Below are 70,966 nucleotides of genomic sequence, written 5' to 3' on the forward strand. Positions count from 1 at the left end.
GATCACAGGCTTTCCCATTAGGGGGCTTGCTTGGCCTAGTGACCAGCCCCTCAGAAGCTGGTCTGCAGTGATGGGTCTACCTGCCTCCCCCACAGAGGCCTTTCTACACCCTCTTCAGAAGTGAGTGCTTTGGACAAAAAAAACGACCATTTTTCTTTTGTGTTTCTTATTTGAAAAAGAATATACTGAAAGCTGATAAAATACTGAAACCCAAAAATTTAAAAAAACAAAAACTACCCACAATCTCAGAACCCTGAGATTCCTTTAGCATTTTAGTGTGGGATTAGTTGAACTGTCTTTTTTTAATTAAATAAGAGCATTGGCATCAGAATTCCTCTTTGGGGGAGGGGCTTTTTTCATATTCATTTTATTTTCTCTCTCTCTCTCTCTCTTTTTTTTTTTTTTGGAGAAATAGAGACACAGAAATACAGATGTTTTGGGAGAACATCTTGTCCCTGGGTAGAGGAAGGAGAGAGATGGGGTGTGGGGACTGGGTGTCCTCTGACAAAAGAGATTCAAGAGGTGAGGGGAAGCTGGATGACAACGGGGCATTTGATGTATTGTGGGAAGGGATGTTTTTGTGAAGAGATGTTAATTTCATATCTAAGTCAAAACAAGTGTAACCCAACTAACGTGAGCTCGCTGCCTGGTGAGTCGGATAGAAACTACAGCAGCCAGTTTGTCGCACAAAGGAAACTTTATTTAGCAAATTAAGGAAATCTCGGGGAATAACCTCCAAAGCTGGGCCCCCGGGCAAGGGCGGTGCGTTCCTTGTATTTAAGGTTGGGATGAGTACTCGGACGAAGGAGCCTGGTCCTCGGATGTAGGGGCAGGGATGAGGCTGAGCAGGTGCCCTAAGGCATGTGCACACTTGCATGTTCTGTAAATAGGCTCGGGCTCCTCCCTGGGGGGAGATTTTGTGTTGTAATGAGGGAGAGGTGCCTGTGGGTCACCCCACGGTCCATCGGCGCAGGCGTGAGTCCGGGTTTGAGCTCACATGGGGCGGGGTGCTCTGGGCCATGGGAAGCTTCCTCTGGGCAGTCGTTATTGCCTGGGGTGTAGTTTCGGTTTCCATCACGGGACGTTATGACCCTCAGCAAAGTGTCAACATGGAGGCAGCTGAGTCCCTAGAGGAAGGTCACTCTGCCTGTTTCAAGGACTTGTCAGTGGGCTGTAGGCAGTAAGGAAATTTAATTTTTTTTCTTTTGACTTTTCTTCCCACATATATATATGATATTATATTATATATTACATGATGTATATGTTTGGCTGGCAGTTAGTACCCTGGCTGGAATGGTAATAACATCCAGAAACTTGATGCCCTCTCTTTATTCCTGTCCTTCTATGAAGTTGTCTGTTGGGCACGGGACGGCCACCTAAGTCACAGGACAGCTGCCAATCTTAAGACTCCCCTGTGAGGTTTCCTCCTGATTGATCTAATGTGATCCCCTTCACATCTCCGGTCTAGCTGCTTCTGACCATACGACCTCCATTGGGAGCCAGCCGAAACCAGTACCCGAAGGAATTAAAACCCAACCGGGGACAGTTTCCTAGGGAAGTTGGCTGTAAGGACTACATGTGGTAGAATGTCACTTAGACCATGATGGATTTCAATCTTCACTGTTTTCTGTCAATATCCTCTACTAACCACTTAAGCTACAAAATTGGGTAATTTCCCCTTATAAAAACTTTTCTAGTGTTTTCCTTGGGTTAAAAACAGCGGGTTCTTTGCAGCACAACCTTCACAGCAGGGCAATAACGCAGCCTTCTGGGCATGGGACAGCACGGCTCGGTATTTCGGGCCATACGCCAGGCACCCATATCTGTAGCCTTAGGATGCAGTGGGGAAGCAGGGGGACACTAGCATCCATCCCTGGGGCTTTTATGCTGAGGCACAATGGTGGTCAGTAGCGATTTCTCATTTGAGGGATGCCTCTGGTGGCTTTTGACACCTGGAACCTGTGACATATTCTGCGTGGGACCCACCTGGGAGTGGGGGGGATTTGGGTAAGGGACTTTCTCTTCAGTTCCCAAGGACATGCTCTTGGAATGCCTTTTGGCCTCTTGGAACCCACTGGAGACAATTCAGATCGCAAAACTTGGGAAAGGACTGAGCCCCTGTAACACTGCATGGCCGCATTAGGGTCTACCCGTTAGATCGCTCCCGCATGAAACAGGGCAAATGGTGAAGGTACCCGAGGTCCAGGCCTTCGGGGCTCTAGACCAGGACCCGGAGCCAAGGACCTCTTGCCAAACGTGTTTGGTCAGTAACCAGGCTAGTAAACTACCTTCTGACATATAGGGTGATACTTATCTAAATAGGCCTCCTCCTCCTAGAATCCAGATTGCTGGAGGAAACACAGGCCATCCCTAAGGGGACTGTGACTCTCTCTCTCCGTTCCTCCTCCTAATAGATGTGGGGGCTTCTCCCTCTTTTCCTGGGTTAATGGCTGTAACTGGAGCCAACTATGTTTCATCTCCCTCGGGACGGGGACTTTAAGGAATGTTCCCAAGCAGCTGCTGAAACTCCCTTTGTTTCAGGGAAGTTCCCTGTCTTCTCTGGCTGGGTACAGACCGCACTTTCCGCATTGGCAGGAAAAAACATGGCCCCTGTTCATCAGTCTGAGCCTATGAGGTTTAGAACGAGGAACCCTCTTTCTCCACCTTCTGGCAGCAGCACTCTGCCTCTTTTGCCTCCCCTCCTCCTTCTCCCGTTTCTGCACCAACCTGGGTGCAGCCTGCATACACCCCCCACTTTAGATTTCCCCGCCAGTGTCCCAGGTAAGAATTGACAATGCGGAACAAATTGTTTGACTTATAAGTGGACCCAGGTGGAACATAATTCGGTATCGAAATTAATTTAAGTTTGTTGGTTTAATTAAAATGGACATGTCTTTAGAGTTACCAGCACTGAACATGAAACTTTTATTCTACCAAGGTTTGCTAAAGGTCGAATAAGCGCGTGTGATCTCTGCTGCAATTTGTCAGCAAAAAAGATGACTTAAGATGATGGTTAATTTTGTCCGTCCCAAAGTTTTCATGGGTAATTGTTAAGATAGCTCTCAAAGTCTTTGGTAACCTGAACCTTTAAAGTTTTGCTTGGATGATAGATTGGATTGAATTCATTGGTTATCTAGTCTTTTCCAAATATGATAAAGTGCTAAAGCAATGATTATTAGATGTAGATTTATGCTTTTGACTTATTGCAAAGAAACTAAGGATATTTGGGTCTGTGGGAAAACATGCTTTGTGCTTAGCTGATTCATAAATCTGCCATCTAAAGAATTCTGGTGTGACAATTCACAACTGGTTACTACTTAGTTTTCACTGGAGACTAGGGTTTCTAAGAGTTAAAATTCTGCTAAATGTAATTAAGACTGATGGGAATTAGGGAAGCAACTCTGTAGGTGTAAGAAAGGCATAAGGAATGGGAATACATTTTTGTTGAAGGTAAAAGAAAGTAATTTTATCCTAAATGAGACTGGTTGTTTGGAAAGAAATAGCTTGGGACAAAATCTTTTATGCAAAAGAAAGTTGTAGAAGGCTTGTGAAGGGAAATCTTTGAAATTTTATGCGTGGTCAGGACAGACTAAGCTTGAAATGAATGGATTTTTTTTCTTTAGGTTTTATTTTTATTTATTTGAGAGAGAGTATGAGTGGTGGGGAGTGGCAGGCAGAGGGAGAGGGAGAAGCAGGCTCCCCACTGAGCAGGGAGCCTGAAGCAGCTGGTTCCCAGGACCCTGAGATCATGACCTGAGCCGGGGGCAGATGCTTAACACACTGAGCCACCCAGGAGTCCCAAAATGAATGGATTTTTTAAAGTACACTGGTATTCTGCTTTCTGTGTGTTAGAAAGACAAATGGAACTAGAGGGTATCATGCTAAGCAAAATAAGTCAGTCAGAGAAAGACAGATACCTTATGATTTCACTCATGCGTTTCCCCAGGTGAACATAAGGGAAGGGAAGGAAATGTAAAATAAGATGAAAACAAGGAGGGAGACAAACCATAAGAGACTCTAAACTCTAGGGAACAAACTGAGGGTCGCTGAAAGGGAGGTGGGGGGGCATAGGGTACCTGGATGATGGGCATTAAGGAGGGCACGTGATGTGAGGAGCACTGGGTGTTATATGCAACTAATGAATCACTAACTAATAATACAGTATATGTTCATTAAATTGAATTTAAATAAAAAATTAAAAATAAACTCTAACTGCAAGGTCCGAAGGTTCTGTTATGATTTCGTTTGTTTCTATATCATCTTCAACGCCGGACTAGAGGGTTTGTGGGACGGACGGCACTGCCAGCTCAGGTCAGAGTGTGACCTTTCTACCCCAGAGCGTAAGTGTGGAGAGAATGTTAATCTGTAAAGGGCAGTTTTTGACAACGGAGGTGCTGGATGGGCTCAGACAAGGCAGGAGGAGGGGAGTGGGGCTCCTAGGGCACATCATTTAAGGAAACACACTCAAGGTCATGCAAGTGCAGGGGCAGCCTTTATACCCCCTGAGAGCAAGTGCCTCCTTAAATTTTATTCCATAGGTCCTCACTCACCTCCTCTCCCCCTCCTTCTGGTTCCAGAGCCAGACCACCAGGGCTGAAGCAAAGCTCCACCACTTGCTAGTATGCGGTCTTGTGCGAAGTATCTAATCCCTTTCAGTCCCTTTCCTGATCTCTACAAAGGGGATAATCACAGTATACATGACAAAGCTGTTTCAGAGAGAAAACACAATGGTATATGCAGAACAACTAAAATAATTCCTAGCACATGGCTAAGGATCAATAATTGTTAGCTGTCTTTGCTTTGATTTGTATTATATTCAAATATTAGAAGGATAGAACAGTCTTCCACACATGGTTGCAATTCCATAAATATCGACTGAGTTAGTGAATGAATAGAAATGGATGGATGGATGGATGGATGGACGGACGGACAGACAGAATATGTATTCCGAGTTCAGTTTTCCTGAATTTACCCTCAGCTGTTGAGAAAAGTACAGACACAACAGAGGGAACCATTGTTGATCAATTACTGGTGATTATTTGTAAATGGCGGAAATCATTCAGAACACGCTCTGCTGCCCGTGATCGGATTTAGGGCTGGGACTGGGGTGGGAGCAGCGGTGCCTTCTTTCATCCAGAGGAAGGTTGAACCTCTTTTACCCTATGGTTGTTTTTACACAAACAACAGCCCCTTCCCACTCTCCGCATGGGAGCATGCTCCCCCCCCCCAACTTGTTGCTTTGTTTTGTTTTTAAGGGTTCCAGTCTCAGCTGAGTTACAAAGCTCACTTCAACAGAGTGCTGCACACACGTGGGGGCAGGACATAGCACACTGACGTTTCAAGGACCTGTCATCCAATCCTGCCTCTTTCCTTCAGTCCCCCTCTCCTCACTCGGAATAAGTCTTTGCGTGAATCTCTTGACTCAGGACCAAGAGTCGCAGGGAGACCAGCAAGAGGGTGACAACAGGAGAAAGAGTGATTCTTACCAAGGTAATTTCCGGAGTTTCTTTCCCGGGCAGTATAACGAGGCTGGTTTTATTTTCTCAGTTTCCACGCTGTCCTATCTAGGCTGGAAGAGAAAGAAGAGGGGACGAGACTTGTGCTCTCCTTATATAAAACTTCTGACAGGCAAGAGAGGCCACGCTGGACTGACCCAGGATTTGTCACTGTGTCCAAGACGTAAGGGATCAATTTCTCTCCGCTGCCCTGTATCAGACAGGTGGGGGGGAGGCCCACAGAATGGACATCAGTAATAAAATGTAATTCACACTTAACAGCGTGCCATCCTTGGTTTATTTCATTTAATCCTGATAAAAATGAATATGACAAAAATCCGAGGCAGAGACAAATTGAGTAACTCTCCCAAGGACACACAGCTAGAGTGTTGCCCTATTTTACTTCAGAGCTAGAGGACTAGACAATTATGTTAGTTTGGAATATTAAGCCCAAAAAATACAATTATGAAGACAGGCTCCAAATAGGCTTTTGTGCTTTGAAAAAGCAAGAAGTCTCACAAAATATAATCGAATTGTGAAAAATATAAAGTCAAGTTTAGGTTAAAAAAAAGTAATAATAGAAGCACATAGAATATATATTACTGCTACACATACACAAATTATATAGATATATAATAGAACATGATATATTATGCGATAGAATATATTATTTTTACACATTATATAGCAAATATACTATGATAATAATATAAATACTGTGCAATATATTGATATAGTTTTATTGCCTTATGTTTATGCTATATTTAAATATTGCTATAATAATAGTGTATTTACACATACATATTTATGTTCTATAATATAAAATAATCCTAACTTTAAATTTCATATATAATATCATTTAAGAGAATATACAAATATGCTCTAAATAAATTAAAAGTATATTATAAAAAATAAAATATATTCTAAAAGAATACATAATGGAAACCGAATGAGAGAGATTTTTGTCAACAAATGCTTTACAGAAGCTCATATAAAATACACTTAAGAACGTGGCTTGTGTGAAAGATCACTTGGTACCAAGATGATATGCCCCAGAAAAATAGCTGCCACTTTCGGCTGCATTACTAGAAGCAGAACAGTTTAAGAAAAAAGGGAGGTGAGACTTGTTCAAAGCTCACCGGTCACAAGATTCTGTTTGGTGTGATCTGATCATCTGAGACCCCAGGTTTTAGGGATGAACAGAAACCCACCTTCTCCTTTCTGTGACATACCCCACTTTCCTCCCTTCTGCTTAGCTCAGCGAGAGTTTAATCTCCAGTGAATAATCAAAAGGGACTATTCCTTAGAAGAGGATGGATGTGGGGTACAGGGAGGCTCCGGGCAGCCATGAGGTTGAAGGACAGTTCTGGAAAAGCAACCGGGATTAACTTTCTCTCTGAGTGGCAGGTGCTGGAATCCAGGGCAGAATGAGCATGAAGGAGGCTCCCATCTTCAGGAAGGATTTCAGATTTCCAAATGCACTGGGAAAAAACCAAGGTCCTGCCATGACCCCAAGTTGGAGACCAGAAATTCTAGCCAAACCACAAGGAATGGTAGAGGCAACCAACAGAGAAATCCCTCCATTTCCTGAGAAAGGTCTTTGAGCTGAATCTTAACCAACAATGCCTTAAATTATTTGGCCTTGAAACTTCAGAAGAAGCATGAAGAAGAAGTAGAAAGGTCATTAATAGAGGCCTTGATGCAAACTCCATACGTTATAGTGTGGGCAAAGCTTGACACAGAACAGGAAATCTGGAAAAAGCTCTGAATTACTTATAAAAGATTTATGGATTCTGACCAAAAACAGCCTACCTGGTTCTCCAGATCTGAAACTACGCTGGGGAAAAAGCCAAACACATTCAAAATGCAAAAGCATATGGGAATGAATAAGTTGTACAGGCTCTAAGATGTGCTATCAATTTTTTTTCAATAAGGTACCTTTATTGTTATTTCTTTCTTCCATTTTTATTGAGATATAATTGACAACACTGTCTAAGGGATATAGCGTAATGACTTGACACTCCTATATCTTGTGAAATGGTTATCACAACGTTTAGTTAACATCCATCACCCCACAAAAGTTTTTGTTACAAAAAAAAACTTTTTCCCTTGTGATGAGAACTTTAAGGATCTACTCTCTTAGCAACTTTCAAAGGTACCAGACTGCGTTGGTGACTGTGGTCATGTGGTACATTACATCCCCAGTGTGCATTTATCTTATAACCAGAAGCTCGTACATATGACCGCCTTCACCCAACTCCCCAAGACCCCTGCCTCTCTGCCAACCACAAATTTGATCTCTTATTCTATGAGTTTGGGGTATTTTTAGAGTTCACGTCTAAGTGAGGTCATACAGTATGTCTTTCTCTTAGTTCGCTTAGCATAATGCCCTCAAGGCCCATCCATGTTGCCACAAATGGTAACATTTCCTTTTTCGTGGCTGAATAATATTCCATCACATACATACACATCTATATACACCACATTTTTTTTCTTATTCATCCATTGATGGACTCTTAGGTTGCTTCCATATCTTGGCTACCGTCGATAATGCTTCAGTGAACGATGGGTGTAGATCTCTCTTCAACGTAGTAGCTTCCTTTCCTTCAGATATATACCTGGAAGTGGAATTGTTGGATCACATGGTAGTTTTATTTTTATCTTTTTAAGGAAACTCCCTGTTGTTTTCCACAGTGGTTTAAATTCTCTAAAGGCAGCTACTGAGTCCAGTGGGACTATCTGCTGCCTGCCGCCATCTGGCTCACACGTACATGGAGACAGAGGAGTGTGGAAAAGCAAGAGGCTACTTCCAGAGAGAATTAAGAAAGGAGTGAACTCCTACAAGGAAACAGTTGGTACATCTCCAAAATAGCAGCTTTAAGCCACATGAAGTGAACTCTGAAGACAAGGCCGTGCCTGACGTACCAGGAGCGCCAGCTGCCTTGGGGCTCCCTGATGAGGATGGAGAAGACAGAAGAAGGCATCCCATTGAGAAAGGCATGTTCTAATGGTGGCAACTCTCCCCTGCGCAAATCTGGACATGGCAGGCAGTAAATATAAAACATTCCCCCAGGTCTTTACTAATCCATGAGGCAGCATAATGTGGTAAATTATGGGGCCTTTCATGACTATAGGGACTAGAAGAAGAGGAGTTTTGTAGAGAAAGATAAATTCCATTTTAGACTTACTAAATTCACTTATGATAGGGGTCAGCAACTTTTTCTCTGCAGGGGGCCAGAGAGTAGATATTCTAGCCTTTGCAGGCCACATACGGTGGTCTCTGTCACGTTTTTCTGAGTGTGTGTGTGTATGTGTGTGTGTGTGTGTGTGTGTGTTTACAACTCTAAAACATTTTTTAAAAGATTGTATTTATTTATTTGACAGAGAGAGACACAGCGAGAGAGGGAACACAAGCAGGGGGAGTGGGAGAGGGAGAACCAGGCTTCCTGCTGAGCAGGGAGCCCAAGGTAGGGTTCGATCCCAGGACCCTGGGATCATGACCTGAGCTGAAGACAGATGCTTAACAACTGAGCCACCCAGGCGCACCTAAAAGAATTTTTTAAAAGCATTCTTAACTTGAGGGCTATACAAAAATAGGCAGAGGAATGGATTTGGCCCACAGGCTGTAGTTCACTAGCTCCTAACTTATGATTATCCCAGATGAAGATGGCCAGTAACCGACTGGAAGAATTATCTTGAGTCTGAGCAAAAGATTCTCAGACAGACTGACAGAGAAAGAGAGATGAGTAGATAGATGATAGATAGATAATCAGATAGATAGATAGATGATAGATAGATAGATAGATAAGCCACCCAGGCGCCCCCGATTTTTAATTTTTTGAGGAAGATTCATACTGTTTTCCATAATGGCTGCACCAACTCACATTCCTGCCAGCAGTGTATCAATGAACTATGTAGTTCAGACCTTTAGATCAAGAGACACCGTGCCCATATGCTCCACAATTAAACAAGTGGGGTCCTTGGGTCAGCAGACCCAGACTTGCCTCCCTGGGCATGTTCCATAAGCAGGCTGAGTCTTCTCTTACTCCTCTGATAAATGGCCATCTCTCCCAAGGGGGTCAAATGGAGTAAATCACCTGAGTCCTTTGAAGCCCTGAGCAAAGTTTCGCCATCAGTATCAGCTAGTGGTCTGACCGCGGCCACGGTTTCCTCAAGGCACACGGGTGCAGTGGTCACTTGGATTTCTAGTTCTCTGACTGCTACATGTCGGGTCCTCCCTCCAGTAAATTTTCCTCCACCTTGAACATCTTCACGTATGCTTCCTCCAAAACATTTTGTCCCAGCTGAGTTCCCAATCAGAAAGAGCAAAGCTCTCCTTGGTCAGGTCTCCTTTTCCCCCAGCAGGAGACCAGCATAGCTGAAAGTCAGTTGCACTTGCCAGGAGACATTTCCACTCACACGTGCAAGTACAGACGAAGGCACCCCTCGTCAGCAGTGCTGTGGTTCTCGTCCTTGGAGATTCGTCCACAGCACCTGCTGTGGATGTTACCTTGGTGCTCAGAAGTTGTGTCCCGATCTGGTTCCTTAGTGCCCAGCAGGTGGCGCAGGAGAGTCTGGTGAGGTGCTGAAGTGCTCTGCTCTATGAAGTGCTATCATTTTGTTGAAGTATATTTCTTGACGTGTATGTGTATGTGGACTACACATACTACATTTTCACCTGTTCTATTTTGGGGATTCGTTTTTCTTCTTTGTAAAGAAATTCAAAGTTATCACACTTTCTTAAATGTGTTAGTTTAGATTCTTCCTGTGCCTTTCATGAAAGATATGTTTTCATTAATTTTACTGATGGAAGACCTGTAACATCCATATTGTGAAGCTATGTATGAGATTCACCTATACTCTGAATAAATTTGAATCATGAGAAATACTGTTTAAAAAGCCACAAAGAAGCACATCTTGGTGACCATCATTGGTGAATTCCTGAACTTTATTCTGTGTAATTGTGTTACTAATAAATTGTGTTACTAATAAATCCTACTAAATTTAAATTTTTAAAATTAAAAAAAAAGATGCATGATGTATGAATATGGGAAGGTTTACTTAATTGATCACGTGGGCTTGAAGACTACTAGGTTGGCCAGGGGCCCGAGGCGGTTTCCAGCTCAGGAAGATTTCTGAGCAGCAAGTCAGCGTTTGCCAGAACACTGCAGGACCGCTGGGCAGCACTCAGCCTACGACCATGAGGTAAACGGTTTTTTCTTGCATTGATCTCTTGAAATTGTGTCTAGTGTCTTTGAAAAATCTCAATACAAATTTTTCTTAAGTGCCAGATTTCAGCATCGGCTTAAGTATTTAATATACCTTAAGTCTAGATCATAATTGTTGCAGGCATTTTAAATTTTGCAGCACTTTTCAGATGCACACAGGCTGTCCCCAGTGGAAACTTTTAGAAATCCTAGCCAGGAAGTGGCCAGAGGCTGGAGCAGGGAAGAAAAGGAACAGGAGACGTGGGGGGAAGGGCAAATTTATTTCATTCTGTTGCAGGCAAATTTTCATCAGTTAAGGATGCCAACCCGGCAGAAATATTCTTACAAGCTTTTGTTTTTCTGTTTTTCATTTGAAAGGAAAAGTCAGGAGCTTGGGGTTATTTAATTATAATTTTTAAGGGCATCGTACTCTTTATAAGCTCAGCACTGGATGCCCTAATAAAGGATGGACTGGATTTAACTAATTCTTTTCCAAAGAAACGCAGTCGAGCACTAAACCAGAATTCACATCTCTGAGGTTCCCCAGAGCCTGCAGAGAAATTGGGCTCCATCAGTCCCGGTACCCACACTTTCCTTTTCTGTTTTGTTTTTAATCCTCAGTGATCTTTGAAAAACAAACAAACAAAAAATAGAATCATGAAGGACTTTTTTCAGGATAAAGATACTATGAGCACACTAAAGAACTTGGGGAAAATGCCAGCTAGTCTAAGTGGGAAAATTCAATCGTCTCTTATATAACCAACCAGAAATAAACTATTTCAACATTTGACATAGATGTAGATATAGATATTTTATTAAATAGATTTTGGGGGAAATCTTTTCAAAGTTAAGGGTATAGATTCCATACAGTTTCATCTTATCTTTTTACTTAACATTATATTTTGTTATCAGTAAAATTTTTCGATATCATGAGTATCAAGGGCTTCGATAATGCTGCAAAATATGGATGTATTATGACTTCTTCCTTCCTTCTTTCCCTTTGTTCTTTCCTCCTTCCCTCCTTCCCCCTTTCCATTCCTCCTTCCTTCCCTCCTTCCTTCCCGATTCCTTACTTTATAATCAAATTTATGCATTCATACCATTTAAATAGTCAACACGATCTACAAGGTCCGAGAAACAGCAGCCCCCACCCCCCACCATATTTCCCATTACCCAGAGGAACCAGTCATTCTTTTAGTGACTATTGTGCTATTTATAGCCATATACTTAAATAATATGCTTATATTGGAAGTTCTTTATTTTTAAATTTTAGCCATTATCGATTTGTTTTCCACCATTGAACCCCCTCCCCAACACACACACACACACACACACACACACCCCTCCTCTCCTACACCCTCTCCTCCCAACATCTCTTTGTGACTTTGGTTGGATCAATATTCAGTATTTGGATTATTACAACCACACAAACCCTATTCACAGCTGAGCCCTGTCTTGTTCAACCATGACCTTTCTTTTCCCCTATTTTGTTTCATTTTTTCCGAAGTTAAAGGAAACAAACAAACAAAAGTGGTTTTGTTCTTTGTTTCTTTTTCTCAGGTTTCTAAGTACTTACCACCATCTCAGCCCTGACCTCTATTCTAATGGAACAAACTTCCTTTCCCTATTTTAAAACCTGAGGCGAGCTGCCATTGTCACATCTCCGTGGCGATCACTCACAGGACCTTTGACCTACTCCTGTCCACACTGGCTGCTCTCCAGGTGGGTGGGGAAGAATGGAGGATTTCCTTCTCTCCCGTATCTTATGTAAGACCTTCTCTTGCACCTCGTCCTGTGATTCCTAAATCCCATTTCTTTATTTACTACCTGGGTTTACTTCTAATTTTGAGGGGGGCCTTTCCTCTCAGCTTCCTGAGCAAGTGTCTGACACGTAAATTTGTTACTTACGTGTGTGAAAGGGTCTTCATGCTTCCTCACATTTAAATGATTATGTGGCTATGCTTAGAATTCTAAATTTAAAATTATTTTCCTACAGTTTTTGGAAGGCATTTCTCCATTGTCTTCCAGCTTTTCACGGCGTTCTCGACATGTTCAACAGCATTTGGACTCTTGTTGTGTCTATACAGCCTTTGCCCCCCGGAACTGTAGAATTCTGTCCATCACCAGTGTTCTAAAAGCTTACCATCAAGTACTTGGTAAAGGGTTGTTGTTGTTGTTGCTGTTGTTTTATTTAATAAAGTTTTATTCTCCAAAACGTGCATTCGGTAGGATGTGTTCAAGCATCTTCACCAGCACCTGGGACCCCTCCACCCTCGGTGTTTCTGGCGTCAGTGACTTGAGCTCTGTGCTTTGAGACCAGTTTAGTAAGTCGGACTAAGCAGCTCCCGAAGGGCCATCCTAGCCAGAGAGCCCTGAGTCTCAGAGATGACCGCGGGTCTACGCTTACAGTTAGGAACTTGAGCACAGACCTGGCATATGTCGCTTTGCCAAGCAACACTGGGTTATTGAGCTTGTTCCCTTTGCCTTTGGGCCACTTGTTTCTGGCCTTGCCCCCACATCTGTGCCCTGGATCTTTGTCTTTCCTGGCCAACTTCCCGGCATCTTTCTTCTTCTCGTCCTTGGGCGGCTCATCGCAAAGCTCAGGGAGCCACTGCTCCCCCTGCAGCCTCACTAAGATGTCCGACCAAAGGGGCTAAAGTTTATTTTTACCATGTGGAAACTTACAACTTTCGGTTCAGGGAAATTTTATTGCATTCTTCTAGAATGTTCTTTCTTCCTTTCATTTCCCTTGTCCCCTCTAGAACTCAAATTATTCAGATGTCGGCCCTCCAAGACTGTCTTTCTAATTTTCCTGTGTTATATATCATACCTGTCCTCTTTTTATCTGGTTGTTCTACTATTTAAAAGATTTTTTTTTTTACCACTTTTCCTTTCAATCTTAATCTTCTGAGTTTTTCACTTAATTTAATTGTTTTAATTTCTAAGACTTCTTCCACGTTCTTTAAATGTTTGGGTTTTTTTTTTTCAAAGCATTTGCTTTTATTCCATGAATGCAGCGTTTTCTCCCGAATCTCAATTTATCAATGGCCCTTTATTTGTTCTTATTCATGTTGTTTTAAGTATTCTGCTCCCTTCAGGACACTTTTAGCACGTTTCATTGGGCCACTGTCCTGCAGGTGAGAGGCCTTTCCTAAAACATTAGGGTCCTCTGACACCCGTTCATGATTGAGAGAGCAATGCTAAAAAGCCAACGGGGAGCCTGGAGCACCTGCGAGGGGCTTCCTTTTATGGTGACCTCACTGTTCCCTCTGATGAGGACCCCCTGATGTCGGTGTCCTGGACTTCCTCGACTTCCTCCATAACAGGCTACTCAACCCTTGCCCGGAAGAAATAAGCCAGGCTGCCTCATGTGACTCGGGAAGATGTGGTCTCAAAATTCCACACGCAAACAATTATTTAACTCTCTTGTTTGCTGTATAGTACCCGAGGTGTCCAGCTGTGCCTATAACCACTGTCCAAGACCCTCTGTTTTATCCTCTGTACAGAAGACACGTACAACCTCTGCTACGTTGGGGGGGTGGGCATTGCAAGGACCAGAGGCAGAGTCTAGGGGTACAGCTTCTTCTTAAGCTAACTTTTCATCAGCCTTCCCATTGAGACAGAGCTGGGACTGGACTCCGGTCCCCTCCATCTTGACTGGAACCCCAGTGTTCCCTGACAGCTGTAACCAAGTCCCCGAGCAGCACACCTTGCAGGAACACCGGGGCAGGAGGCTTACCAAAGCGGGGGCTCCACCATGAAGACTGGCGAAGACAGAACCAAACCAGTCTCCTGCGAGGTGAACCCCAGCGCTGACCTTTGACAGACTTTCTCCCTCTTTATACTAGAAATCACGCCCAAGGGCGGAGCTCCAATGTGCTAATGAGACATGCGGTGCAGGTTGGGTCCATAGCACCTGAGCACGCAACTTCCTGTCTCCCTCCCTCGCCTATATGCTTAGACATCACTCCTTTCCCACCTCAGTCTCTTTAAAATCTTCCCCTAGCCTTCATTCCGGGAGCCAGCGTGGAGGACCCTTTCCTTTGTGCTGTTTGCCTTGTGATCTGGCATGAGCCCCAATAAAGGACGTGCCTGGAGCTTCCTGTTTGGCCTCTGGTGGTTTTCCATTGCTGGAGAGCCCAGGGACCTCAGTTCACCCCTACACACACACACTGACACACACACACACACACACACACACACACACACACACACATTTCTGCAGCACCTTGTGCTGCTAACCTCTGAGGCTTTGGGAAATTCTGCATTATCCAGGGGTTCCCCCCTGCTGGCAGAGTTAGCTTTCCCACGTTCCCATGTTTAGTGAAACCAATCCCCACTTGTCTAGCTGTGTCAGGGTTCCAAGATTCTGCCGTCTTTGTGTTCTCTTTCCTTTATGGTTAGAAGCCTTCATAAACCATGTCACCTTAGTAGGATTTGAGGAGGGGGCTAAAAGAGTCTCACGTGTTCGATGGGTCGCCTCATGATACCTTTAAATATTTCCTTTTCCCACCATCACCTAGTTTAAAGTGTTAAGCAGTTGTAACTAATCCTGCGATGAACATCCCTTGTTCACAAACTTGTGTGGCAGTCAGGGTGTGGCCAGAGAAGCAGAGGCAGCAGGAGACATACAGAAAGAGACTTGAAGCAAGGAATTGGCCTATGTGAGGACGAGGACTGGATAGTCAAGTCCAACCCCACAGGGCAAATCATCAGGGAAGGTGACGGGGACTCCAGGGCATGGGCGCCAGTGGCTGTCCACTGGCAGTATTTCTTCATCAGGGAACCTCAGCGCTAGCTCTGAACCTTTCGACTGATTAAACCAGGCCCACCCAGGTTCCGTAAAATAATCTTTCTTACTTAAAATTAAATGATTGTGGACTTTAATCACATCTACAAAATACCTTCACAGCAACATTTAGGTTCATGTTTGATTGAGTAACTGGGCACGACAGCCTAGCCGAGTTGACACAACCATAGGCCATCACAACCTTTGACTGAATGTCTGGTTTTCTATACAGTCTTAACATTCAAATTTTTATGTCAAGAGCTCCTCGTATGCAAGTTCTATGTCAAAATATCCAAACCCTCACATGTAAGTAGAAGTGCCCAGCTGTGATTTTTAAAAATCTTTTTCTGTAACCGAAGTTTTAAATGGCATTGAAATACTGTTGATTTAATTTGCATTTCTTTGATTAGTGACCATTTTTTTTCATATGTGTGTTGGTAAATTTTGAGCTACCTGCTCCTATTAGTATCTTCTGAAATGCAAATACTAGAAGAGCCACTTAGGTATTAAACGGGATACCTCTTGTCATGCTTATAGTCTTTTAATTTCTGTTTCGTAGTTTGTCCTTTGAGTTTTGTGACTAGCGTTTGCATGTGGGCTCTTTGTGTCCTGTTTCTCTTCTGCTCCAGATGTCTCTCTGTCTCTGTCAGGAACCTGACGACTGTCTTTGTGACCACTGAGCCCGTCAGAAGGGTGGTGGACCACAGCATCCATCCCGGCACCAGGTAGAGGGTGCAGAGTATTCGAGTTGTTCTAGTTCGTGAATCTGCCCGAAGAGCCAGCTCAGCAAAGGAAGAGATGGTGACAGACGGGGCTACACTTGTTGGCCCAACATCAGATGGACCACAGCCTGTTTGGGCCGACCTGAATAAACTAACACTCTGTGCACACTCCAGCCCTAGGAAAGGACCCCCCAGGGATAGCTATTCACACCCAGCCCCAAACGATTCCCTTCTCATCTCTTGGTGTCTTAAGCCCAGCATTTCCTCTGAGTTTCCCTAAATATTCGGGTGGATCACAAGTCCAGGCTCACACCCTGGCTTCCGTGCTTGAGAGAAGAAACAAAAAAACCAACCTCACTAAATAGTATGATGGCACCATTTGCCGAATTTCACAGAGAAATTTCCTTGCATTGCTGTTGAAACTGCAGAGGTCCTGGAGGCAAAAGTGGAATTGCGGTGTCCCTGGGTAATAAATTTCCTCCACTCCCCCTTCTTTCTGGGCCATCCCATCATCTCCATCCATTCGGGGAGCTATTTCAAAATTCCACAGACTGGGTAGCTTAGAAACGATCACAATTCTGGATCAGAGTGCCAGCACTGTTTTGGCCTTCTTCTCAGAAGTGGTCAAGTGACCATGCCCTAAACCTCTTATTTGGTCTGTCTGCTCACTCACATCCCCAAATGTCTGCTTTTCTTCCCCTACAGTGAAATCATCAAACACTCCCTGGGAAATAACTTATTACAATTGAAATGCCATTTTACCTGGAATTTGTATGATGAAGAAAGATCCTTAGATGACTTGGAGAACAGAGTGCGTGACCGGGTACAATTTCTAAACAAAGAATTCAAAGCAATCATGTACAATCTGTTCGCCTATGTTAAACACCTCCGAGGCCAGGACAAGGCGGCTCTGGAATGCTTACGGCAAGCAGAAGAGTTTAACCTGCATGGACAGGACTGCCAAGGCAAAATTTGAAGTCTGGTCACCTGGGGAAACTACGCCTGGGTCTATTGCCACACGGGCAGGCGTCCAGAAGCGCAGGCTCGCCTTGACAAGGTAGGACATCTTTGCAAGAACTTTGCAAGCGCCTATAGAATCGAATGTCCCGAGATGGACTGTGAAAAGGGACGGGCACTTCTAAAATGGGGACAAAAGTATTATGAACAGGCTAAGGAGTGCTTTGAGAAGGCTTTGCAAAAGAAACCCACCAGTCCAGAATTCTCCCTGGGACTGGCCATCACACTCTACCGTCTGGGTGACAAAGCACCACCGGAGAGCACGTTCGCCTTCTGAGGCGGGCATCCAACTGAGCCCTGACAACCAGTATATCCACCACGCTCTCCTGGCTCTGACTCTCCGGAAGGCCCAGAAACAAGCCGAAGGAGATAAGCTAGTCGAAGAGGCCTTGAAGAAAACGCCGTGCCCAACGGACGGACTCTGCAGCGCGGCCAAATATTACCGAAATAAACTCTCAACACGGTTATCGAATTACTTAAAAAGGGTTTTAGAATCGGTACCGAACAACGTCTATCAACACCTGCAGATTGGACGCTGCTACAGAGCAAAAATCCGGCAAATACAGAGGTCAAGGAGGTGCACCACGAAGGGGAATGAAGAAGAGCTGCAGGAGATGACGAGACACATGGTGGGTCCCTTCAAGAGAGCTGTTGAGCTGAATATGAACCCTCCCCATGCCTGCTCAGACCTCGCCTGCCTCTATGCCATCACCGGCCAGTACGATGAGGTGGGGTATTACTTCCAGAAAGAATTCCGGAAGGATCTGCCTCCAGCGGAGAGACAAGAGCTCCACCTGTGCTACAGAAACTTCCAGGAGTACCAGCGGCTGCATGATGACACCGCCATCCACCACTGCCTGCAGGGCTTGAACATCAATGGAACGATGACCGAGAAGGAAAAGCTGATCGTCAACCTAAGAAAAATTGCCCACAAACGACTCTCTGAAAATGCCTCCGATGCTGTGGGATGGCAACTCTCCAGATTCATTCGTGAGCTGAATAGAAAGGGGCAGCCATGGGGCAGTCCGCCCGCAGAGGCTGGTGGAGTTGTCCCCTCTGGCCCTCGGGCTGAGAAAGGCAGTGAGGAAATGACAGAGGGCGCAGGTGGGGCCCACCACCCAGAGGAGCAGAAGGGCCTAGAGCGAGCCCATAACCAGTCCTCGGGCCTTCAGACAGAGAAGAGCCAGAGCGAGGGCAAGAGACAGGGGTAGGAGGCCTGGCCAGGTGGTCACGAAGGGGAGGGAAATGGGAACACAGTAAGACAGAGTAGCTGCAACTCGCATGGGCTGGGCCACATGGCTGGGCTTTTAATTTTGCTGTCTCTTTTTCTGGGTTCCCAAAATTCTCTCAGCCAGATCTGGAAATGCAGAATCACTTTTCCTCTGCCCTATAGATATTTTGAGCAAAAGCTCTTTTGATGGCACGCACTTGCTTTGGGACCGTGGGACTCTGGTTTAGTTCCAGTTTGCACCACCCAATTCTCCCCTAGCGCCTTGCACTTGGCCTGGCATACAGTAGGCACTCAACATCGCTGACGGCACAAGTGAAGACAACATCTCTGAGGCCTGGTCCTCTTTCCGTGCTCCTTGTGCTCCCAAATGAATTCCATACACACCAAAGATCGAAATATTTAAAAAATAGAAATTACAAAATTTCTACAGGAATTCTTGAGAGGGTTTTTTAAATCACAGGGTCTGGAAGTTGTGAGTATGAAACAAAACACAAAAGGGCAAAAGTGTAAAGAAATTCCACCACATTAAAACGTGTTTCATAGAAGAGGGACCCCCAGAAAGTCGAAAGATCAATGACAGACTTAAAAATACTGTTTCAGTACATTACTGGGTAAAGGATTGAATTCCTTAATGCTGAAACAGTTCCTTTGGACAAATGGGCAAAGGTCAGGAAATTAAAATGGCTTAAACACAGGAAATGATTGTCAAAGCTGCTCTTATTAAGAGCAAACCAAACCAACACTATTAAGAGAGGTCATCTTAGGTCAACCAAAGAAACACCTTTCAAAAAAGGGGACTAGCAAGGATGTGGGTAAACCGGCTCCATCATGCATCACCATTGAGATTATAAGTCGTGTAGATGGAGAGCATTTGTGGATGGCAGTTAAGCATTCGTGAATCTTCACCCCAGCAATTCACTCATTAATCCACCCTGTATTTGGATACGCATGCAAAGGCATGTATAAAGATACTCATGAAGCTTTGTTTATAATAACAAAGGACTGACAACAACTCAAATGTTCATCACTAGGGAACTCATTAATTCAATTTTCATATACAGAACAGCACGCAACTGTTGTAAAAAATAATAAGGTGGCTCTACACTATCTCTGAGATATATTAAAAAATAAAAAAATAAAAGTGCAGAAGAGTGTATACAGCGTGCTAACATTGTTGAAAGGAAGGAAGGGAGGGTAGGAGGAAGAAAAAAAAGAATACCACATTATGCATAGAATATATAGGAAAGGATATATTTCCTCTAGGGTAACCTCCAGAGAGGGAACGGGTTGTCTGGGAGTCTGTATGGGAAGAAGACATATATTTCAACTGTATAGATTATTTAACTTTGAATGTGATGCCCAGAGCATATATCACATTGTCAAATAAAGAATGCAACAAAACAAATTCAAAAGAAAAGATGGTCACTCCAGAGTGCCGTGACCACCCCACTGGTGTCCTTTCTGCAACTGGTTCCCGCTGGGCTCAAGCCACACTCATCAACATTTGAAGATCTCTGCACATAATCCACAAGTCTCTGGTTTCCAGGTCTTCCTCCATGCCTTCATCTTTACTCCCACCATCCACTCACCCCTCCGCTAACACATACAGCGTGTCCTCTACTCTCTTCGCTGATCCATAACGGTGTCCATTGTAACTGATCCTTGGAAGTGTAACCATGTCCTGGACCTTTGCTCTGACCACTCTCCTCCACCTGTCCCACTCTGTTGTCTCTCTCACCATCTGTGTTCAGGAATTTACTTTTTGTGCAACAAACTTCTCTTGAGCTCCCATAAGACACCAGGGACCATGATGAATGAGAATGCACCAAGATGAAGGGCACAACTCTTTAAGTTCATGCTGCAATATTGTGCTTCTGTTGACAGCACACGCCATGCAGTTGTTTCATTTCCCGATGAAGAGGGAAGAACTTCATCAACCCCAGGGTTGCAGTACTTCCCCCTCTCTGTCATTAGACGGATGAAACTTTAACCTTCCCCCCAGTTCATAAATTCCAGAAAGTTCATGGTGACGCTTCCCTGCCCTGACATCAAGGGGCGATCTTAGCTGGAATTGCTTGGCCTTGCATGTTATGGGGCTCTCTGCCTGTGGCCCTTTAGTAAGTGCAAGAGGAACACAAAGGAATGTGCCAGGTCTGGTTGGAAACTGAAGTAGCCCTGACTTTGCTTCCAGAGAGCTGGCGGAGCAGCAGCCAGTGAGAGAAGTGGAAAAGCTCCTGCTGCTAAGTTCAAAGAGAACCAGAAGTCGGTACACATGCAGAGACGCATTTCCACACATTTCCTCTGCTGCACCTTTATGTGGCTTTTCTCACCTCTCTTTTACCTACTAATGCTTCCGTGATAATCAACTTTTAAAACTCTTTATTGTCAGAATCAGACACTGACAAATATTTGAGGCATTCTTTGAAAGCATTGCTTCATTGAATAAATGCTCTCCATTGAGGGATACTATCAACAAAGTTTCCGTGTGAGCACAGGAGTCTCTGGGGCCCAGAAGGTGAACACAGAATCCCAACCAGTGGGAGAAGACGTGGGAACACAAGGGTTAATGCCACAAAAAGCCTCCCAGGGGGTGGAGCCAGGGATATGGAGAATGATGGCAAGGTTCTCATGGGAGAGCAGAATCTGGGTCTAAGAATCTTCCAAATGCCTATCCAGCAGATGTTCATCAATGATACTGACTTGTGACCTCTGAGCTTCCTCCACGTTCCCTTTCTTCAATTGGGATATTTTCTATGGTTCTTGTGCCCACCCGGGCACATAGGAGTTATCTAATCTTATCTAGTCTTTTAATTTCTGACCAGACCACAGGAAGTCACACCCTGTCCGTTGAGGGGAACCGTGCATCACCAAGCGTTCCCTGAGCATAGCTGGGCATAATGGTTGCCTTGACTCTGGGTTGACTCTCTTGGGAAAGGCCTGAGTATGTTCTGTGTTTAGGAAGAAGGGCACGTTGTGGGTATTTAGGGTGTGAAGAGTCCTCTAGCAGGTGTGAACTAGCCATCAACTCTTCTAGGTAGACAAAGCTTACATCAAACATTCTCCACGGAGACTGAGAACAAAGAAGAGGGCCATTTTTTCCCCCGTAAATCTCAAGAAAAACCTATAGAGTTTTGTTTTATGGAATTAAAAGACTTTTTACTTACAGTCAAAATATTATGTGGTTCCCAGACTTTATAGCATGCATTAGGATTATTTGGAAAGTTTACTAACACAGAGATTCCTTGGCCCCACTCCTAGAATTTCTGAGGCATTTTATTGAGGATGGAGCCTGAGAATTTGCATTTGTGGCAGGTTTCCTGGTGAAACTGACATCTCCTGGGGTTGATGGCAACGTGCATTTGTGATGGCAACGTGCAACGTGATGGCAACAACTTTGTAGTTGATGTAACCACTCAATGAGGAAATGGCTTTCCTCATTCTGAGAACAGCAAACAAGGACTCTCCCTTAGTCTAGGCTGAGACAGGGACCGCCCTAGGCCTATATTCTGGGACACAGACGCATAACTAGTTATAACAGTCCAAGTAATCAGAACTCTCGCTGAGTAAGTTTCATTTTTCTCATAACAGACATATTACCAGAAAAGAGCTGGTTTTCTCTCCCAGTTTCTATTTTGCATTCCCACTGCTTCTTCTGACACTGACCCAGCCGCCACAGCAGCTGCTACACCCCTCGCGTGAATGCATTATCCACGCAAATCCACACGGATTTCTGAAGAGTAACACAGCAGTGCCAGGCATTTCAAAACACAGCTGTCACGTGCTTTCCCTGTGCTTCTCCCCACCTGGTACCTTTATAATAAGACTTAAACATTTCTATCCAATTGTTTTCTTGAATGCAAATGTAAAACCAACCACCACGAAAAATCCCACGCTGTTCCTAGTTTCCTTCTGCAGCATTTCTTGTACACCTAACATACATTTTTTTTTAAGATTTTATTTATTTGTGAGAGAGAGCATGAGCAAGGGAAGGGACAGAGGGACAAGCAGACTCCCTACTGAACGGGGAGCCCAACACAGGGATCGATCCCAGGACCCTGAGATCATGACCTGAGCTGAATGCAGATGCTTCACCGACCGAGCCACTCAGGCGCCACTAGCACACATTTCTATAAATGCACACTGGAACTTCAACTCCTGAATGACACCTACAAGTGAGGGTTTCCAACTGGGATAGGCTCAGCTGTGTGTCCCAGTCAAAGGGTAGAGAACCGCCAAGAAGCATAGCTTCTGACTTCCGCCCAGCAGCTCGCAGACACAACCCGCCATCAGTAAGGTTTTCTCCAAGACTGAACTACGTGCCTCAGCTGTACTCAGTGGTCCTGGAGAATAGGCTGCACTCACGCTCTGTGTAATTTCCTGACACCAAAGGCTGCTAGTGCTGTTACCTCTTGTCCTCTCGGGTCCACCCTTTGCGATCAAGGGTATGAATAAGGAAAAGCAAAGAAAGTACATTTCCTCCATCCTAGCAAACTGCCGTGGTTGCAAATTGTGATGTGGGAGTGCTGGACACCAGGGTGAGCCAAGGAATTTTAAATGTTGTGGCGTTCGGGGAAGCCCAGAATGTGTACAGGTGTTGGGAGCTGTTTGGCTTAGGTTAGCGCTCGCGACAGATGGATGGTGGACTGTCAGGGGAGCCCAGGCTCTACAGAAGGCAACATTACAAGCTTCCCTTCTGGTCTCTTCGGTTAATGGCTGTAGCTACTAATTATAATAAAAGCTAACATGCACTTCTCATGCGCCAGGCATTATTCTAAGGACATTTCACGCTTTAAGCCATTTGATCCTCGAAACACCATTATGAGTTGGTAGTAGTAGTGGGATCCCCATATCATAGGAGAACAAACTAAAGCACAGAGAAACGTTCGGTAATTTCCGGTGTCCCAGCACATACGTGGAGCCTAGGTTCAAATCCAGACAGATGACATCAGAGCCCATGGTCCTGATTATGTATTCATTCATTCAGCCTCTACCTTCTGAATGCCTGTGGGAGCCAGCTATGACCGCAGGCACTAGACACTCCGCAGTGAATGAAACAGACGAAAACCCCTGCCCCGTGTAGGTCCCACACATGCACCTTACAGGGGTCTGCAGGCCATGCTGGTGAGAAGGGCAGGCAGAGTGAGGATGGGTTAACATTGCAGTAATGAGGCAGGGTGCTGGGTGCTTGGTACCGGTGTCCTTCTCCAAGCTGGGCTCCCTTCAAGTCAGCTGATTTAGGCCATCACTACAATCACAAAGGAGAAGTTCTGACTCACTACAGGGTGGGGGTTGGGAGTTGCTATAGGCGTGGCTCTTACTCAAGACTCATTTCCTCTTAGAGCCCTGCTGGTTGCACTTTCCAGTTCCAGTTTCTCTTTCCTAAAGTGAACTGCAGGAAAACAAGGCAAAGGAAGCAAGAAATGCTTCGATATATAGGTCTCCTTAGCATCTCTTGGAGGCAGAGGAGAGAGATTTCTGAAGAGCACGGTAGCCTGAGCGGCTGCCTTTCAGAACAGCTGAGAAGCGCTCCGCAATCATGAGGTAAATGTTTTCCTGCCCTCATTTCCTTCCCCGTGTTGAAAATGTCCAATCAATCTTGTTCTGGAAAGCAAATCCCGTACAGCTGTGCTCCGGAAACATAAGTTCCTGGCTTTTTGCTTTCGTGTCTGTTTGTAGCCTTACGGTATCTCTCTAGGTCGTGTATTTGTCTCACTGTTGCTGGCTTGTTTATTTCTGTGATTTTCTGCCCCACACTGTCAAGCTTCCTCAGGGCAACCCCTGCCCCACCACCGGGGAAGCTGACAGCTGAGGTCCAGAGGAGGGAGGGAGGAAGGAATGGCAGAGAAAGATGCTTACCGGAAGGTGCTTCATTTAAAGATGGGGCGGGGGGAAGCCTCCTGTAAACTGTCTCTCTTTTGTTTCTTATTTGAAAAGATGAAGCAAGGGGCTTTTAATAGGATTCTTATTTAACGAAGGATCTGTTTTTAGCAGATGCGGTTAAAATGTACTCTGGGTAGCAACCCCAGCTCATGCTAACTAGATTTTACTTTTTTTTTTTAAGATTTTATTTATTTATTTGACAGAGAGAGAGAGAGACAGCCAGCCAGAGAGGGAACACAAGCAGGGGGAGCGGGAGAGGAAGAAGCAGGCTCCCAGCGGAGCAGGGAGCCCAATGTGGGGCTGGATCCCAGGACCCTGGGATCACACCCTGGGCCGAAGGCAGACGCTTAACGACTGAGCCACCCAGGCGCCCCTAGATTTTACTTTTAATGTGTTCATTCATCTCGTATCTGTATTAGGGCTGGTAAAATGTATCCATTCATTCAACAGAAATATATTTTACCCCCAAATGCTACTAGAGTCCTTCTCTCAGAAGTGTGAATTGGAGGTGGGATGCTTGGAGAAAATAGCCCCCACCTCTAAAATGCTCTTACACCCCAGAAACATAAGATTGCCCTGGGAGGAAGCAGGGTAAGAAGGGAGCTTTCTGTTTTCTCTGGGGGTGTGGCCAGATGGGATGCCTCAGCCCCAGTCCTGGGAGCTCCAGCATGCAGGGACACCAGCCCCAGCTCTCACTTCCTACAGGACACATTGCCCTCCTTCTATAAGCTTCCCGATGTCTCTTCTTGAAGCGATCTATTTTCTGCTACTCTGCTTGCCTGCCTGATAAGAAAGAAAAAGATCTATTTCCAGATGTCTGTTTCTAGAGTAAGCTACTCTGCTTGCCTGCCTGATAAGAAAGAAAAAGATCTATTTCCAGATGTCTGTTTCTAGAGTAACTCAGAATATTTAGAAACCTTGTTCCTATTGCTTAGAACTTTAGTGTGGTCTTCTCTTAGACTCTCTCCCTTAATAACACAGACACCCCCCACCCCGGTCTCTTTTTTAATTTTCTTTGGTCCCTTAGCTGTAGGCACTGTCACCAGGCATTGGCCTGTGCTCTAACACAGTGGTTCTCAAATCTGAGTATTCCTGGGCTCAACCCTCCCACTTCAGATTCTGATTTGATAATCCTAAATTGAGGTCCAAAGATGTGCATTTCTAACAGGCTCTTCCGTGGTGCTAGTAATGCCCTAAGACACTGGCGGCAGGATCAGCTCTGAGCCTGGTGAGCGGTGTCACCGTGGCTTTCATGTAGACAAGAAGCAGGGCAAGACACTACTGGGTGTCAACAGTTGGAACTTCTCGAGTCATCAGAAGCATAGGTCTCCAAAGTCTGAGTCCTGCAAGCAAGCGTCTGGAACCAGTTTTTGATTTACTGGTGGAAATAAAAGCCCATAATCACACCGTGAAATTGGATGCTTTTGAATGGCTGTTCAAAGGGATTTTACGTAAGTGTGTATAGTAAATGCTTCTATCCTGCAAATGCACAATTGACTATATGCTTTATATGTTGGAGGTAATTTCAACTGTATTCACTCTCTCTGTTTCTTTTATAAAATGAGAAAGTTGCAGGGAGCCTGGGTGGCTCAGTCAGTTAAGCGTCTGACTCTCAATTTTGGCTCAGGTCATGATCTCAGGGTTGTGAGATCCACACTCCATGGGGAGTCTGCTTGAGATTCACTCTCTCTCTCTCCCTCTCCCCCTCTCCCTGCTCGCATTCCCTCTCTCAAATAAATCAATAAATCTGTGAAAACATTAAATAAGAAAGTTGCTGAAAAGCTTATTGCTAAGCTTATGTAACCTTATTTGGACAAGCATTTCAAAGATGGTCTTTGCCACATTACCTAACTTCCCACATATCTACTGCTTGTCTATGTCAGAATCCATAATATTTAGAATAGTGGCTCCTCATAAAAGGGCTAATTAATATATTCCATGAAAAAAATGTTTTTAAGTGAGAAAAAGCAATACTTCAGGAACTCCGGTACATAAGCAATGCAGAGGAATGATTTTGGACAGTTAATGATTTTTAATCTTCTCATCTCTGAAGTTATTCAAGATAAGGTTTCTGTGTAGTGGGTATTTTATTTTATTTTATTTTATTTTATTTTATTTTATTTTATTTTTAAGAACCAACACTGAAGGGAATGGGAAATCGTCCCCGAAGAATTGCAAGAGTACCTCAAGGGAGAAAGAGCATTTCCCATAAGAAAAGATGCTAGCTGTCTTGTAAGCCTCCTCCTATAGTCTCACTTCCAACACCCTATGTGAAAGCAAACCACAGGAGAGGAAAAAGAAAATTTCAAAAGATAATTATAGCAACAAATGCAAAAGTTTTAATAGACCAATACAAATGAAAAATGTTAAGAACAGAAATCGCCTAAGAAATAGCAGTGGGGTAGAGGGGAGAAAAAATGATTATATTTTATCCCAAAATAAAAGCTTATTTTTATTTTTTTAAAGATTTTATTTATCCATTTGACAGAGAGAGAGAGACAGCCAGTGAGAGACGGAACACAGCAGGGGGAGTGGGAGAGGAAGAAGCAGGCTCCCAGTAGAGGAGCCGGATGCGGAGCTCGATCCCAGGACCCTGGGACCACGCCCTGAGCCAAAGGCAGACGCTTAACGACTGAGCCACCCAGGTGCCCCTCCAAAATAAAAGTTTAAAACATTGCTAACATATATGATAATAATAAAGTTAAGTGGCAGAATAATACAAAAGCAGAGGAAATAAGAATTTAGAATTGTTGACATATGATTTAAATGGTTAAAATGGAAAAATTCAGATAAAAGCACAACAGAGAATGCTGAATTAATAAAAAGACAAGGCAAAACCAATTTGATTTAAAAAAAAAAAAAGTTTGGATCACCAAAGAAAATCAGTTAAGGATATATGTAAAGCTCCGCGAATAAGACAGGAAATGTAAAGTAATAAGTAAATTAGTAATAAGTACAGTAATTAGTTTCTTAGTAATTTAGATTCTTATTAAGAAACTAAAAATATGAGACAAAATGCAGTTGAATTTCAGAGGGATAATGTGATTAAAAATCAAGCTGGAAAGACGTGAACAGAATAGACAATTCTAAAGCTAAAATATTCAAACCAGGAAAGAAAGTGCTAGGTATGAACAGAAACATGAAGCAATCAGCTTTTCTTCTTAAAAACTGTGTCAAGTCAGGGGTGCCTGGGCGGCTCAGCCAGTTCGGGGTCTGACTGCGGCTCAGGCTCAGGTCATGATCTCAGGGTCCTGGGCTCGAGCCCCACGTGGACCGCCCCTCCCTCCTTGCCTCCACGCTCAGCGGGAAGTCTGCTTCTCCCTCTCTCTCCCTCTGCCCCTCCCCTGCTCACGCTGTCTCCGTCTCTCTTTCTCATAAAATCTTGACAGAACAGAAACAAAACGGCATAAAGTCAATCCTCCGCTCAAATCCCTTCCCCCAGATGCGGCTGCCCCTGCACAGGCCCTCAGGGCAGACAGCAGAGGGCCAGCCCGACCTGACACAAAGCGCCCTAATCAGGGAAACCTAGCCCGGGGCTCCGAGCCCCACCCCAACCTTCTCCCTAATGTCTGCTGCCCACGGTCACCCAACCCCTGCGACCCCGTGCACTTCACGCATACGCCAAAATATAGAAAGAAACGGAAAGGAAATATTGTTCTTTTCCGGTTGGGGTGAACACCATGGTGGGGGGGGAGGGGGAAGAGAATCACACCTGCCATGCTCCTGGGTTCCTGCCAGGAGAACCCGTGCTGTGTCTGAAAGCGAGCGTCTTTCTGTTTTGCCCTGCAGTGACAGCACCAGGACGGCCTTGGAGAGCTGTCTACGGCAACTGAAATGCCATTTCACCTGGAACTTGGTGGAGGGAGGGCAGTCCCTGGCCGAGTTTGAAGACGAGGTGTGTAACCCTGCGCGGTTTCAGAACCACGAGTTCAGAGCCACAGTGTTCAACCTGCGGGCCTACATCGAGCACCGCAGAGGCCGCGGCGAGGCGGCGCTGGAGCACCTGCGGCGGGCGGAGGCGCTGATCCAGCGGGAGCACGCCGCCGAGCAGGCGGGAACCCGCAGTCTGGTCACCTGGGGTAACTACGCCTGGGTCTACTATCACCTGGGCAGACTCGCAGACGCTCAGAGGTATGTCCACAAGGTGAGACGCGTCTGCAAGAAGTTTCGCAGCCCCTACAGAATGGAGAGTGCTGAGCTGGACTTCGAGGAGGGGTGGGCCCGGTTACAGTGTGGAGGGAGGCACAACGAGAGGGCCAAGGTGTGCTTTGAGAAGGCTCTGGAAAAGGAGCCCAAGAACCCGGAGTTCGCCTCGGGACTGGCCGTCGCGAGCTACCGTCTGGACACCCGGCCGCAGCCTCAGAACCCCGTGGACCCGCTGCGGCGGGCCATCCGGCTGAATCCTGACAACCAGTATGCCAAAGTCCTCTTGGCTCTGAAACTCCAGAAGCTGAAGGACGAAGGGGAAGGAGACAGGCTGGTGGAGGAGGCGCTGAAGGGCGCGCCGTGTGCCTCAGATGTGCTCTGCGGAGCCGCAGAACTGTATCAGAGAAAGGGTGCGCTGGACAAAGCTGCAGAGCTGCTGACAAAGGCTCTGGAAGGCACGCCCAACGATGCCTACCTGCACTGGAATATCGGCTGCCTCTACAGGACCAAAGTCCTCGAGATGCTGCAGGATGCGGGCAAGAACGAGACCGGGAAAAGGGAAAGGCTGCAGGAAGCCATAGGACAAGCTGTGCACCATTTAAAGAGAGCGGAGGAGGCCGGTGCGAACCTGCCCTGTGTCTGCTCCTACCTGGCCTGCCTCCACGCGCAGGCAGGTCAGTATGACGACGCGGAGCATTTCTTCCAGAAAGAATTCAGCAAAGAGCTTTCTCCAGGGGCCAGACAAGTGCTCCATCTCCGCTATGGCAACTTCCAGCTGTACCAGCTGAAAAACGAAGACAAGGCCATCCATCATTTCATACAGGGCATGAAAATCGACCAGGAATCAAAGGAGAACGAAAAGATGAAAAACAAGCTGCGAAAAATTGCCTGTATCAGGCTTTCTAAAAACAAAGGTGATGCCATGGCTTTGCATCTCTTGGCGTTTCTTCAGGAGCTGAGTGGAGACGTATGTCCAGCAGATGACAACTCTGAGAGCCGTTTGGACTCTGGAAGCTTCCTCTATTCAGCATCCTTTGCTGAGGAATGAGGAATCAGGATATGGTGCTGGTGGGACGTTGGAGGGAAGGGAGCAGAAAGCCCTCCACCAAGTGGGTATTCACAATATTGGACAACAGGTACGGCGGCATAGCCGTGGCCTGAGCTGCTGGCCATGGGTCTGGACAAGGTTTGTGGAGGAACCTGGTGGGCCGAGTGTTAACACACGCATTGTTCAGGGAGTTGTGAGACAGGGACTAGATTGGAGGGGGGAGGTTCCTGGGGCTTGGCAAGGGAGCTGCTTCCCAACTGACCTCGTGAGAGCACTTTGCATTGTGCCATTCCCTTAGTCAGCCTCCGCGAGGTGATGCCTTGGGTTTGTCGCTAGGTTTATATACAGCAGCTGGATCCCTCACATCTGTAACACTGTGGTCCGTTTTTGCAATGTTTTTCCACCCTTGGAGTCATTTTAGATCTTGCACAGTTTGGCCTTGCATAGACGCTAATGTGCTGTATGCAAACAAAGGCTGAGGGACCAAAGCCTCCATAGGGCTGGATGTTTCCTCTCCCTCACTTCTGCCTCCTCCCCAGACAGTCCTCAATCTAGACTGTCCTATACAACCTGAGTTCAATTATCCTGTTAACTGGGGTGGGAACATAGTTTGAAAAAACGAGAGCAGAGAACAGGCTGAATTTAGAAGAAACATATCCAAGACAAGCAATGGGGTCAGGCCATTAGGGTACAAGAGTTTCAGGAGGCACATGGGGAGATTTCACCTGCATTCTGCCTGCCGTATCACGGCGTGTGAAGAATAAAAAGGGGGGTTCTGTACAATATGCTAGAAAGCAAAATAATACATTTCTTTAAAAGGTGTGGAAAAAGAATGTCATGCCCATAGGGAACAGGATTGAGTAGACAAAAGAGAGAAAGAGAGAAGAATGCTGGTTTGTCATTATAGACTATAATCATATGGAGAAAAAAATCGTATTTTCTTGGCCACTGTAAGGAAAATTTCCTTGTACGATGAAGACTTGCTTTGTTCAAAAATGCTTGCATGAGCCCAGGCCCAAGGTCATAGAAAAACAGCAGAACAGAAGGTTCATATGGACGCCAAGGACCGAGTGAAAGTTCTCGTGAAATGACATCAGTAATGGAGAGTTTTTTCCCCAATTAGACGTGTTGTATATTAGGTGACATAAAACTTCTTTTCACCCTGAAAATCTTCAAGGAAACCACAGAATTCATGATTTTCTTGGGGTGATTGGGGTTTTCTAGGTAAATACTGAATGGCCCATGACATCAGGGTTAGTGTGAACCAAAACAGAGTCAGGTGACCCAGCATGAAACAGATCCTCAGTCATCCTCTGGGTTGCAAAATATTTGCCTGTTTGGATTAATTTAAATTTAAATAGTGGTTACCAGGGACTGGGGTTTGGGGAAGTGGGAGAGATGTTGTTTAAAGGTACAAACTTAAAGCTAGTATAAGTAAATCCTGGAGGTCTAAGGTATAGTATAGTGAATATAGACAATAATATCGTATTATAATCATCAAACTTGCTGAGAGGCTAGATCTTGATTTTTCACACCACAGAAAAGAAATGATAATTATATGACATGATGGAGGCGATAACTATTGCTACAGTAACTTTTGCTACAATCGTATGTATCGAATCAACCTTAAATTTGCACAGAATTATATGTGAAATGTAGTTTGATAAATATAAGTATATATTAACATTTTTATTAAGCAACTAAAACATTATATAAATGTCAAGATTTTTATAAGTTAAAAATTCCAACTACTTTAACAGTTTTCATGTTATTTTCTGTATTAAAAATCATGTTGTGTGCACTTGATATCACCAGTATGCATAGTATGGATTCCTGAAAAAAGCCATAGATTTAATGAATAAATAACTTAGAGGTGATGGAACATAAAGGAGTGTTCTAGTTTTTTTTTAAATTTTGCTGCACCATAAGTCTTCTAAACCCAGCTACTGATTAATGAAACATTATATTGGTTGCAAACCGGCTCCATATAACCCAGACTGGTCTCACATTATAACCACTGAATGGAGCAGACTTCCCCCCCCCCAAACCTTAGGAATCCAGGATTCTAGCTTACACCCTGACACCCACCACCGTGCACCCAAGTGCACACAGACCCTCTGCCCCCCCACTCTGACAGTGGGTGGGCTGCTTCTCTTCTCTCTGTTACATCTTGTTAACACCATGTGTTTGCATCTGCATTCTGTCTCCTCTTCTGACCTCCATTATGAGAATGAGAAAGTGTCGCCCATTCTGCTACATGCCGCATTCTGGAGGCAATCCAAATACATGTTGGAGATTTTTTCCTATTAATTAAAGAATAGAAAGAGACAAACAGCCCTGAAGTCTCTCTCGTTTTCAGAGAGGTCTCAATGGAAAATACGATTCACGCCTGCTGCAAAGGTAAATTCATCCCATTGGTCTGAACCGGACAAGCACACCTTTTAAGCAAAGGTTTAGCTTCCTTGGATCTGGTGCCTGGGGAGGAAAGCCAGGGGTGTTCTGGGTGGAAGGTAAGAGGGGCAGGTGCGCTGACCTTGAAAGAGGACCACTGGCCCCTGCAGAATGCTGAAGAAGGTCCACCAGGTGTACACAATCTTGCCCATGCATGTAATACCAGCAAAACCTTGCTAGAACAGGTTCCTGAAAGGAAAAAGGTGGAAAGAATAGGGAGGAGACAGATGACTTTTTTTATTTGAGGACTTAAAGCCCATGGAAATGATTAGAAAACAGTAAACAAAATTATGTTTATAGCTCATGTCTCCTGAAATCTCACTATCTAGGCACAACAAATAGAGCCATGTTCACTGGGATGACTCGTCATTCCCTGGCTTTTAACCCCATTTCCCAGTGCATGATATTTGATTCCCTTAGATACCCACCCAGGAAAATCACAAGCCCCCAGCAGACGTGTCCAGGGTGTTGATAAACAAGTCCGTCAGAATGACCTGGTCACATCTGTTATGTGTATGCTCAGGCACCCGTACGCACTAATGTCCTCTGCCCAGAAAACTGCTTCGATATGTCATCATTCTCTACATCTGATTGTCACCTTGAGAGTCCTAATACCCTGGAAAGATGCTCTCAAATACATGAGTGCCAGTGAAGGAGTAAAGAGACTTTCTCCCATCTGGCTGGGTGCCAAGTAGCCCTGAGTACTGAATACAGCCTCGGAGTCCTCAGTGAAAGATTCATCAGCCTCTTCCCATAGCCCCTTTCACCACAGAGCTCGAGACAGTCCCCAGGGGCAGCAGACTGCGAGTCATGGTCGATGTTTTCTTTCCTCCTACTTCCTGTCAACTGACTTTCCCAATCTGCACCCAGTATGACATGTACACACTCACCCTCGGCTGCCGACCTGGGAAATGTGGGTTCCACCCAGAGACCGTGTATTCCTGTCTACCCCCCTTCCTCCACCATTGCCCCCATCATCTTGTCTTGGGAAGGCAGTCATTTGGTTTGACTAATAAGTAAGAAATTTTCCTTATGGTTTACAGTGCCTCTGCTGCTTGCTGGTGATCTGTACCTTCCTGGGAGGCAGCAAGAGGGAAACTAACTAAAATCTTCCATGTAAAGCGGAGCAGCGACTCTGACAGACAGTTCGGCAGCTCCTCAAATGGTTAAACGTAGCATTACCATACCAAACGTAGCATCTGCCTTCAGCTCAGGTCATGATCTCTGCGTCCTGGGATTGTGCCCTGCATCGGGCTCCCTGCTCAGCAGGGAGTCTGCTTCTCTCTCTCTCTGCCCCTCCCCCTGCTCGTGCTCTCTCTCACTCTCTCTCTCAAATAAATAAATAAAATCTTAAAAAAAGAAGGAAAAAAAAGTAGATTCATCAACTGATAAATTGACCTATTAAATAAGGCATATTCACGCAGTGGACTATTACTCGGCAGTAAAAATAAGTGTAGTACTTGTTACATTTCTTCCAAAGAAACATAGCATTGATACACGCTACAATACAGATAAATCTTGAAAACATTATGCTAAATGAAAGAAGTCAATCACAAAAGGTCTATTAGTACGAAATGCTTAGAGAAGACAAGTCCATAGAGATAGACAGTAGATAGTGGTTGCCTAGGGCTGGGGTGAATGGCAGGATCATGACAGCAAACGGGTGTGGAATTTTCTTTTGAGGGTAATGAGAATCTTCTAAAATTAACTGTGGTGATGTTTGCACATCTCTGTGAAATGCTGAAAGCTATTGAATTGGACCCTGTAAGTGAGTAAACGGCACAGTATATAGATTATATTTCCATGTAACTATTAAAAAATTCCTAATAGCCAAAAAGTAGATTCATCAACTGATGAATTGACTCTTTTTACAAATGAATGTAAAGAAAGCAAGCTCTTCTTCTGCTGCCTTCTATTTTTAACCTCTAGGTTTGTTTTCATTGTATTGTACCCTTCTTATTACTAGCATTTAAAATAAAGTTACTGCTTTTGTACTCAACAGAGGTTGGAGAACTCCCGCATCCTATTGTCTAAGTAGAGTACGGGCATGAAAATCTGGTCCTGTATCATTTTATCTTTAAACACTGGTACCGAAAAACCATTCATGGGCAAACTGGCTCCAAAGTAGAGTCCAAATGCAGAAGGAAATCTGACTCAGTGTAGATATCTAAATCTACATGCTTACAGGTTTAAGAGGACTGTGAATTTTTTAATTTGCAGAATGTTGTTTGACCACCATAATGCAACTGTTGCAAATACTGTACTGATTCATGAGGGCTTCTTGAGCCAGGAATTAGAATAAGAAGAGAAGCAAGAAGATAGAAGGGGAAAGGAACCATGAGAGACTATGGACTCTGGGAAACAAACTGAGGGCTTCAGAGGGGAGGCGGGTGGGGGAATGGGATAGGCTGGTGATGGGTATTAAGGAGGGCACGTATTGCATGGTGCATTGGGTGTTATATGCAAGTAATAAATCATGGAACTTTAAAATAATTAATTAATTAATTTAAAAAAAAAGAAGAAGATAGGCAGCAACCGGTGCTACTGTACTGGAAAATAATTCTTCATTTGGGCTGAGAGGAAGGCTTTGACCAGGTGGATAAATTTGCCTTTTCCTTAATCTAACCACTTCTGTCGCTCAGCTCCTCCCTGCACTCCAAACCTGTGTGTGTCTCTCAAATCAGCACCCTCCCAACACAGAAACTTGCACAATACAACTTCCTTCCTCTTTGAGCAAAGGCGGTAAGACACAGAGACACATTTCCCCTGGGCTGGACGTTGAGGTTGTGCAAGTCCTGCTCTGTCGGGGTTGAGCACCCGATTCTGAGCAGCAGAGACGCCATGTCTTCTTTTAAAAATTTACATTTTTTGTGTGTGTCTATGAAATGTGGTACCCTCTAAAGCACAGGGCCAAAGCCAGGGACCCCTCTTACCTCGGTCTAAGTGTAGTATTTATACCGTTTATAGTACTACATTTATAAAGGTGTGTCACTTTATTACCTACGACCAGGATAACAAATCGTGAAGTAAGAGAACCAATCAGAATTACAGACTTTTCGAAGTTGCAGGTTCCTCTCAGGACATACAACAATCATCTCTGCACTCAAAATAGCTCATGATACTCCTGCTGTTGGGAAAATCATATGTCAGTTTTGTTACACAAGAGTCTCAGCTTTCTGCAGTTTCAAGAATGGAGGGAGCCTTTCTCCTAGGCACTTGATGGTTCTTTCGTCAAATCAACCATGAGAACTAATTTCCCCAGGTTTTTATGGTTATACACATCATGGCTAGAAGTTCTATAAAAATTTTAAAAATCTCTTAGGATAATATCACTCCTTCTGAGCTGGAAGCATAAATACATGAATTTATGAGACAGTCATTAAACAATATTACATGGGTTACCATTCCCATTTTACAGCCGAGAAAACTAAAGGATTGACTTAGACCTCACAGATCTAAACTGCACTCCAGGGCTTGGCATCCTGTATTCGGTGTGGGGCAAAAAAAGGAAATTCAGACTCAGTGATTTGACTCGTGGATCATCCCACAGCTAGTAAACTGAACATGCAAAATTAATCCAGGTCTCCCGTTGCAAATCGTCTCCCACAAGTAAATTTATGGCAAGAAACTCCTTTTTGCAAAATATTTCTGGATAGTCTTTCACATCATGTGGTCCCAGGAACCCCTGCATCAGAATCTCCTGCAGACTTATTAAAAATGCAGGTTCCAGGCGTTCCCGGGAGTCGGGTCTGGCAGTGTAGGCAGACCCTGCACTCACTCCCTCCACCAGAACATATCAGATCACACCTATTAATAGAACAAGTTCCCCTGAAGTACTGAGGGCTGACGGAAGAGCTACTGAACCACCAAAGGCAGAGAGAATGGTAAGAGAACAGCAAGAGACATTGTAAGGAAGGGAACCGCGACCCCAACCCCCACGCTGTCAATGGCAGTGGGGAGGAAGCTATTGAGGGATGGAGAACCATCCCTCTGCCCTGGGGCACAGAAAAAAAGAGAGCAGCAAGAGCAACTAACATATAAAAGAACCACAACTAACATATAGAAGAGCCACAACTAACATAAAAAAGAGCCCTCAGGAGAACTCCGCCCAGGAGTGGGGGAGCAGTGGGAACACTCTGGGGCAGAGGACAGCGACGTGGTTTATGTTCCCACTATGTTCCCACTCCACCTGAAAGCCTAGATCAGAGCAGAGACTGGACATCATCACAGGCAGGTCCAGCTGTCACAGGGAGTGTGCAACCTCAGCAAGCCCAGGGTCTACAAGCCCACACCAGCCCTGGTCTTGCTGAGACAGAGAAAAGAAGCCAGAGTTTAAAAAGGCCAAGGAGCTGTGGGGATGCTCTCTCCCCCTTAAAAGCCCAAAGTGGGAACAGGGTCTGGATGCTGTAAGTGGTGGGTCCAGTCACCACAGAGAGCTTGTCACCTCCACAAGCCCGTGTCCGCAAGCCCACGCCAACCTCTGCGGTGCTGGGAGACAAAAAATATGCCATGGGGTATTTTTTCTTTTTTTGTTTTGTTTTGGTTTCATTTAAAACTTTTTTCTTAATTTTTATTTTATCTTACTTTTTAATTTTTTAAAATTCATCTTCTTTTGTTTTAATTTGTGTTCTTTTTGGTTTTGTTTTATTCTCATTAATTTTTTTCTGCTTTTCTCTCTTTTTTCTTTTTTCTCTTCTTTTATTTTCTTCTATTATTATTATTGTTATCATTATCATTATTTTTTTCTTTCTGTAGAAAACCAGTTTATTTTTTTCTTCCAAGATTTTATTTATTTATTTTTAAAGATTTTATTTATTTATTTGAGAGAGAGAAAGAGAGGGAGGGAGAGTAGGCACAAGCAGGGAGAAGGGGGAGAGAGAGGGAGACTCCCAGCTGAGCAGAGAGCTCAATGCGGGGCTCCATCCCAGGACCTGAGATCATGACCTGTGCCAAAGGCAGACACTTAACTGACTGAGCCACCCAGGCACAACCCCCCAAGATTTTATTTAAATTCAATGTTAAATTCATTAACACAGTATAGTATTGGAGTAGGATTTAGTGATTTGATTGGAGTAGGATTTAGTAGGATTTAGTGATTCATCACTTACATACAACACCCAGTGCTCATCCCAACACATGCCCTCCTTAATGCCCATCACCCTTTTAGCACATCCCCCTCATCCTCCACCCCTCTGGCAACCCTCAGTTTGTTCTCTATAGCTAAGAGTCTCTTATGGTTTCCTCTCTGTTTTTATCTTATTTTGTTTTTCTTTCCCTTCCCCTATGTTCATCTTAAATTCCATATATGAGTGAAATCATATGGTATTTGTCTTTCTCTGACTGACATCTCTAAAAAGCCACTGTTTAAAAGAATGACTAGCATATACAGCCACAGCCACAGCCAGCCAGCAAAAGTCACCAAGCACACGATCTACAGAGGTGACACCATTCACAAGACCACTCCTTCAAGTTTAGGAGAAGTGTCCATTCCACCTAATCCACAGAAATAAGCACAGAAGGTCAAGCAAAATGGGGAGACTGAGGAATATGCTCCCCCCAAAAAAAGAACAAGAAAAAATCTCAGAAAAAGAACTAGATGAAACAGTGATAAGAAACATACCTGATAAAGAATTTTTTTTTAAGTAGCTCTCACATGGGGCTTGAACTCATGACTCTAAAATTGAGGGTCACATGCTCTACTGACTGAGCCAGCCGGCTGTTCCAGCTGACAAAGAATTTAAAGTAATTATTGTGAAGATGCTCAGTGGGCTGGAGAAAAGAGTGGAAGAACTCAGTGAGACCTTCAGTAAAAAGATAGAAAATATTAAAAAGAACCAGTCAGAGCTGAAGAATACAAGAACGGAAATATAAAACACACCAGAGAGAATCAGCAGTAGATGAGAGGATGCAGAAGAATGTACCAGCCATCTGGAACACAGGATAACGGAGAGCACCCAAGCTGCACAGCAAAACAAAACAAGAATTTTCAAAAATGAGGATAAATGAAGAGATCTCCTGGACAACATCAAGTAAACATTCACATTATAGAAGTCCCAGAAGGAAAGAGAGAGAAACGTGTGAAAACTTAATTGAAGAAATAATAACAGAAAACTTCCCTAACCTAGGAAAGGAAATAGATCTCCAAGTCCAAGAAGCACAGAGAGTTCTAAACAAGATGAACCCAAGAAGGTCTGCACCTCCATACATCATCATTAAATGTCAAAGGTTAAAGATAACAAGAGAATCCCAAAGAGAACCCTAGAGAGAAACAAAAAGGGATAACCTATGAGCTGATTTTTCAGCAGAAGTTTCACAGGCCTGAAGGGAGTGGCATGATATAGTCAAAGTGCTGAAAGAAAAAACGTACAACAAAGAACACTCTACCCTGCAAGGTTATCACTCAGATTTGAAAGCGAGATAAAGTTTCTCAGACAGAAAGATAAAGGAGTTTATCGCCACTAAACCAGCCTAACAGGAAATGTTAAAGAGACTTCTTTAAGTGGAAAAGAAATGGTCACGATTAGACGTAAGAAAATTATGATTAAAAGATGTAAAATACACATATACATATAATGTAGAAAAGGGAATAAAAGGGGAAGAAAGGTGATAAAGAAAAAGGAAAAAAGAGGTTTTTTTCTTTTTTCAGAATGTGTTTAAACTTAAAGACCATCAAATTAATACAGACTGCTGTTTACTTAGGGTGTTATATATGTACTTCATGGTAACCAAACCCAAAACCTGTGATAAATACACAAAAAATAAAGAGAAAGAAAGCCAAACATAACACTATAGAAACTCATCATCCACAAAGAAAGAAAGAAAGCAAGAAGGAACAAAGAAAATCTACAAAAACACCCAGAAACCAAATTTTAAAATGGCAATAAGTACAGACCTGCCAATAATTACTTTAAATGTAAATGTCCTAGGGGCACCTGGCTGGCTCAGTCAGTACAGCATGTGACTCTTAACCTCAGGGTCATGAATTCAAGCCCTATGTTGGGTGTAGAAATTACTGAAATGTAAATGGCCTAAATACTCCAATCAAAAGACATAGGATTGCAGAACGGATTAAAAAAAACAAGACTCACCTATGCTACCTATAAAAGACTCACCTCAGACCTAAAAATACATACAGACTGAAAGGGAAGGGATGGAAAAACATTTACCATGCAAATGGAAGAAGAAGAAAAAAGCTAAGATAGCAATACTTATATCAGACAAAACAAAGACTTTAAAACAAAGACTGTAACAAGACAAAGAAGGGCATTACATAACAATAAAAGGATCAATTCAATGAAAGAATATAACAATTGTTAATATCTACACACCCAACACTGGAGCACCTAAATACATAAAGCAGATATGAATGGACATAAAGAGAGAAATTGATGGTGATACAATAATAGTAGGGGACTTTCACACTCCACTTACATCAAAAGATAGATCATCCAGACAGAAAATCAGAAAGGAAACAATGTCTTTGAATGACACATTGGATCACATGGATACAAAAGGTATATACAGAACATTCCATCCCAGAACAACAGAACACACATTCTTTTGAAGTGTGTGTTCTCCAGAATAAATCACATATAAGGCCATTAAACAAGCCTCAATCAATTTAAGAAGACTGAAATCATACCATGCATCTCTTCCAACCACAATGATATGAGACTAGAAATCAATCACAGGAAAAAAACTAGATAAACCACAAACACATGGAGACTAAACAATATGACACTAAACAATGAATGGGTCAACAAAGAAATCATAGAAGAAATAAAAAAATACATGGTGACAAATGAAAATGAAAACACAGTGGTCCAAAATCTTTGGGACACAGTGAAACCAGTTCTGAGAGGGAAGTAAAAAGAGATACAAGCGTTCCTCAAGAAACAAGAAAAAATTCATATAAAGAATCTAATCTTATACCTAAAGGAACTAGAAAAAGAACAAACAAAGCCCAAAGTGAGTAGAAGAAAGGAAATAATAAGAATTAGAGCAGAAATAAATGACACAAAGACTAAAACAACAATACAGAAAATCAAAAAAATGAAGAGCTGATTCTTTGAAAAGGTAAACAACATTGACAAATCCTCAGCCAGAGTTATCAAGAAAAAAAAGAGAAAGGACCCAAATAAATAAAATCAGAAATGAGAGAGAACACTATGAAAAATTATATGCTAACAAACTGGACAACCTAGAAGAAATGGATAAATTCCTATAAACATACAATCTTCCAAAACTGAACCAGGAAGAAATAGAAAATCTGAACAGATCAATTATAAGTAACAAAATTGAATTGGTAATCTGAAAACTACCAAAAAATAAAAGTCCAGGACCGGATGGATTCACAGGGGAATTCTACCAGACATTTAACAGAGTTAATACTTATTCTCCTCAAACTATTCCAAAAAATAGAAGAGGAAGCAATGCTTCCAAATATATTCTATGAGGCTAGCATTATCCTAACACCAGAAAAAGACACCACACACACACAAAAAGAACACTACAGGCTAATATCCCTGATGAACATAGAAGCAAAAATCCTCAACAAAATATTAGCAAACTGTGTACAATAATACATTAAAAAGATCATTCACCATGACCCGAGGAAGTTATTCCAGAGATGCAAGTTTGGCTCAATACTCACAAATAAATTAACACCATACATGTATCAACAAAATGAAGGATAGAAATCATCTAACCATCTCAACAAATGCAGAAAAAGCATTTGACAAGATTCAACATCCACTCATGATAAAAACTCTCAACAAAGTGGGTTTAGAAAGAATATACCTTAACATAGTAAAGGCCATATATGAAAAACCCACAGTTTACATCATACTTAATGGTGAAAAACTGAGAGCTTTCCCTCTAAGGTCAGGAACAAGACAAGGATGTCCACTCGCACCACTTTTACTCAATATAATACTGGAAGTCCCAGCCACAGCAATCGGACTAGTAAAAGAAATAAGAGGCATCCATGTTGGTAAGAAGAAGTTAAACTGTCACTATTTGCAGATGACATGATACTATACATAGAAAATCCTAAAGATTCCACTAAAGACTACAAGAAGTAATAAGCAAATTCAGTAAAGTGGCAGGGTACAAAATTAATATAGAAATGGATGACATTTCTGTACACAAATAACAAAGTAGCAGAAAGGGAATTTAAAAATAAGATCATCTAGGGGGCGCCTGGGTGGCTTAGTCGTTAAGCGTCTGCCTTCGGCTCAGGGCATGATCCCGGCGTTCTGGGATCGAACCCCACGTCAGGCTCTTCCGCTGGGAGCCTGCTTCTTCCTCTCCCACTCCCCCTGCTAGTGTTCCCTCTCTCACTGGCTGTCTCTCTCTCTGTCGAATGAATAAATAAAATCTTTAAATAAAATAAAATCATCTATAATTGCACTGAAAAGAATAAAATACCTAGGAATAAACTTAACCAAAGAGGTGAAAGACCTGTACTCCAAAAACTATAAGACACTGATGAAATAAATTGAAGATGACACAAACAAATGGAAAAACATTATATGCTCATGGATTGGAAGAATTAACACTTTTAAAATGTCCATATTACCCAAAGCAATCTACAGATTTGATGCAATCCCTATCAAAACATCAACAGCATTTTTCTTTTTTTTAAAAAAAAAATTTATTTGTTTATTTGAAAGAGAGAGATGGAGGGAGGGAGAGAGAACACGAGCAGGGAAGGGGCAGAGGGAGAAGCAGACTCCGCACTAAGCAAGGAGCCCAATGCGGGACTTGATCCCAGGCCCCTGGGATCATGACCTGAGCCGAAGGCAGACACTTAACCAACCGAGCCACCCAGGCGTCCCCCAACAGCATTTTTCACAAAACTAAAACAAATATTACCAAAATTTGTGTGGAACCACAAAAGACCCCAAAGAGCCAAAACAATCCTGAGAAAGAACAAAACTGGAGGTACAACAATACCAGATTTCAAGACCTACTATAAATCTGTAGTAATTCATAGAGTATGATACTAGCACAAAAATAGACACATAGATCAATGGAAGAGAACAGAGACCCCAGAAATAAATCCACAATTATATGGTCAATTCATCCATAACAAAGTACAATGGGGAAAAGACCGTCTCTTCAATAAATGGTGCTGGGAAACAGGATGGCTGCTTACAAAAGAATGAAGCTGGACCACCTACCTACACTATATACAAAAATAAACTCGAAATGGATTAAAGACCTAAATGTGAGACCTGAAAGCATAAAAATCCTAGAAAAGAGCAAAGACAATAATTTCTCTGACATCAGCCATAGCAACATTTTCTTGATATGTCTCCTAATGCAAGGGAGACAAAAGCAAAAATAAGCTATTGGGACTACATCAAAATTAAGAGCTTTTGCACAGCAAAGGAAACCATCAACAAAATAGAAAGACAACCTACTGGGGCGCCTGGGTGGCACAGCGGTTAAGCGCCTGCCTTCAGCTCAGGGCGTGATCCCGGCGTTATGGGATCGAGCCCCACATCAGGCTCCTCCGCTAGGAGCCTGCTTCTTCCTCTCCCACTCCCCCTGCTTGTGTTCCCTCTCTCGCTGGCTGTCTCTATCTCTGTCGAATAAATAAATAAATAAAAATCTTTAAAAAAAAAAAAAAAGAAAGACAACCTACTGAATGAGACAAGATCTATGCAAATGATATATCTAATAATGGGTTCATAGTGAAAATATATAAAGAACTTATACAACTCAATACCAAAAAACCACACAATCCAATTAAAAAATGGGCAGAAGACCTGAATGGGCATTTTCCCAAAGAAGACATACAGATGGCTAACAGCACATGAAAAGATGCTCAACATCACTAATCAGGGAAATGCAAATCAAAACTGCAATGGGATACCACCTTATACCAGTTAGAAGGGCTAAAACCAGAATGACAAGAAATAACAAGTGTTGGCGAGGATGTAGAAAAAAAGCAACGCTCGTGCAGCGCTGGTGGGAATGTAAATTAGTACAGTCACTGTGGAAAACAGTATGGAGTTTCCTCAAAAAATTAAAAGTAGAAACAGTATGTGATCCAATAATTCCACTATTGGGTATTTGCCCAAAGAAAATAAAAACACTAATTCAAAAAGATACATGCCCCCCCTATGTTTATTATAGCATTATTTACAGTAGCCAAGATATCTAAGCAGCCCAAGTGTCCATCATTAGATGAATGGATAAGGAAGGTGTGTACACACACACACACACACACACACACACACACACACACAGAGGAATATTACATAGCCACAAAAAAGGATGAGATCATGCCACTTGAGGCAACATTGATGGACCTCGAAACTATTATGCTAAGTGAAATAATCAGACCCAGACGAACACCATATGATTTCACTCATAAGTGGAAACTTTAAAAAATGAATGAACAAACGAAAAGCAGAATCAGAACTATAAATACAGAGAACAAACTGATGGTTGCCAGAGAGAAGGGAGGTGGGAGGTTGGGCCAAATGGTGGGAGGGGGAGGCAGACAGAGTCTCTAGCGATGGAATGAGTACGTCACAGGGATAAAAAGCAGAGCATGAGGAATGCAGTCCGTGATACTGGAGTGGCCATGCAATGGGACACATGGCAGCCACACTTGCGGTGAGCACAGCATAATGTATGCATTTGTCAAATCACTGAGTCGTACATCTGGAACTAATGTAATATCGTGTGTCAACTACACTAAAAAAAACGTTTTGGGGGCCCCTGGGGGACTCAGTAGGCTGAGCGGTCAACTCTTGACTTCGGCTCAGGTCATGATCTCAGGGTCGTGAGATCGAGCCTTGTGTTGGGTTCCACACTGGGCGCGGAGCCTGCTTGGGATTCTCTCTCTCCTTCTCTCTGTGACCCTCTCACCCAGCGTTCAATCTCTCTCTCTCTCTCTAGAAAAAAAAAAGGTTTTAATTTTGAGAAAAAAGTCGATTGAGTATGTCATGTTTACAAAATGCCATCAAAGTAACACCTTGATTAGCATGTGATTTAATACTAGGGATTCAATCCTAGGGATGGTCAAGGTGACACACAGCACCGTTACATTTATATTTTGTGTTTCCTCATTCTAGGTTCTTCATTAAATTTTTCTTTTCATTTTCAAATAGAAAAACAGGTTATTTAAAAAATATTTTTCTTGTGTCTTGTACCTGTATGATTTTATTGTATTTAATGGTTTTCTTGTTTTCAAACAAGATAAATAAAATGAAATGTTCATTTGCAAAAAAAGAAAAGCCGTTTCCTGGGACTTGCCCTAGATTTACGGTCAGATTCCTGGGAGTGCTTTCACATTCTCTCCAACGGTAAGTTTCAGAGTCCTGTTTTTAAACAACATGCTTTGACTGAGTCATCACAGATTTCCACCCTAAGTTTTCTTTTCCTCCTCTTGAACGGAATCAGTTTCACTTTCCATTTCCCTTCCCCTTTACTGAGGCAATCGCTTAGAAACAGGATAAAACATCAGCTGATGTGCCCCCCCCCACTGCCCTCACACCCCTTATATAGCTCCTTCAGTGCTAACTTGAGGCAGACTCAGAAAATTTCGGAAGAACGAATCAGCTTGGAGCACTGCTCTTCAGAATGGAAGAGGAGCAGTTTGCAGACATGAGGTCAGTGACATAGGAATGCGTCAGTACCCTTGATCTTGGATGAGGACTGTGAACTGAGCCTGGGTGCAGGCAGGGTCCCGTGTGGTCTGGCTGCTCACGGATGAAGCGTGCCTTTCTCAGTGTGGGCACTTTCTGTTTCTGTGTTTTTTTCCGGTGGACACACTCAGGCTCCCGGAGCTTCTAGAACTGCTCCCCTCGCTGGGAGCCTGGAAGACAGAAAGGCTTGGCAGGAGTGTTTGACCCAGTCAAGCACAGTTTGCAGATTCAAAGTGAGACCTCGGGGAAGTTACTCGTTAGGGGTTTTTGGTGGTTGTTTTCTTTGAAAGGACTAAGAGGTTTTCTTCTTGCCATTTTACAAGGAAGCATTTCTTTTCAGCAGATATTATTAAAGATGGAATTGGTAGAGCAAACTCCACTCCTGCTGAGAGGACTTTTGCCCTGAAACGTTTGATCGGTCCAAGGTGGCAAGTGGAAGAACCAATTCTTACAGATGGGCATTTCCCCAGAAATCTTATACAAAAACAAAACAAGAAGCTTAGGGTTTGTTTTTATTTCTGTGATGAGAGCCGGGGAGCAGGAAGCCGTCTCCCTTCAAAACGTAGTGACCTAATCTCTTTTTTATTACTGATGTCATCTCTAGGGATGGGAAGCAGGTCAGTGGTTGCCCGGATGGTGGGGGCGGGTGGCGCTGGCCAGGAGGGCACACTGGGGAATCTTTGGGGATGAGGTCAAATCTATTAGGAGATAGTGGTGGTGGTTGCTTGGGTATATATATCGGTCAAAATTCATCAAACTGAACACCTAAAGTTTTATTGTCTGTAAAGTATAATCTCAGCGAACTTGGTTCTTTAAAATGCTTGTAGACATGCTGAAGTTCTTTCATCAGATAGAGCTGAGAGAAGAAGAAGCTGCTCCCATCAAACACCCATGGGGAGGGAGGATCCCAGTGACCACTCAGGGAGTGAGGAAAGAAAGCCCCCCTCCCTCTCCCCACAAATGCTCTGCAGGCTGGTATTTGGGGATGCGCTAGGTAAGAGGAAGTCACCGCCAAGTGATTCGGGTTATGCTTTTTTTTTATTTTAATGTTTTTTTATTATATTATGTTAGTCACCATACAGTACAAACCAGGTTTCTAATGTAAAGTTCGATGATTCATTAGTTGCGCATAACACCCAGTGCACCATGTAATACGTACCCTCCTTACTACCCATCACCAGTCTGTCCCATTCCCCCACCCCCCTCCCCTCTGAAGCCCTCAGTTTGTTTCTCAGAGTCCAAAGTCTCTCATGCTTCATTCCCCCTTCTGATTATCCCCCTTTCTTTATCCCTTTCTTCCCCTACCGATCTTCCTAGTTCTTATGTTCCATAGATGAGAGAAATCATGATAATTGTCCTTCTCTGCTTGACTTATTTCACTTAGTATTACCTCCCCCAGTGCCGTCCATGTTGCAGCAAATGTTGAGAAATTGTTCTTTTTGATAGCTGAGTAATATTCCATTGTATATATGGACCACATCTTCATAATCCAGTCATCTGTTGAAGGGCATCTGGGTTCCTTCCACGATATAGCTATTGTGGACAATGCTGCTATGAACATTGGGGTGCATATGGCAATTCTCTTCACTATGTCTGTATCGTTGGAGTAGATACCCAGTAGTGCAATGGCTGGATCATAGAGTAGCTCAATTTTTAACTTTTTAAGGGACCTCCACACTGTTTTCCAGAGTGGCTGTAACAATTTGCATTCCCACCAACAATGTAAGAGGGATCCCCTTTCTCCACATCCTCTCCAACAATTGTTGTTTCTTGCCTTGTCTATTTTTGCCATTCTAACTGGCTATGAATGCCAATTCTTAAAGATTTTCTTCACTTTAAAAATTAATGTTCATAGAGGCTTTTTAAAATTTTTTGCTGACTCTGTGTGGGCGGATTAGGGAAGCTTAGAAAGACCTTCTTCTTACTCCCCGCTTCGTACCTCAATACTCAGCGCTGGAGATGTTCATTTGTAGAGATCCAGATGTATCTTCCTGCATCTCAGGCTGATTCCGTGGGTGTTCAGGCTGGTCTGGTACCTATGCAACTCAACTCATGGGACCGGCTAAAAGAGGGGTCCCCTACTCCTCTGCCATCTTAACTCCCTCTCCGGGTTATGCTTTTCTAAATACGTGTCTCCATAAGTGGGGCTGACCAGAAAATGTGGCCCAGCACCTCGTTAGCCAGTTTGCCCAAGAGGCTTTACAGCGGCCTGTGCTTGGGTGTGTCCAGAGCCCCTGACCTGAGCACATGTGGGGCCCGGGGGCCCTCTGGGCTCTGGCGGACTGACACCCACATCAAGCTGCCCTGTTCCCAGAGACTGTAGGGACAGAGGCAGGTGGCGCTGCTCCCTGCCAACAGGGCTTAAAATTGCCAAAGGGGAAAAGCACCTCGGGGACACCCCTAGCACCTGCCAGCTGGCTGATGGGTGCCCTCCTCTGCCCCACGAAAAATTCACTTAGAACTATGACACTACTAATGCCAGCGATCGTGGCTGTAACAGTTTCTATGTGCTCAGCAGTCCCGGTAGTGTTACTCTGCTAAGTCCTTTCCACGTTCAGATCATCTTCCCAATAGCCTGGGGAAGGAGGAACTGTGATTTTTTATTAGCCTCATTTTCGAGATGAGCAAAATGAGGCTCAGAGAGCGAAGTACTTGCCCCAGAGAGCAGGTGTCAGAGCAGCGTCATTAGCGCTGAGCATCATGTAACTGGGCATAAAGGCCAAAGGGCGGGTGTCTTCAGGCTATTAATTATGCTCCCGGTAGAGAGCAGGGGCAGGGACTAAAAGGACTAGGCCGTCAGGGTCCCTACTGGAGCGTGAGGAGAGCTGCGAGGGAAACTCCATCCTTAGAGTGCACAGAGCCACACCTTAGGTGAGGGGAAAAGTGGTTCTCGCCAGGGCCTACCTCCTAGAATTCGGCTGGAAGGAAAAAGGAAATTCATTCAAGGTCATTTCGAATGTAAGGAAATGAGGCTTAGTGGCACGATTTTAAGAAATAACCCAGAGCGGTGAAAGGGAGACAGAAATCAGGGTGTCTTGCGGTCATTTTCCTCTATTCTAGATTGTTGGACTCACCAGTAGACTCACTGCATTATCTCTGACCAGTGCATGGAATCTGCCTTTCACAGTCCCTGTGGAAGAGTGCTTCTCAAGGTGTGGTACAGGGAGGGGCTCCTGCAGGTACAGAATTCCCAGGGGGCTTGTACGAATGCAGATTCCTGAGCCCACGCCCACCCCCAGATTTCAACAGACGCTTTGGGACTAGGGCCTGTATCTACAATGCCTTTTTCCAAACCCCCACCAGTTTGTGTGGAGCCCTGTTCCCTTCAGAGGGTGACCTCAGCTCTGACACATTCGTTTCAGCCTCTCCTTGGAGGGGATCTAGATAGCGCGACCTCAGGCTCACTGTGCCTTCCCGTTTGATCAAAGTACAGACCTCAGGACTAGCTTCCCCGGGGAGCGGGGCGGGGTGGGGGGGGGGCTCTTCAGCATTTGCTTCCGTCCTTGAGCAGAAGATAAAATCAGCCTGGACCCCAGCTTTTCAGAATTGAGAGAAACAGCCATCATGAGGGAAATCTGCCCGACTTTTCGGATAGAAAGTTGAGAATTTCCCACAACTCTTGTTCTCGCATGCTACTTCCCAAGCGATGCCGACTCCGTGCTTGCTTAGAGATTAAATACACTTTTATCTCATTCGGTCATAAATCTATCTTAACAGCTCACGCATTTTTATTTCTGTGACCAGTTCTGATTTACAGACATTGAGGGAAGTGCTCCCCGGGGAGCTGGACCTGGTGGGTGGGAAGGGGCCGGAGTTGTTGAGAGAGCCCAGAGGGAGAGCATGCTTGGATCCCGGATCCTTTTGGTGAAATCCCGTCGAAAGGGCTGGGGCCCTCCAGAAGAGTCGGGAGGTCCTGGCTCCTGTTTTGTTTCTTATGTGAAAAGACTGAGTCAGTGAGTTTTGTTGTGGTGGTTGTGGTTATTTCAAAAGTGTGTTTACTTGTCTGCCCAGGTGCTGATGACTAAGGCAGCACTGCACAACTCCAGGTCATAACGGGGTTGCCCTTCCCCGGAAATGTGCTCTTTCAGAACTGAGAAATATGTTGAAAGGGAGGAAGGAATGCCAGTCCCGGAATGTGCCACTTTGGCTTGTGGGTTATTCTGAGCCAAATGCAGTCGAGACCCAGCAGCTCCAGAAGAACCTTCACCTCTCCCTTAACTGCCTGACAGAATTTCGATATGGGGCCTGCCCCCAAACGGAGCTGTGACCAGAGATAGCTTTTTATCTGAAAGACTCACATGCACAGCAGGGCACAGGCTGATTACCTATGTCTCACTCCTCTTCCTGGGAACTTCTCCCCGCCGGTTTGAGACCCCAGACCCCATCCAGTCCTCAGTGGGCGCATGAGCCTCAGCGGCCGGACGGCCTGTGGGTCTCACACTTTCATGGGGCTCCTGCACCCACGAAATGGGAGATTTTCTTCCCTGCTCATCTGTCTTATGTCAACTTAATTACCAGACTAGCCAAAGAACCTAGAGCAGTAGAAAAAAACTCTTCTGAGCTGACGGCGTCTACCTGAGGCATCATCTTACTGGCCCAACATCATCCACAGGCTTCTCCTGTGGACGATGAACATGGACAAAGTGAACTGTAGCAGATGGTGGGTGCCCTACCCGAGCAGGGCGCTCTGTTAGAATGCACACCGGCAGGCCCTGCGTTCTGAAATCCAGGTTGAGTAGATCAGAAACGAGGCCCAGAGAAAAAATACGTATTTCGAGAGGTACAGGTACTTCACCTAACACGAAATGCTCCCCACACTGTGCGTACGCAAGTGTGAGTGCAGGACACCCAGAGCGGGTGGGGGGTGGTGGCCTGGGACGGACGCAGATACAAAGCAAGGCCATTGAAGGGGTGTTTGAGGATGAGAGACTGGTGATTGGAAATCTCTGCCAAAAAGGGAAATCTTCCTGGAGCCTTACCGCTCCTACTCGCAGTGTGAGCCGAGCCTGACAGCTTCCCACCCCTGCCGAATCCAGATCTGCGTTTGCACAAGGCCCTCGGGTGATTTGGTCCCTGTGCACATCAGAGTGGGGGCAGCACTGCTCTGGAGAGTTCCTTGGCTCACTTTCTGAAGTGATGGGCTCCCTCAGTGGTGCCCTTTCTGACCAACTAAGTGGGCACATGGTCAGCGGGAGCATAACCAGAGCACCCCAAGCGACAAGGGGCCTCAGAAATTCCCTGGAAATTCCTGCTCTTATCATTATAAGGTAAGGGCCTCTTTCTGAACATTTCAAGATTCTACTCTAGTGATGGCCTTGACTAAGCCTTGGAAGTAGAAGTGGCATCTACGCTGGGGCCCGTGGGGCCCGCCAACAGACTGTCACCATCCAGGAAGGTGGGGGAGAGAAGCAACAAGGAGCCTCAGTGGGTCAGATCTGGGTATTTCCTGAGGATTAGCACTGCCAGTTTACCTGCTTTGCTCAGCAAAACCTCCTGGCTGCAGCTGGAGGCCGTGAGAAGTCTCTTCCTGGGCCAGAGGGACTCCCGCCACGCAAGGGTTTCTAGTAGAGACAGAATCTCCAGGTAGGAAGGGCATTCTACTCCCCAAGTTTCACCTGAACTTAGACATTCTCTTTATCAAGTTTCTGCAGCAGTCATCCTAACCCGATTGCTTTTTCCCCTTTAAATATCTGAATTTATTTATTGCTCAATAATTTCATAAATTTCACACATATACATATAAAGACTATTTGGAGCAACTTTCAAAAACACGTAGGAGCTAAATTAGTAAGTGAGGAAGCCTTGGCAAATGGGTATTGGATTTTTGGTTGTTTGTTTTTGTTTTTGATGTAAAGTTCGATGATTCACTAGTTGCGTGTAACACCCAGTGCACCATGCAATACATGCCCTCCTTACTACCCATCACCAGCCTATCCCATTCCCCCACCTCCCTCCCCTCTGAAGCCCTCAGTTTGTTTCTCAGAGTCCATAGTCTCTCATGCTTCATTCCCCCTTCTGATTACCCCCCTCTTCTCTATCCCTTTCTTCCCCTACCGATCTTCCTAGTTCTTATGTTCCATAGATGAGAGAAATCATATGATAGTTGTCTTTCTCTGCTTGACTTATTTCACTTAGCATTATCTCCTCCAGTGCCATCCATGTTGCAGCAAATGTTGAGAAATTGTTCTTTTTGATAGCTGAGTAATATTCCATTGTATATATGGACCACATCTTCTTTTTTTTTTTTTTTAAGATTTTATTTATTTATTTGACAGAGATAGAGACAGCCAGTGAGAGAGGGAACACAAGCAGGGAGAGTGGGAGAGGAAGAAGCAGGCTCATGGCAGAGGAGCCTGACGTGGGGCTCGATCCCATAACGCCGGGATCATGCCCTGAGCCAAAGGCAGACGCTTAACTGCTGTGCCACCCAGGTGCCCCTGGACCACATCTTCTTAATCCAGTCATCTGTTGAAGGGCATCTCAGTACCTTCCACAATTTAGCTATTGTGGACAATGCTGCTATGAACATTGGGGTGCATATGGCCCTTCTCTTCACTACGTCTGTATCTTTGGGGTAAATACCCAGTAGTGCAATGGCTGGGTCATAGGGTAGCTCAATTTTTAACTTTTTAAGGGACCTCCACACTGTCTTCCAGAGTGGTTGTACCAACTTGCATTCCCACTAACAATGTAGGAGGGACCCCCTTTCTCCACATCCTCTCCAGCAATTGTTGCTTCTTGCCTTGTCAATTTTTGCCATTCTAACTGGTGTAAGGTGGTATCTCAGTGTGGTTTTGATTTGAATTTCCCTGATGGCTAATGATTTTGAACATCTTTTCATGTGTCTGTTAGCCATTTGTACGTCATCATTGGAAAAGTGTCTGTTCATATCTTCTGTCCATTTTATGATTTGTTTGTTTCTCATATATTGAGTTTGAGAAGTTCTTTGTAGATCTTGGATACCAGTCCTTTATCTGTAGTATCATTTGCAAATATATTCTCCCATTCCATGGGCTGCCTCTTAGTTTTTTTGACTGTTTCCTTGGCTGTGCAGAAGCTTTTTATCTTGATGAAGTCCCACAAGTTCATTTTATCTTTTGTTCCTCTTGCCTTTGGAGATGTGTCATGAAAAAGGTTGCTGTGGCCGATTCGTAGAGGTTGCTGCCTATGTTCTCCTCTAGAATTTTGATGGATTCCTGTCTCATATCGAGGTCTTTCATCCATTTGGAGTTTATCTTTGTGTATGGTGTGAGAGAGTGGTCAAGTTTCATTCTTTTGCATGTAGCTGTCCAATTTTCCCAGCACCATTTATTGAATAGACTGTCTTTTTTCCACTGGATGTTTTTTTCTGCTTTATCAAAGATTAGTTGCCCAAAGAGCCGAGGGTCCATTTCTGGGTTCTCTATTCTGTTCCATTGGTCTATGTGTCTGTTTTTGTGCCAGTACCATGCTGTCTTTGTGATCACAGCTTTGTAGTACAGCTCGAAATCCGGCATTGTGATGCCCCCAGCTTTGTTTTTCCTTTTCAACAATTCCTTGGCAATTCGGAGCCTTTTCTGGTTCCACACAAATTTAAGGACTATTTGTTCCAGTTCTTTGAAAAATGCCATTGTTATTTTGATCAGGATAGCATTGAAAGTGTAGATTGCTCTGGGTAGCATGGACATTTTAACTATGTTAATTCTTCTGATCCACGAGCATGGAATATTTTTCCATCTTTTTGTGTCTTCTTCAATGTCTTTCAAGAGTGATTTATAGTTTCTAGAATATAGATCCTTTATGTCTCTGGTTCAGTTAATTCCAAGATAACGTATGATTTTTGGTGCTATTGATCCTCTCAATTGATGCAGAAAAAGCATTTGATAAAATACAGCATCCTTTCCTGATTAAAACCCTTCAGAGTGTAGGGATAGAGGTACATTCCTCAATCTCATAAAAACCATCTATGAAAAGCCTACGGCAAATATCATTCTCAATGGGGAAAAGCTGGAAGCCTTTCCCTTAAGATCAGGAACACGACAAGAATGCCCACTCTCACCATTTTTATTCAACATAGTACTAGAAGTCCTTGCAACAGCAATCAGACAACAAAAAGGAATAAAAGGTATCCAAATCTGAATCTACTCTGAAACTACTAGAAGTTATAGAGCAATTCAGTAATGTGGTGGGATACAAAATCAATGCTCAGAAATCAGTTGCATTTCTATACACGAACAATGAGACTGAAGAAAGAGAAATTAGGGAATCCATCCCATTTACAATGGGTATTGGTTTTTAAAAAGGCAGTAACTCGGGGTGCCTGGGTGGCTCAGTTGGTTGACCTCGTGACTCTGGGTTTTGGCTCAGGGCATAATCTCAGGGTTGTGGGATCAAGTCCCACATCAGGCTCCACGCTCATCGGGGAGTCTGCTTGAGATTCTTTCTCTCCCTCTGCCCCTCCCCACACACCTTCTCTCTTTCTCTAAAATAAATAAATAAATCTGAGAAGAAAGAAAGAAAGAAAGAAAGGGGAGGGAGGAAGAAGAAAGAAAGAAGAAAGAAAGAAAGAAAGAAAGAAAGAAAGAAAGAAAGAAAGAGAAAGAAAAGGAAAGGAAAAAGAGAAAGAAAAGGAAAGAAGGAAAGGAAAGGAAAGAAGGAAAGGATTTTGCCATTAACTGGCAATATGCTATTAAACACAATACAGGGTCTGGAGTCGAGGGAGGGAGGGAGGAAGAAGAAAGAAAGAAGAAAGAAAGAAAGAAAGAAAGAAAGAAAGAAAGAAAGAAAGAAAGAAAGAAAGAAAGAAAGGCAAGGTGCCTGATATGGCTTCAGTCCTCTTTAATTTTAAGATTTGCTCTGTGGCCTAAAATACTATCTGGCTTAGAGGATGTTCCATGTGCACCTCCAAGGATGGTGTATTTTGCTGCCATTGGACGGAATGTTCTCCAAACGTCTAAATTCTTCTGATCTGAAGTGTTCCGATGTTTCCTCATTCATGTTCTGTCTGGATGATCTATGCACTGCTGAAAGGGGTACAGAAGTCCCTTGCTCTTACTGTGTAGCTGCCTATCCCCCTGCAGGGCTATTAATATTTGCTTTATGTATTTAGGTGCTCCTGGGTTGGGCGCATAAGCATTTATAAAGGTCCTATCCTATTCTTGGACTGACTGCTCTGTCGTTACGTAATGACTGTCTTCCCCTCTGACTTGAAATCTACTTCATCCGATGTAAGTAGAGCCAGCGCTGCTTCCTTTGGTTTGCACAGAGCTACCCATGCATGGCCTCCCTTTCAGTGTGTGTGTCCCGAAAGCTGGAGGCAGCGTGTGTTCTCTACATCCATTCAGCCCTTCTCTGTCTTTCAACTGGAGAATTTGGTTCATTTACATGGAATAGTTATAAACTTTCTATGGCTTTGTCCATTGTTTTCTGCCTGTTTTATAATCCCTTTGCTTCCTTCCCATTCCTTTGCTCTCTTCCTCTGTGATTTCACGCTTCTCTGTCGTAGTGGTATGCTTGTATTCTTTTCTCTTTACCTTTTTGTGTATTTAATATAGGTTTTTTCTTTGTGGTTACCATGAGGCTTAAGTAAAACATCTTATATCGATAACAGATTATTTTAGGTATATAATTTAAGTTTGAAAGCACACCTTTTTACTCCTCCACTTACATAGTTGGCTATCTTCCTGAATAAACTGCCCTTTGTTACCATAAATGTCTTAGCATGGCCAACTCTAGCATTGGTGAAGAGGTGGTATGGATGGAATATTCTGAAGTGTTCCATGCTCTTACAGGTTCTGGAGCGGAGAGCAAGCTTTTCTGCTTGCCGTACACTTCATCAGCCACTGACATCTCCTGGAGCTTCTATATGACAGGGTGGGAATATATTTCATCTTGGAGAGAGAATCTTTACCAATAAGTGCTTAAAAATGTAGTCTGTTGGGGTCCTGGTTGGCTCAGTCGGTGAAGCATCTGCCTTTGGCTCAGGTCACGATCTCAGGGTCCTGGGACCGATTCCCGTGTCAGGCTCCCTGCTCAGCGGGGAGTCTGCTTCTCCCTCTACCTCTGCCTTTCCATCTGCTTGTGCTCTCTCTCTCTCAAATGAATAAATAAAATCTTTTTTAAAAAACGTAGTGTGGTAAGATCCCTCTGGTTTGCTGATATGTCAACCGGCATCACCACCATAAGAAAAAAAAAAAGAAAGATAGTGTGATCAAACTGGCAAGGTGGTTCCTGGTTTTGCTGCAGCAAAAACGTCTAAAGTCACCTGCCCTTCTCTAGGCTCACTGAGAAGTTGGGTGAATACCCTCCATTAATCCTTAGAGTGTCCACCCATTACTTCCAGGCACCTATGTCTACAGATACATTCTACTGATCTGAAACTCGTGCCTGCCTTCCTCTCTCCAAATGCCCTCATTGGGCAATCAGCACAGTTAACTAATGTGGAAACACAGAAATGCCTTTATTGTCCCTTGATTGCTTAACGGTTACAAACATATTTGTTCAGTGATCATTTTTGTCACTTGTCCTTAATATTTATTTTCTAATAATTGCTACCCTGAGTTATGATCTGTAGTCCCTCAAACAGGGCAGCTAGACTCACCAGATGAAGCCAAATTGGAAAACCCTAGAATGGAGACAAAAGATTGGCATTGTGGTGCTCTAGCCAGGGACCAAGAGAATGGAAAAGACTGCCATGAATAGAGGCCCACCCATAAAAGGTATCTAGATAGACAGCAAACCCTCCCTTGCCTTGCCTTGGGTCGATTCCCTCGCTTCTGTGTCTCTCGCTATGGAGCATCTCAGATGCGATCACACTGGGGCAGCAACGGCTTAGCTAGATGTTGCTGGAGAGACAAAGAAGCTAGAGCAGAGCACGGGCAGCAGCGTGTGTGGGCCATGCTGGTCCACGGGAAACTCCAAATAAAGTCAGATAAAGTCAGTGGCTCCTCAGGGAGCAAAATGTATTTTGAGTAGTTAAAGGACTTCCCTTTATTCTGATTTTATGTTTCTTCCTTCTTCAGTAACGATAAAAATGCTTCTTTCTTTTTCTCTTTAATACGGTATTGGTAAGCATAGGTGGTTGGTATCTTTGGGGATACATTTTCTCCCATGAGATGGCAACCCTATTTGGCACATAACTTTTTTCTGATATTGTGCTAGTCCATGAAATTAGTATACTTCAAAACTAACCAAGTGACACAAAGGAGTAGCCCTGTGAAGGGTCGTCAGATGGCTGAATCAACCTTGCCCAGAATGTGAGGACTGAGCCCTGACTTCTAATGGAGCAGGACAAGAGGTCCCAGTTCCTCTCCTCCCATGCACCCCACCCCACATTGCCTTGCATGTCTGCCCATGCGGTGGAAGGCACGTGCTCCGTGGATTCTTGCACAGACCACAGCTATAGGAGGTGAAGCTGGGAAGCAAGAGGGAGGGTACCTCCTCTTCTGTCTAGAAAAACTCAGGGTGTGGATTAGTCAGGGCTCTCCAGAGAGGCAGAACTAGTAGGAGATACATGTATAGACATATAAGCTGCTGGGTGAAGTCAGGCCCCACCACCAAGGCTGCAGAGAGGTAGCAAGCATCTGCTAAAGGTAGTTGTTCCAGGTTCTTCGCCATGTTTGCTGGCCAAGAAGTAGACGATTCTGAGCACCATAATAGAGGAAATTCAGTCAGCCAACTCGAGAGCTCAGGCTTCACTAAGGGCTTTTTCTTCAGCTTCCACTTGAGGGTTAAGACAGGATGGGCTCCAGGATGGAGAACTCTTGACTGTCCTGTCATCAGCTCGGCCTTGCACTGGAGCCATCAGCCTCGCTCACATCAAGAGTAGGCAGGTACAAATAGTGGACTCACCACGTTTGACCTCAGCTGGGTTTTCTGTGACCTTGTGTATTTGTCAACAGCAAAACCAAACTGGATCTTCAGCCCTAGTCCCATTTCTTGCAAGGGACATATTTTATATAATTGGACATATTTTTTGGTGTTCCTCACTGAGAATTTTAACCCTCTTTTTTATTCTTTCTACAATAATTTCTAAACATACTTATTTTTACCTACTTTTTTCTTTACTTTCCTGTAAAATAAAGATTAAAACAAAGATTCTCACCTACTCCAGGTTTAAAATATATATATGTGTGTGTGTATGTGTATATATATATATATATGCGTGTGTGTGTGTGTGTGTATGTGTATATACATATATATATATATATATATATGTATATACACATACACACACACAAAGTGAAAAAGAGAGATGTACTATCAGGAACTGGTTGACAGGATGACAGAAGCTGAGGGTCATAATCACGGTCCACTGTCCACAAGCTACAAACCCAGCAGAGAGCCAAGCGTGTAATTCTAGTCAGAGTCCAAAGGCCCGAGAACTGGAGGGATAACGCCACAAGCTCCAGTCCCAGTGTGACTGCGCACCAGGAAGGCTGACGGTAGAAGCTCCAGTCTAAGGAGAGAGAAGACAATGTCCAGCTCACACAGACAGACAGACAGACAGACTGCACACGCCCTCTGCCTCTGGTTCTACTCAGGCGCTCAGCAGACGCGGTGAGGCCCATCCACACGGGGAGGGCAGTCTGCTCTCACTCCGTCCCCCGAGTCAGCTGCTCATCTCTCCTGGGGACACCGTCACACCCCCCGAGCTCATGTGTCACCAACCACCGGGAACCCCACGGCCTGGCAAGCTGACACACGAACAACGTGTCGCCGCGGCCCAGGGTGCAACGCCCGGCAACACAGTGACCCTGTTTATTTTCTCCACAGTGAGGTCAACAAGGATTCTCTGGAGAAAGCCCTTTCACAGCTGAAATGCCATTTCACGTGGAACTTACTGAAACCAGATGGCGTCTCGGGTGATCTAGAAGACAGAGTGTGTCACCAGATTGCATTCTTAGACACAGACTCCAGAGCGATGGCGTACAACCTCTTGGCCTACATACAACACGTGAACGGCCGCGGCGAGGCGGCGCTGGAGCACCTGCGGCGGGCGGAGGCGCTGATCCAGCGGGAGCACGCCGAGCAGGCGGGAACCCGCAGTCTGGTCACCTGGGGTAACTACGCCTGGGTCTACTATCACCTGGGCAGACTCGCAGACGCTCAGAGGTATGTCCACAAGGTGAGACGCGTCTGCGAGAAGTTTTCAAACCCATACAGTATCGAGTGTCCCGAGCTTGACTGCGAAGAAGGGTGGACACGGCTGAAGTGTGGAGCAAAGCACAATGAAAGGGCCAAGGTGTGTTTTGAGAAAGCTCTAGAAGAGAAGCCCAATCACCCAGAATTCTCTTCCGGACTGGCCATTGCCACGTACTGTCTGGATAATAAACCACAGAAGCCATTCTCCATGGACGCTCTGAAGCAGGCCCTTGAGCTGAATCCCGACAATCAGTACATCAAAGTGCTCTTGGCCCTGAAATTGCAGAGGATGAATGAAGAGGATGATGGGGAGCGGCTGGTTCTAGAGGCCCTGGGGAACACGCCTTGCCAAACAGATGTCCTTCGCAATGCAGCCACGTTTTACCAAAAAAAAGGTGATCTAGACAAAGCTATTGAACTGTTTCTAAGGGCATCGAAGTCCATTCCAAACAATGGTTACCTCTACCACCAGATTGCGTGCTGCTACAGGGCAAAAGTCAAACAAATTCAGAATGCAGGGGAATCTGAAGCTAGTAGGAATGGAGAGAAGATTGGAGAGCTAAAGCAGTGTGCTATTGACTACGTGATTAAAGCTATTGACAAGGGCGTAGATCCGCTGTATGCCTATTCTGATGAGCTCCTGGAAACAGAAGACTATTATCAGATAGCTTGCAGTAAGGAGCTCCCCGGCACCCAGAGGCAACAACCCCACCAGCACTATGGCGACTTTCCTGGGTGTCATGGGAAGTCTGAAGACACTGCTACCCAACGTGATTTGGAGGGTTTGCCCACAAGCACCAAATCAACAGAGGCAGGAAAGACGAAATACCCACCACAGAACAGAGCTGGAAATCAGCTTCCACAAAATGCACCGAATTCTTGGTATCTCCAAGGATTAGTCCACAAGCTGAACGGAGAGCTGCAGCAGGCAGCTGAATGTTTCGAGAAGGAGTTGGGCTACCTCTTACGGAACAGCCCCACAGGCATAGGCAGCCTTTTCCTGCCGCCGTCTGAGCTTGAAGAAGGCAGTGAGGCAGCAGGCCGGGGCCCGCACAACCCCACTCCCAGAGCTCCCGGAGCCCTGAGCTGAAAGGCAGGGAGGGATAGGAGCACAGTCAGGGAACCTGGGATGCCCCGGGACTGCTTTAGGACACTTTGTGGAACTGCTTCCTCGTATCTGTCTCTCCTTTCCATCTCAGCCGCATACACCCCTCTAGTCAGTGGGCCTTCCAATGACATGACCCGTGGATGCAGGGCTTGGGGCCTGCATGATGCTAAGTCTTAGTTGCGCTCCGTGCTTCAGATGTCCCCCAACTCTGCCCTTCTTACCGAGGCTCATAGCTGGCCGCTGCCTGCCAACAGCTCTCCCGGCCCCTGCCCCATTGCTCTCTAGCCTTCTGGACCCCTTGAAAGACTAGCCCCCTTTGGACTAACCCTGGAATGTTGCTTATGTCTTCCTCTCGGCTTCAGCCATGTGTTTATATACATTCTTGATTGCGAGACAGCAATAAATGTGTGTTCTGGATAGCGATGCTACGATAAATTTGAAAATGTCAACTCAGGATTAAAGTAATTGTGTGGTTTGCATGTGTGACTAAGAGTGATAACCATTCCCCAGGTGTCTCTTCGGGACTCTGTCTAGGGACAGTGGGTAAATGATAGAGCCATGCCGTACTATTCTCCACATGCCCCGTTAGCTCCAAGGAGGAGCCAGCCTGCCCTTGACTCCTGTTCCAGGCCAGGGGCCTTGGCTGAGCCCAGGGCCCGGTCAGCAGCTGCTGCTCCTGAGCAGAAATACCTGGGCAGTGGCCTCCCTGACTGTGTGTAAGAGGCACCAGGACGAGGCTGGTCGGAGGCAAAGATCTTCACCCTCCTAAGCGAATGCAAATATTCAAGTAGTCACCTCCCAGCTGGGGAAACCCACAGTGTCGTCCACCATGCAGCAACCATCCACCTCTCCTCACCCCACTTACAAGGCTTGCATGCGTATGGTTTCCTAGTGGTATCATCTGATTGTGTGTGTGCAGGGGAAGATTGTTACATGCCAGTTCCCAGGCAAGACAGAGGGCCTGGCATTCCCATCTCCTATATGAGTGGAGAGTCAGAAACTTGACCCTTTCCTCATACAGAAGGAGAACTCCGGGAAGATGCTTCATAAGCTACATTGGCTATACAAGCAGCAATGCCCCCCCAGCCCTGAACTATCTGCTGGCTCCCGGAAGGCTGGGGGGCGGCTGAGTGCCCAGCAGTGCATTGCTGATGCCTGGCTAGCCTTGGCCTAGAGCAGCACCGTCTCTCGTGTCCGGTTCCAGAGGAGGTGCTGGGCCCGCATAAAGAATATTACCATGGAAACCAACATGGACAGCGTGGAAGAGCGACTGGCTACGGCTACAGCTGGGGGGCGTATACGTGAGGAACGGGCTATCTAGAAGCAAACACACGTGCTCAGGGACACAGAGGTTTTAAACAGTAGTCGCGATCAGGGAGAGCACAGGTTTTGCCAGCAGGGGTACCTGGTCCCATCCCCAGGGATTGCACACAGCTGACTCCCAGAAGGATCCTGGACTACACCCAGGCTGTCCCTCCAGGCTCAGAGTCCCGTCCACCCTCCAGATGGTGTTGAGGCTCCCAGAATTGCTATTGACCGGTCCTGACCTACATGGCGTACGCTGTGATTTCTTTTGCTGCTCGGGCAATTTTACTGAAAAGACACCTCTGCACCTACAGTGTACCGTTGTCTGAGGGAACGTCCCCCGCACTTCCTGGTGGGGCCCTGACTTCACACAATGGGGCCTCCGGAGACCCAGAGGGGGTTGCATAAATTGCTGGTTTTCACGGACGTCCACTCCTCCTTACTACCTGGGACCATACCCAACCTTACCCAACTAGTAAGCTGGTGGGGACATAGAGCTCCGAGACTGGCCCCATTTTACCAGCCAGGCGGAAGTGCGGGTTCACCTGGTGGCCACACAGCATGTCCCAGCAGATCCCAGGGCTGTCCACAAAAGAGACGATTGGAGGAGCGGGGGTCCACCTCCCCAGGGGAAACCATGGACTCCTCCCCTCAAGCTTAGCCACTCAGTGCCTGGAATGAACGAGGCTCTCAAAAAATTTTGAGGAATATAGGAACACGTTGTCTCCACTGAGAACTGTGACACTGCCATTATCACCAGCTCAGGGTCACACCTTCCAAGACAACTTCTCCGAATCCTAGGAGAGGGTGCTGGGAAGATAAAATGGTAAGTGTCCCAAGCTACAAAACAGTAACAATAAAACAATAGCAGGCTTATGTCCTGGCCTCCGAACCACGTTCCAGGATCTGTGCTAAGCCCATTGCTAGCATCTAAAAACCAATGTGGAAGGTATGAGGCTCAGAAAGGTTTGCTAGCTTGCCCGAGGCCACACAGCTCGGAAGAGGTATGACTGGCACTCAAGCCCGTAACTGTATGAAACCAAACCACCCTGCTCCCGTGCATTTCTGTGCGCTCTGCCGTGCTATCTCCTGATTCTGTTGGCACAGGCCAAGAGGCTTCAGGCTCTACCGCAGGGGCAGCTCAGAGCCCCAAGTTGTGGATTTCTACTAGAATCTTCTCCTGTCATTTTCTCCACTTACTCCAAACTCCCCTCCCTCACACTGACTCCTGTGTGTGATTCCTGCAGGCACACACCCACAGGACACCCATATACTGATCCAAAGACACTCCTGCTGCTTGGTTTGCGCACCCGGAAAAGGAATATCATACAGGAAATGTATCTATTTTATGCATTCCAGTATAAAGATAGTAGTACAAGATCTCTCTCTGGATGAGGACTGACCAACATGTCCTCACAGACCTACGTCCTCCGATACGTGGCCAAGTTCTACCGAAGAAAAGGCTCTCTGGATAAAGCTCTTCGGCTCTTAGAAATGGCCCTGCGGGCCACCCCCTCCTCCACCTTCCTGCACCACCAGATAGGGCTTTCCTACAGGGCACAAATGATCAAAATAAAGAGAGCTGCCAACTGGCAGCCCAGAGGAAAGGATAGAGAAAATGTCCACAGGTTGGCTCACTTGGCTATAGATGAAATTCAAAAGGCTTTGATGATAAAGCCCACATTTGAGTTGGCTTACGTTGAACTGGCTGACCTGTATGCAGAAATAGGCCAATACACAAAGGCTGAGGACACTTTTCAGAAAGTGTTGAGCATTACCACTATGGCCATTTCCAAGAACTGCACAAGATATCTGCAGATAAAGCAATCACCCATTATTTAAAAGGTCTCAAAATCAAAGTAGCCTCCAGCACCAGGGGAAAGATTCTCACTGCCTTAGAGAAGCTGGCTAAAAGACGTGTTCATCAGAATATCTGTATGGTGGAAAGTTTAAGCATCCTTGGGTTCATCCACAAATTGAAAGGGGAAGTGAGGGAAGCCTTGGTGTGTTATGAGAAGGCTCTCAGGCTGGCTGCTGATTTCAACACCGTGATTTGAACTAGAGGTCACCATTACCTATTTAATATGCTCATAGCTAAGTAGAACAAACATCTTTGCTGATCGCCACTTTCAGAAACATAGAACATGCTGAAATAAAAAACAGTTGATAGAACACAGACTCAGCTGCCCACTGACACTCCTCTTTCTTTCCTCGCTGATCCCCTCCCCTCTTCTTTCCCCCTCCGTCCATGCATCTGTGAAAGGAGCATCCACTCTTCTATAAGACATCCCTGTACTCATTAGCCAAGGCTGATGAAGGCTGTTTGGGGCACCTGCTACCTGCTAGACCAACAAGAGTCCTTTCCCCTCTGGCTTTGCATTGGGAAGAGCACCTTCCACCCTCAGTCTGTCTGGTCTCCTGAACAGAGGAGTCTTACATACCAGTCACATGCCAGCGTAGCTGCGTGCACACACCCGGCATCTGCAGGCACACACCCACAGGACACCCATACACTGATCCAAAGACACTCCTGCTGCTTGGTTTGCGCACTCAAGGCATGAATTCCCGGAGGCGGTGATCCTGAACCGAGGGCACAGGCTACTCATATACACATGCCTCATGCATCTCCCTCCACACTGGCTGATTCTTGAGCTCACACAGGCGCATTCCTGATTATTTATGCACATGTGCATTCTATATTTGGAAAATACCTGACACTACTACCCACTCAGAAGTTAAAGGCATAGGAAACAGAAAACAAAAACAGAAAGGATTTTCTTTTCCATGTGGCCAGGGACGCTGACCTACCAGATCTGAAGGCAAAGCAAATGAGCAAAGATGAGAAAGAAAAAAGGAGAAGGGACTTCAGGGGGTCACTACCGTGTTCCAGCCCTGGGGCCCACTTCCCAGGGCCGTCCTGCTGCCAAGACCTGCTGCTCAGTGAGCCAAGTCTCTAACCTCCTAAGGAACTCAAACTCTTCGCTATACGTTTGTCCAGCTACTGGCAATCACAAAGGATCTATGTGTTCCAAACATGTTGCCGGACATGTACTCACATCTAAGAAAAATTAAAACGTATTGAGGAAAGACAAAGGGAAAGCTGATTTAGGACATGCCAGCTAAATGTGACAAATACATTAACGCAGTTTTTAAGTGTTTGCTGTGCGTGCATGATATAATCTTCTCCTGTTTCTAACTAAAATATTTTCTCCCAAAACATTCAGTAAAATTAACCACTTGATAAGCTAACAATGTCTCTGAGTGCATTTTATGGGTGGAACTTTTTTAAAGGTGTATATTCTATGTTTGGGTGGAAGTCGAAAAACACAGAAGCAACTTCTAGAGCAGTAGAAGGTCAAAGGTAGTAGAAGCCTTGGGAATATAAACACTACCGAGAATTTTTTTAAAATATTGGGTAGGGATTTACTTCTACAGGCCATGGGATTATAAGGCTGGTTTTTCCCTGAGGCCTGGAACTGACCGGTGTTGGGGGTGGTCATTCAGGGAACACAAAACACGTAATTAGCACCCTTTTCAACTTTATTGCTATTAAACAAAGAACGAATTTATTATATTTAACCTGCAAAAAGCTACTAGAGCAGGAATACTCTTTTTCTTGCAAACAAGATGGGACTAAAGTCATCACGGTATGCATGCTGACGTGTCAGCTAGTGGTACTGACAGCTTGCTTACACCACAACAAAAACAAAGATAAATTAATGGATAGAGACCTGGAGGATGAATAGATATGGAATCAAGCAAATACAGTAAAATGTTACTGTAGAATCCAGGTGGTGAGAAGAACACTTACAACTAGTGTTCGTTGTAAAATTCTCTACTTATCTCTGTTTGATGACGCTCAAAACAAAACTGTTCGGATAGAAAGGGGAAAAAATCTAAAAGGGAAACAAAAATGAGGCAAGGGAACCAAAATATATATGGGCTAGAGGATAAAAGCCCATGGAGAGAAAATATTCCAGGTGATTTGTTTGAAGCACCGGGTGTTTCTTTTCCCCAGACGTGGAACTTCACAAACACTCAACACACAACACACACAGGAGTCGGTTCCGTGGGACAGAGCCGCACCCCCGGCTCTCAGCTCTTGGCCTCGTGGCGCGAGACGGGAGAAGAAGCTGGCTTCTCTCTGTTGCCCTCAGGACCGAGGGGACCCGCGAGCCAACTCCACGCCTTTCCCCTCTCAGCCAAGGAGAGCCGCCTTGGTCACCTGTGTCGTGCTAACCATGACAATAAGTGGAGAAGGGAGAGGCCTGGCCCAACCATTACAGGGTAGGGGTAAAGGTAAAGAAGGGGTACAGTTTGGATTAGGCCGTGAGGAGGTGGAGGTGACACAATCCAGAAGCATGTGCAGCTCTGGGGGGCCGTAGGGTGCGCAGTGATTGCGCCTCTGAGCTACCTTGTCCCTGGCTGAGCAGGAGGAGTAGGGGGAATGGATGGGGCGCAGTTTGTCATTGATGACGTCCCCCAGTTTGGACCTGAGGGAAGCACCACCCACAAGAAGGGCACCCACAGCAGGCTGGCTTACCAGCTCCTTGCAGGTTCCTCCAGTCCCAGAACGTCCACGAATAAACAGGATGCTCTGGGCCACTGCATCGGCCACGTGAGACTTAAGCCATCCCTGGAGCGTTTCGTGTACTTAGGAAGTACAGTTGCAGTCTGGCCAGTACCAATGGCTCACGTGGGCTCATAGGCCAGGACAAACTTGCTCCAGTCTTTTGCGTTATCTATGGTGGCCGCAGTTTGCTCAAAAGTGATGACAGCTTCCCTCTCATGCAGCTTCTCCCCAGTGCAGGCGATTCTCCGCAGTCCCTCTGCAAGGGTGTGGGCCCCTTTCTTCCCTATCTGCTCATCTGACTCCCCAAAGACAGGCCCTTTTTCCAAGTCCCCAGGACGGCCAGGGCTGAGCACCCAAGAAAGACCCTATCAGTCACTGCGTCGCAGTTCTCCCAGCCACTGCAGTCTTGGGATCTTGCTTCTGCCGGGCCTAGGCCACGTGGGGAGGGGGGGGAGCACACAAACTATCTAGGTGTCTGTCCCAGCTTGGCAGCGTTCAGAGTGGTGATGCGTTTCCCCAGATTCATCTTACAGTGCTCCGCACCATGAAGAACTTCCTGAGGGCACCATGGTGCTGGAACCAACACTCCGAAGGTCACTATCACCCCCCCACCCCAGTGATTTTTCCGTACGCTGTAATTTGATTGTCTATTTTTAGAAGGATATAGCTTATGGACGAAAGGAACAGCAAAAGTAAAAAAAATCTTAAACTATACTCAGCCATCATTTTGAAGGTTGTTTTGTTGATTTTCTTACTCTGAGGCTGTTGAGGTGCATTGTGGAATAGATCATATGAATATCAGCATCACTTAGACATTCAGTTCAGGAGAAAAGATACACAGATGTAACGTCAATTAGGTTAAGTAAAAATCTTATCAACTTGAATTTGTAAGATGAACTCATGGTCTGTTTTATCTTTAAAATATACACAGAATGCCAATGTCACTTTCCTGGTTTTGACACTGTACTACAGTTATACAGGAATGAGCCACGGGCAGGTGGGGGGAGTGGAGCAAATGGCATACAAGGCTCCTCCTACAACTTCCTGCGAGCCTGTAATTATTTCAGAATAAGCCTGAAATGTCAAAAAGGCAATGATACAAATTCAGTTAGTACTTGATTATGTTGCAGTAGGCCAAACTGGGGGTCAAGGTGGACTGAGAGGACAAGTGAAGGGCTGAAGATGTGAAATCCATTAGACCGTTGGCAACAAAGGATTTCTGTGTCTTTGAGTTCTTCTCCACGGATGTGATTCCAAGTATTTGGGAATAATCCCAAAAGCCAAGAACATGCTTTTCACACAGTGGTCCAGACACTCAAACTTCCATTCTTCTTCCATGCCGTCCTATGCATCAGGAAGAGACTGTGGAGGTGATTGTCTGCTGTGCAGGTGGGGAAATAAGGCACAGAGTAATGAAGACACTGAATCCGGGCCACGCAGAACAGAACGTAGGTCCAGGGATGGAGTCCCAGGTCCCTCAGAGAATTCCAGTTATACAGTAGATTGCAGGGATCATCTAGGGCCTGCTTCCTGCCCAGCTGTGCATCAAAATCACCTGAGGATTTCTGTTAACACAGAGACAGGGGTGGGGGCCCATTCCCAGACTTCTCAATTGGCCCAGGATGGGGCCTAGTTAGCATTCTTCTCCTTTTTATTGTAAGGATTTTTTATTTTTGTGAGATTGAGAGTGCCAGCGAGAGGAGAGGCAGAAGGAGAAGCAGTCTCCCCATTGAGCAGGGAGCCCGACGCGGTCCTGAGCCGAGGCAGACACTTTACCCACTGAGCTGCCCAGGCGCCCTAGTTAGCATCACTCTTAAAACCCCCTAGATGCTTATAGCGTGCAGTGAGGGTTGAGATCCAATCATCTATTCCAAATCACTGGTTTACCAGCTGAGGAGACTGATTTTCATGGAGGCGAAGCGACTCGTCCCAGCTGGTCAGTCCCTCAGGGAGCTGGTCTGAGACTCCTGGTAATGGACTCATCATCGCCTAGTGGTGAAATTTCATTTTCTGAAAGTTTTGTTTTCTCCAGCTCTTGTTTTCTTTCTCAACTGTAAACACACACACAGTCACTCACAGGCGTGCATGTGTGTGTCCTTTGTTGGCTATTTCCTTTCTGCTCTCTCTAATGTCACTCATGGGCAAGATTCTGAATATCTGTTCACTCTGAGCCAAAGCTCCTCAGAACTGGGATTGCTGCCAAATGCACAATAATGACAGACATTCTGTCTGCTTCTCTGCATGCTATCCAGTGCATTTGGAAAATTACAAACCCAATCGCCTTTCTCTGCAAGAATTCCAAAGACACCTGCCTCCCAAAACAGGAGAGCTCTTCTAATTCATGTATTTTGGCATTTGCTTATGGCCTGAGCATTTGTCAGAACATATGGATAAACCTGTCTTATGTATTGAGAAGCTTTTATTTGTGCAGACCTTTCTGGCTAGTTTAGGACACCTCCAAGGAAGCTTATATTAGTGGTGAGGGCTGAGATGCACGGTGAGCTGGGCACTCTTATGTCAAACCACACCTTGCTCTTCACTCCTGCCCAAGTGATCAGGGGTTAAGAGGCTTTCTTGGCATTTGGCTCATTCCTTTCGTTCTTGAACCAGGTGGCTTGCTTATTTCTGTCAGGCTGAAACCAAAAGCAACAGAATCCTGACCACTTCAGTAAGAGTAGGTTTTTATATGTTACAGTAGATTCCTTCTATAGTTAGGAGACTAACTGAAAATGGGGTTACCTCCCTCAATCTCTCCTTTCCTACACAGCCATCCAGAATACAGCCACCAACCTCCATGACAGGCAACAGAGGGCTGAAGTTCTCCTGTAGGGTGGGAGGCAGATCTGGGTCCAAACACTGGCCAGTCACTGAGTTTTTACGCCACTAGGAACGCCCCTCAAGATGGTGCCAGGTCCACAGTCATTGGTAATCAGGTTTCATTCAACTCTGTAGTCACCTGGAAACACCACGAGACACTGCACACAGTCCTTGCCCCTTGACTCTTGATGGTGAAGCTGTGGACGAAAGGCACCATCAGAACCTTCCATCTCTCACCTCAGTTCTCTATTCTCTCATGTCAAACACTTGCTGTTCTTCTGTCTCAATAAGCTTCTTCTGGTTTTATTATTTCAGGCCACACAAAAAAACGTGGCTGACAATGGTACCCAAATGCCTATGTGACAGGTCTGACATACCCCAGATTCAGTTTTCAGGGAAGCAAGTCTAATGGTCTCCTCTTAACAAATTTTTTTAAAGATTTTATTTATTTATGAGAGAGAGACAGAGAGTGCACAAGCAGGAGGCCGAGGGAGAAGCAGGCTCCCTGTTGAGCAGGGAGCCTGATGCAGGACTCAATCCCAGGACCCCAGGATCATGACCTGAGCCAAAAAGCAGACACTTAACTGACTAAGTCACCCAGGCACCCCTCCTCTTAACAAATTTCAAGCTGATGGGCAAAGAGATATTTATCCATCATAAGAAGGCTCATTTCCGATACGGCGTGTCCCACAGAGGAGAAAAAGATGTATATGCAGGAGTTGTCGTCCTAAGGACCATGTCCACATTTGAGCAACAGGGAGACTCAGGGAAGGGGATCTTGGGCATTGTCCTTAGCCAGATGCATCAGTGGGTCAGTTGAGGAAAGATGTTCAGGAGGGAAGGCTTGGTCAATCATTTCCAGTCTCTGAGCTACCGTCACAATATTTTGGGGAGAAACAGCAAAAAGAAATAAATGCATGACACAAATAGTTTGAAGATGCTGAATAGGGCACAAATTAAGACACTAATTAACAGCACAAAAATTTGCAATCCTGAGGATAAGAGAGTTCTGCGTCTAGTAGGAAGTCAGCTAAAAATAGGTGAAATTAAAATCAAACCATTTTGATGTAAAATATGAATGTCTCTTTAAGGATTTAGCTCATCTGAGTAATTTAGGGGTTCTGCTTCTACCTGTGAAGAGGTATTTATCCATGTACAACATGAGGTGTTAGCAACGGCACAGAGCTTTCCTTGAGCTACAGATAAACAGTCTAATGCTATTCTACTACCAAGGATCACTTGCGCTAGGGAATCTAAAGCTTTTTTTGGGTCTCAACGGTTCAGGCAGTGGAGCGAGCTCTTCTGTTAACATGGTTTCTCATCATAACTTCTAAGTTGGCCATGTCTACTTCAAGCCATGAATTTATGATTCCAAGGTATTGGTTAAACTGATCCCCAGAATATCTGGCAGGAAGGTCACAGCCTTGGCTATGACCACAGCTGTTGTCTTCATATTCAAAAAGTTCCTCATCAGGGTAATCATCTATTATCGATAAGGCCCTTTTCCTTCTTGAGTAAGATTCGGGAGTAGTGGTTGTAGCCATTTTGAGGAAGTTAAAGAGGATGTTAAATGCCAAAAAACATAAAAAACAAGAAAAACACATGCCACCAATGGCTTTCCAACTATCAAGACATTCATAAGCCCAAGACTGGTGATCATATCCACAAACAAAAATATACCCCTCAGGTGCATACATCAAACCAGCAATGCTGAGTATTTATAGAGTCATTAACAGGCGGTGGAGGGCAGATGAGTTCAAGCCAGGGGTCAATTTTGGGGAGTGGTCATGAGATCAAGCCCCACTGGGCTCTGTGCTCAGCATGCAGTCTCCTGGAGCGTCTCTTTCTCTCTTCCTCTCCCTCTGCCCCTCCCGCCCCCCACTCGGGTGTGCCTGCGCACTCTCTCTGTCTCTCAAGTAAATAAAGTCCTTTTTTAAAAAAGAACAGACCTATAATCTAAGAAAATGTTTTTGGTAATTACTTTTACATATACTAATTAGAATTTTTAACTCTTAGAATTCTTATTTCCTAGTGAAAACTAAGAAAGCAACAATAACGGCCTGGCAAATTTATAAACACATTTCATAATTTCTAGAAGTATAGTCCTCCTCATGGTAATTTAAATTCTTTTGTCATAAAACCTATTTATTAATAGGACTAAATATATGTAAAGTCTATATGTATACAACCTCTCTGTAAAAATTAAAAACCAAAAAAAAAAACACCTTATATAGAGAGACTTATATAGAGACTTATATAGAGACTATATATATAGTCTCTCTGTAAAAATTAAAAGACAAAAGCAAATAAACTTATGCTTAGCGATCAATATCTCAATGTATTATCTTATTAGGAAATGACCTAAATATTTAATGACTAGCCATCATCTAATTTAACTCAGCAAAACTCCAAGGTTTTAAGTTGGAGTTTTAAGTTGCCAAAAAGATTTGGGCACACTATTTCTGAAGACATCAATATTGCTAGAAAGTTAATTTATAAAGTTTATCTTACTTATATCTATTTAATTCACTTGTTCTTAGTAATTATGTTTAGATGAGTCATGAACATTTCACAAGACATTAAACAGCTAACTGTTATCTTTAAATTATCTTTCTTGCTGACAAATTCTATAACAGAGGTAACATGACTTTGTATGATTAGTAAACCCAGATAGAAAAAGTTGCTTATCTGCATTACATCTAATGCTGCTAGCTCTGAAAACATGCCAGTTTTAATTAAACCAACAAACTTCGGTTAGCTTTTATTTATTAAAGTTTAACCCTAGGGGCTCCTGGGTGGCTCAGTCAGTTAAGCATCTGACTTCAGCTCAGGTCATGATCTCAGGGTCCTGGGATCGAGCCCCGCATCGGGCTCCCTGCTCAGTGGGGAGCCTGCTTCTCCTTCCCACTCGGCCTCTACCTCAGTTTGTGCTCTCTCCCTCTCTCAACTAAATAAATAAAATCTTAAAAAAGAAAAGATTAATCCTAGGGCACATGAACTTATTTGGATTAACTGCTATTATATTTTTGAGAGTTGTTAGGAATACTAAATCTATATAAGCACTTAATATTCTTTTTTTAAAGATTTATTTATTTTAGAGAGAGAGAGAGCACAAGCAGGAGGGGCAAAGGAAGGAAAGAGAATCTCATGCAGACTCCCTGCTGAGCACAGAGCCTGACGTGGGGCTCAAACTCACCACCCTGAGATCATAACCTGAGCCAAAACCAAGAGTCGTATGCTGACCTGACTGAGCCATCAGGCGCCCCAGCACCTATTACTCTTTCAGCTGATTAAACAGAGCCACGGGCACCTAGAGAACCGGACAGAACTGGACAGTGCCCCTGCACAGCTATGAGAGTCAAGTCTGAGAAACAAGAAGCTTTAGGCCAC

The 70,966-nt window shown here is 44.7% G+C and overlaps 4 protein-coding genes and 2 pseudogenes across 8 annotated transcripts in view; 4 read left to right on the forward strand and 2 right to left on the reverse strand.

Annotated features, from left to right (window-relative positions):
• Nucleotides 1-10,655: 10,655 nt before the first annotated feature.
• On the forward strand, nt 10,656-21,328 carry LOC103661946 (interferon-induced protein with tetratricopeptide repeats 2-like). The gene is made up of 2 exons (XM_008689621.2): nt 10,656-10,700; nt 16,919-21,328. Exon 2 carries the CDS (start codon nt 17,374-17,376, stop codon nt 18,439-18,441), a length of 1,068 nt encoding a protein of 355 aa, XP_008687843.2. The 5' UTR covers nt 10,656-10,700; nt 16,919-17,373; the 3' UTR covers nt 18,442-21,328.
• Nucleotides 12,704-15,187, reverse strand: LOC103661964 (annotated as a pseudogene).
• Nucleotides 21,329-23,815: 2,487 nt separating the features above from the next.
• On the forward strand, nt 23,816-31,417 carry LOC103661944 (interferon-induced protein with tetratricopeptide repeats 2-like). 2 transcript variants are annotated; one of them, XM_008689619.2, is made up of 3 exons: nt 23,816-24,002; nt 25,510-25,792; nt 28,131-31,417. In XM_008689619.2, exons 2-3 carry the CDS (start codon nt 25,770-25,772, stop codon nt 29,533-29,535), a joined length of 1,428 nt encoding a protein of 475 aa, XP_008687841.2. In that variant the 5' UTR covers nt 23,816-24,002; nt 25,510-25,769; the 3' UTR covers nt 29,536-31,417. The 2 variants fall into 2 exon arrangements, with proteins under 2 accessions (XP_008687841.2, XP_008687842.2); XM_008689620.2 differs by lacking the exon at nt 25,510-25,792.
• A 13,068-nt stretch (nt 31,418-44,485) lies between these two features.
• On the forward strand, nt 44,486-59,298 carry LOC103661942 (interferon-induced protein with tetratricopeptide repeats 3). The gene is made up of 2 exons (XM_008689615.2): nt 44,486-44,615; nt 57,405-59,298. The coding sequence occupies exons 1-2, from the start codon at nt 44,587-44,589 to the stop codon at nt 58,861-58,863; spliced, it is 1,488 nt and encodes a 495-aa protein (XP_008687837.1). The 5' UTR covers nt 44,486-44,586; the 3' UTR covers nt 58,864-59,298.
• The window catches only part of LOC103661943 (interferon-induced protein with tetratricopeptide repeats 1), a 39,156-nt gene continuing 12,675 nt past the window's right edge, over nt 44,486-70,966 (forward strand). Inside the window, exon 1 of one of the 4 annotated variants that reach the window (XM_008689617.2) lies at nt 44,486-44,615. Coding sequence is in view for 1 of the 4 variants with exons in the window: in XM_008689616.2 (XP_008687838.1) it covers nt 44,587-44,615 (29 nt within the window). In the remaining 3 variants the exon portion in view is untranslated. The remainder of the gene's footprint in view (nt 44,616-70,966) is intronic. The other 3 variants (XM_008689618.2, XM_008689616.2, XM_040624763.1) reach the window with 3 other exon arrangements.
• LOC121101311 overlaps nt 62,252-70,966 on the reverse strand; it is a 56,438-nt pseudogene continuing 47,723 nt past the window's right edge.

The sequence above is a fragment of the Ursus maritimus genome, unplaced genomic scaffold, assembly GCF_017311325.1.
Source record: "Ursus maritimus isolate PB19 unplaced genomic scaffold, ASM1731132v1 scaffold_7, whole genome shotgun sequence".
Taxonomy (NCBI): Eukaryota; Metazoa; Chordata; class Mammalia; order Carnivora; family Ursidae; genus Ursus; species Ursus maritimus.

What these genes read in the sequence shown, in the direction of transcription:
- LOC103661946 (XM_008689621.2), top strand. Translation starts at nt 17,374, where the DNA reads ATGAACAGGCTAAGGAGTGCTTTGAGAAGGCTTTGCAAAAGAAACCCA.
- LOC103661944 (XM_008689619.2), top strand. Translation starts at nt 25,770, where the DNA reads ATGGCTGTTCAAAGGGATTTTAC. An exon ending in GCTGTTCAAAGGGATTTTAC is followed by an intron (nt 25,793 to 28,130) that starts GTAAGTGTGTAT and finishes TTTGCCCTGCAG; the next exon opens with TGACAGCACCAGGACGGCCT.
- LOC103661942 (XM_008689615.2), top strand. Translation starts at nt 44,587, where the DNA reads ATGGAAGAGGAGCAGTTTGCAGACATGAG. An exon ending in GAGCAGTTTGCAGACATGAG is followed by an intron (nt 44,616 to 57,404) that starts GTCAGTGACATA and finishes TTTTCTCCACAG; the next exon opens with TGAGGTCAACAAGGATTCTC.